Source organism: Gopherus evgoodei, chromosome 3, assembly GCF_007399415.2.
Source record: "Gopherus evgoodei ecotype Sinaloan lineage chromosome 3, rGopEvg1_v1.p, whole genome shotgun sequence".
NCBI lineage: Eukaryota > Metazoa > Chordata > Testudines > Testudinidae > Gopherus > Gopherus evgoodei.
The window spans coordinates 152,094,411-152,155,358 of record NC_044324.1 but is presented as its reverse complement, the minus strand read 5'-3'; the positions used below and the strand labels follow the sequence as shown (position 1 = coordinate 152,155,358).

Here is a 60,948-nt window from a genome sequence, read left to right as displayed (position 1 = left end):
TCTTTTCATATATTTAAAGTTTTAATCTTTAGGCTCCACATAAAGTTTCTTCTATGTCAGTAATTAGAACTGGTTTTGACTTCACACAACTAAGCAAAGGCACTGTCAAAATTATAAAAGGAAAACTATTAGGGCTGTCAAGCAATTAAAAAGATTAATTGTGCGATTAAGCGCGATTAACTTTAATAATGATGTTAAACAATAGAATACCATTTATATCAGGGGGTTTCAGACTTTTGTACTAGTGACCTCTTTCATACAGCAAGCCTCTGAGTGTGACCTCCCCTTATACATTAAAAACACTTTATATATTTAACACCATGATAAATGTTGGAGGCCAAGCAGGGTTTGGGATGGAGGCTGACAGCTCGTGACTCCCCATGTAATAACTTTGTGACCCCCTGAGGGCTCCTGACCCCCCGTTTGAGAACCGCTGATCTATATCAGTATTTTTGGATGTTTTCAAATATATTGATTTCAATTACAACACAATACAAAGTGTGCAGTGCTGACTTTGTTTTTATTATATTTGCACTGTAAAAATAAACTAGTATTTCAATTCACTTAATAAAAGTACTCTCATGCGATCTCTTTATCATGAAAGTTGAACTTATAAATGTAGAATTTATGTACACAACCCCCTGCATTCAAAAATAACACTGAAACTTCTGAGCCTACAAGTCTATGCAGCCCTACTTCTTGTTCAGCCAGTCGCTAAGACTAACGTGTTTGTTTACATTTGCAGGAGATAATGCTGCCCACTTCTTATTTACAATGTCATCTGAAAGTGAGAATAGGCATTCTCATGGCAGTGTTGTAGCTGGCGTCGCAAGATATTTACATGCCAGATGTGCTAAAGATTCATATGTCCCTTTATGCTTCAACCGCTATTCCAGAGAACGTGCGTCCATGCTTATGATGAGTTCTGCTTGATAACAGTCCAAAGCAGTGCAGACCAATGCATGTTCACATTCATCATCTGAGTCAGATGTCACTAGCAGAAGGTTGACTTTCTTTTTTGGTGGTTCAGGTTCAGGTTCTGTAGCTTTCGCATCGGAGTGTTGCTCTTTTAAGACTTTTGAAAACATGCTCCATACTCGGTCCCTCTCAGATTTTGTCTTAGCAACTGGCTGAACAAGAAGTAGGACTGAGGGGACTTGTAGGCTCTAATGTTTTACATTGTTTTATATTTGAGTGCAGTTACTTAATAATCTACATTTGTAAGTGCGTTTTCATGATAGAGACTCACTATGGCCTCTTGTTTTCTCATCTTGAGAAGCAAAAAGTCTTGCCTCCTTAAACTGCTATAAACGTCACTGACATACAAGTATTTTTGCAGTGTGGAGGAATGAAGTCTTTACCCAGACTTTAACTCTGCACATTGAATTAAATCATCCTGTAAAAGTTAATAGTGAGAGTTGAAACACTTGTTTTTAGTCTGAGCATGTTTCATTTTGGGGAAGGGGAAGGAGAAAGAATTTTGAGATTTAAAATCTTTTTGAAGACAGTAAATATTATTGCAACTGATTTCACAAGAGGAGGCAACTGACACCACATGGACACAGCCATGTACATACCCAGAGGCAGAAAGATACTTGCCTAGAGACTTCTTACTGCCAAAAAAAAGTTGGGGTTTTTTTTTTTAAGAGCCAAGTGAGTTTAGGTACCTAGAGAGTTTCAGCAGGAGTCTTGTGCATTTCCGTATTCCCAAAATTGACACTTAAGTGCCTAGCTCCTTTCATGCATTCAGATCAGTGCTGCCAGAGAGAAGGTTGCAGTGGAGCTGTATTGAGCAGCCATCCATCTAGAAAGCCCTGATTGCTGCTGGACTAAGCAACGTGGGGGTTTTGTGGGATTTGAAGGCCTTCTCTCCAGCAAACTCAGCTGCTAAAGCCCCTATTGTGGGGATGTTTTAGAGAAAGATCTGCCATGTTCACTTCTATTTTCCTGCAGTTTTGGCCCCCCTCCTTAGCTGCTTCATAGGAAAATGGGGTAAGTGTGCCCTATATTAAGTTTTCCATTGCTTCTTATGACAGCTGATTTTGTAGGTGGGTAATGTTAGATTTCAAGAGTATCATGTATTGCAACAAAGCTCCCTGCTTCCTCTTTGGTGGAAGAACAATCTTTTTAATAAAATGGCTGATTATTTTTGTTTTACAACCTTTGAGGTTTCTTCAACTGCCAGCCCATAGCCAGTGCTGTTGCTTTTCTCAGCCATGTGGGATAGAAAAGGACTGTTAGAGGCCATGGATGCTGGGGATGCTCCCCACTGATACCAGGGTGGTTGCTGAGGAGTGGTCTCTGCAATTGTCCTCCCCAAGGATAAACTAAATAAGATTACTATATTCCCAAAATGCACAGCTAAGAGCAACATGTGCTGGGAATTATCTCCATTCCCAACTGTTGACTCCATTGTGTGAAGTAATCCATATATTCATATTCCCAGATAAAACTTGATTAAAGTTTTCAAGTAGCATCACCAACACAAACTACACTGTAAAATGATACAGTATAGCTTAACAGAAGCAGACTTCTGAAAGTCTCATAAATGGGATTAACTTCAATGGGTTGCTTTTATTTTCTTAAAGCTCAGCTGAAATACTTGTCTCTCACAAGCAAGGGCAAGTTATATTTTTTGGATCAGCAATGCTTCTCCAGATTGTCAGTGGTCCAGGATCAGTTCTCGGTGTGTATTTATCCTCATCATGTTCTGGAATTAAAAATAAAGCATTTTTCCTTTCTTAGTCCCTCTGATCTGAATTCAGGAATATTGTCTTTTTTAAGCTTTCCTGTTGCCCTTATATGATTCCCAGCCTCTTTTCCAGGAGTCTCTTCCAAGGATGCTTTTGGAGTAGCATGTCACCACAACCTGTCGTTCATGTGTGTATGAGTGTGTTTTGCTATCTTTCCTATTCTTTATGTGGATAGTGCTTGGGGTACAGGTGTCCATTCGTCACACTACCAGGCTAGAATTTGTTCTCTCAACTGAGCTGAATATTGTGAAAGCAGAATTGCACAGCTTGGTTGGCAAGCTGCTTTCTATGCTTATAGCCCTATATGCATGAGCTATTCTTGTGACTAACTGTACTAAGGAACACCACACGAGCAAGAATGGAAAGTGGATTTCCAGGAACTGCCTGCAGCATTAGTCACAGCAGCATGTTTGCGGAGACATGTTTAAGTACAGGGAGGATCATGCATCTTTCCTTAAAAAATACTCTTCTCTGCATCTTTATGCTGGTGTTCTCCCCTTAACTAGCCTACTCCAGTGAGGGAAATCCTCCTAAACAATCTGGTAGTCCACAATAAGCAAGCTGCAGCAAGAGGGAGACCTTGAAGATGTGGTTTTAAAAAAAACGTGGGGGAGGAAGGGAAGTAGGAAGATGATAAAGCCATCCACCAGCCCAACACTGTTTGCCAAGAACATTGGTAAGTAGGCAAGGTGTTACTGTAGAGTAAAGGAAGGATTCACTTTCTGCCAATTATTAAGTGGGCACTTTATGGAAGAAGGGTACCAGAGTAGATAGGGCAATTGTGTGACCTGACAAACTAGTCAGAAGTTTTACCAATTATCTGCAGAAAAAGTTGTTGAATGATTCCAACTAGTTGAGTGTAGAAGACAAATTGGGCTTTTGGGTGCAAGCCTTTAGCAGAGGTGTCAAGAGGTCCCATCTGTTTTTTCTTCTGAAGCCAGAAAGATCCCTTGGGGAACTGTAGAGGTTTTTATAATTAAGTAAATTTTAATAAAAGGACTTAATAGTTTCATAATTAAAATGGAGAAAAGGCCTTGATTTGGGGGGAGGGATAGCTCAGTGGTTTGAGCATTGGTCTGCTAAACCCAGGGTTGTGAGTTCAATCCTTGAGGGGGTCATTTAGGGACCTGGGGTTTAAAAAAAAAAAAGTGTGGGGATTTGTCCTGCTTTGAGCAGGGGGTTGGACTAGATGATCTCTTGAGGTCCCTTCCAACCCTGATATTTTATGATTCTAACTGCAATATTTTCTCTAATCAAATCAAAGAAAACCTAGATTGAAGGAAGGAGGGAGAGCATGTGCACACTTCTAGTTTTCACTATACTTGAGTGCAGAAGGCCTTTGAGTGAGAGCTTATGCCTTCTATCATGTTTGTATAGCACAATGTGGATGCTAGAAGAAATCAATAACTTGTCTGCCCTCATTCTCTGAGCTCTTAGTGCTCCCACTTAAACTTGCCAGCTGCCTGTTTCCATCAGCCATATTGACACTGTTCCTTGCTTCAAGCTGCTTTGCAGTATTGGGCTGCTTTAACGGTTTCATTTTGTCCTACATGAGTCCTACCAAAGAGAATATTATCTCCATTTGACTCTGCAGCTGGAATTCAAGTTGAAACAATTATCCAAATCAGAACTGGGCCATGACACTGGGCTGTTGAGGCTTAAAAGCCTGCACCTTCACAAAAGGCACAGCAAATTCAAAGTTGTTGGCCAGTGCTCATCAAAGGCACTCTTTAGAGATTGTCTGGCTGGAAAACCTTCCTTCTCATGGGAGCTGGTCTGTACCACAAGAGGGGGCCTTCAATCTCATAGCTTCTTTCTAAAAACAATAGTAAGTGTCTTTCACTGGATACTTAAGCTGTTTTCATGCCAGAATGTCCCCTAACACTGGCTTTGGGGCACAGTTATTTATCCATAATTCTAAACAAAATTAAGCACATTTAATGCATAATAATGTTGGACAAAAAAGCACCTTAAACTGGAAAGCTATCTCCTAGGCTGCCCCTCATAGTTGGGAGAAACTCCTCCTATACTGCCACAAAGCTAACTCTCTCAAAACCTTCCTTAACACTCTCTTTTGCTCTGAAGCCTACCAAAAATTTGACTAGGGCTAAGCCACTCAGACCCCATTCCTGTCATGCAGATCAATATTGCCTTATCATTCCCTTGTATTCCCCATGACTCTCAGTTTCCAGCACTTGTCTGTTATACTTGGATTGTAAGTTCTTTGGGCCAGGGACTGTCTTTGTTCTGGCTTTGTACAGCAGCTAGCATAACAGGGTCCTGGTCCATGATTAGGGGTTCTCAGTGCCATGATAATACGAATAAAGATTAAAATAAAAAAAATTACTACGCACAGACTGAAGTGTGACCAACTGCTTTGTACTTGCTCATTTCAATACAGGACTCTCCTGATTTGAGATGTCTCTTGTCTTCTGTCAGATAGCCCAGAATGAATCAACATGCCCATAGGTTGCATATTAAGTGGACTAGATCAGATCAAGTGTCTTTTAGTAACGTGGTTACTTCTAATAACTTAGGAACCTAAAATTGAACTTTGTTACATCTAATTGGTGTGCGTTTGAGCAGCTGCTGTATACAGATTGAAATATATGTATACGTGTGTTTTGCCATGTTCTTCTTTGAGTGATTGCTCATATCCATTCCAGTTAGGTGTGCGCGCTCCGCATGCACGCTCGGAAGATTTTTACCCTAGCATCTCTGGTGGGTCGGCAAGTCGCCCCCTGGAGTGGCGCCGCCATCGCACTGGATATATATGCCTGCCAACCCATCCGCTTCTCAGTTCCTTATCGCCTGTGTCGGTTGTTGGAACAGTGGAGCGCAGCTTAGCTGTCCTCCACTTCTCTAGCTTCTCTCCATTCGTCTGATCTCTTGTTGTGAATAGTTGACTTAGTTCATAGTATATTAGTTTTATAGTTTATAGTTGTTAGCTAGTTGTTGTACATAGTTTAGCGGGATTTGGGCTCTAGCCCTTCCCCGCACCTGGTGCCCGGGCCCATGCCGGTTCAACAGGGTTTAAACCGTGCTTGGCCTGTAAAAAGCCGATGCCCACAAGAGATTCCCATGACTCTTGCTTAAAGTGCCTCGGGGAATCGCATATCTCCGACAAGTGCCGCATTTGCAAGGCCTTTAAGCCGCGGACTAAAAAGGAGAGGGACTCTCGGTTAAAGACTCTCCTTACGGAGGCAGCCCTTAACCCTCCGTCCTCAGCACCGAGCACTGACAGCGCTTCTCCGGCACCAGACCGCGCCTGCCCCACCAAGACACCTCGGCACCGGCCTTCTCCGGTGCAGGTACCTGGCCTTCAACTTCTTCTACACCTTCGGTGCAGATTCGCCTGGATCACCCGGCACCGACGACTGTGGTACCGTCGACTCTGGTCCTGAGAGGGCCGTCGAGTCCGGTCCAGGAGAGCTCCCTGGTGAGATCCGTGGTCGAGCTGACGGTCCCCTCCACGCCGGAGACGTTCTCCTCGGCCAGGGACCTTATTGCCATGACTGAATCGGCCCTGCCTCAACCCCCGGCACCGCCGGTGCGGGCTCTCCATTCCAGAGGCAAGCCTGCTGCTATGAGGCCTTCTTCGCTGGAGTCGACGAGCCGGTACCGATCCCGATCCAGGTCTCGGCACCACTCCAGGTCTCGTGGTCGGTCCCGATCAACGCCGCTCACAGTCCCAGCACCGATCACCCAGGCGGCACCAGTTGTACTCGCAGCGCAGCTCCACCTCTCGTTCCGGTCAGTACTCTTGGTACCACTCCGGCTCCAGGCACCGCTCCCGGCACCGAGACTCTCGCAGCCGGTCCCGTCGTAGACGATCCAGATCCAGGTAGACCTCCCGGCACCGCGCTGGTTGCAGGTCCCACTCAATACCGATACGATTCCCGGTACCGATCCCCGGCACCGAGGAGGTCTCCAACGACGGGAGTGAGGGACTCATACCAGCCTCGCTCAGCTCCTCCATGGCCGTCCCGACAGCTGTCCCTGTCCTCTCAGGTGGACAGTGTATACGCCCCGGATACCGACGTGCCTGCTGCTTTGTTCAGCAAGCCCCAGCCTCAGGATCATGGTCCACAGCAGTGGGGATTCTGGATGCCCTGGGCGTACCATCAAGCCCAAGGCCCTCCCTCAGGTCCACCGCGTTCGACAGCCTCGGAACACAGGGCACCGGAGGCCACGATTACCCGCCCTCCCCTTCCTGCTATGGAGGAAGGGGTGACCCAGCCACAAGACTCCAAGCTCCCCAGGGTGACGGACACGATGTTTCAGGTGGAGTCCTCGTCAGACCTGCTCGTTCCAGGTCTCTCATCTGCATCCTCCCCTGACAAGGCGGTAGCTGGAACCTCGGTGGCCAGCCCTCCTCCAGTTGACCTCAGGGCCCACCAGGACCTCCTCAGGCATGTTGCATAAAACATGAACTTACAAGCCAAGGAGGTCCCAGAGATCCAAGATCCAGTGGTGGACATACTGTTATCCGATGCCCTCACTAGAGTGGCTCTCCCATTTATCAAAACCATACAGGCCAATGCCACTACAATATCGCAGTCTCCGGCCTCCGATCCACCCGCTGCGTGAGGAGTAGAGCGCAAGTACATGGTGCCCTCAAAGGGCTATGAATATCTATATGTACATCTGCCTCCTTGCTCCCTTGTTGTCCAGTCGGTTAATGAGAGGGAGCGCCATGGCCAGCAGGCCCCAGCCCCTAAATCGAAGGATGCGAGGCGTATGGACCTGCTTGGGCGTAAAGTTTACTCTGCGGGAGCTCTCCAGCTCCGAGTGTCCAACCAGAAAGTCCTCCTTAGCCACTATAACTACAACACCTAGGCGGCAGTGGACAAATTTAAGGAGCTGCTTCTGCAGGACACACGGCAGGAGTTCTTGGCGATCCTCGACGAGGGGAAAAAGGTAGCAAGAATTTCCCTCCAAGCCTCCCTGGACGCCACGGACTCAGCTGCCAGGACTCTGGTCTCTGGCGTGACTATGCGTCGTATCTCGTGGCTGCAGGTCTCTGGCCTCCCCCCGGAGCTCCAGCACACGATTTCAGGACCTTCCATTTGAGGGTCAAGGGCTGTTCTCGGACAAAACTGACCCTAGGCTGCAGAGCCTAAAAGACAACAGGGTCATTATGCGTTCGTTAGGGATGCACACGCCTGTAACTCAGCGCAGGCCCTTCTGACCCCAACAGCACCGCCCTTACCCTCAACCCCGGCAAAGACAAGACTTCACCAGACAGCGAGGTAGAAATGGCCGCCGGAGACCATCAGGCAACCAAGGGGGCCAGAACCAAAGCTCCTCCAAGCCTCCCTCCGGGCCAAAACCTTCCTTTTGAAGGTGCGCCCGAGGGCATTGTACCAGTTTCTTTAAAGAATCCGTCCCCGCCCTTTTCCAACCGGCTTTCCTTCCTCCCTGCATGGTCCCAGCTAACATCAGATCGTTGGGTCCTACGCACGTTGGAACTTGGATACCATCTGCAATTTATTTCAACCCCTCCCCCTTCCACCCTCCTCCCTCGTCCCTCTTCAGGGACCCCTCTGATGAGCAACTCCTCCTACAAGAGGTGCAAGTGGAGGAGGAGGTACCAGAGCACGAACGGGGTAAGGGGTTTTATTCCTGCTACTTCCTGATCCGCAAGGCGAAGGGAGGTCTCAGACCAATCCTCGATCTGCGGGAACTAAACAGATACATGGTAAAGTTGAAGTTCCATATGGTATCCCTGGGGACCATTATCCCATCCCTGGATCCTGGAGACTGGTATGCCACCCTCGACATGCAAGATGCCTGCCTCCACATAGCCATCTTTCCACCTCACAGGAGGTTCCTCCGGTTCGTGGTGAACCGGCAGCATTTTCAGTTCACGGTCCTCCTGTTCGGCCTCTCTACCGCCCCAAAGGTATTCACCAAATGTATGGCTGTAGTCGCCGCCCACCTTTGCTGCAGTCGGATACATGTCTTTCCGTATCTAGACGACTAGCTTATCCGCAGGACCTCTGAGACGCGAGTCCTTAGTCACGTCTGCATTGTCAAGAACCTTTTCCTACATCTAGGTCTAATGATCAATGTGGAAAAATCGACTCTAATCCCCACTCAGAGGATAGAGTTTATTGGTGCCACCTTGGACTTGACTCTTGCCAAAGCCTGCCTACCACTGCCATGGTTCCAGGCTCTCACGGCCATCATCCGGAGGCTGCAAGCAGCGCCGCTAACTTCGGTACGCACTTGCCTCACTCTCTTGGGCCACATGGCGGCCTGCACGTTCGTAACGAACTACGCAAGACTGCGCCTACGGCCCCTCCAATCCTGGCTCAACTCGCAATACCATCCAGCCAGGGATCCTATGGACATGGTTGTCACCATTCCCTCAACCGTGCTAGACTCCTTCCAGTGGTGGCTGGATCCCTCCATGGAGTGTGCAGGGCTCCTGTTCCACCCGCCCCAGCCCTCGGCGTCCCTGACAACGGACGCATCATCCCTCGGTTGGGGGGCTCACCTCGGGCACCTACGCACCCAAGGCCATTGGTCACCTCACGAGCTGGACCTCCACATCAAGTCCGGGAGCTGAGAGCGGTCCGCCTCGCTTGTCAGACGTTCCGACAACACTTGCAGGGCCGTTGTGTATCGGTATTCACTGACAACACAACAGCCATGCACTATATAAACAAACAGGGTGGCACGAGATCTTCACCTCTGTGCCAGGAAACCTTACAACTATGGCACTTCTGCATAGCCCATTCTATACACCTCGTTGCATCCTTTCTCCCAGGAGCTTGGAACACGCTGGCGGATCGCCTCGGCAGATCCTTCCTCTCCCACGAATGGTCGCTTCGCCCAGATATTGCTCTTTCACTCTTCTGGAAGTGGGGGTTTCCCCGGATAGACCTCTTTGCATCCCGCGGGAACAGGAAATGCCAGACGTTCTCCTTTCAAGGCCTCTCACCGGGTTCAATGGCGAATGCCTTCCTTGTGCCGTGGATGACGCACCTGCTCTACGCCTTTCCACCGTTTCCACTCGTCCACAGGGTCCTATTGAAAGCATGCAGGGAGAAAGCCTGCTTGGTCATGATAGCTCCAGCGTGGCCTCGACAGCACTGGTACACCATGCTGCTAGACCTATCCATGGCCGATCCTGTTCCCCTGCCTCTTCACCTGGACCTGATTACCCAGGACCACGGCAAGCTCCGTCACCCGGACCTTCAGTCGCTCCACCTCACGGCTTGGCTCCTGCGTGGCTGACTCACTCTGAGCTGCGTTGCTCCACCCCAGTGCAGCAGGTACTTCTGGGTAGCAGGAAGCCTTCCACTAGAGCTACATATTTGGCCAAGTGGATGCCCTTCGTGTGCTGGTGCGTGGAGCGGAACTTCCTTCCCGCCGAGCTATCCATATCTAACATCTTGGATTACCTCTGGTCCCTCAAACAACAGGGCTTGGCGGGATCATCTCCGAGGGTCCACTTGGTGGCCATCTCTATATTCCACCCAGGAGAGGATGGCCACTCGGTGTTTTCCCATCTGATGGTGTCTAGATTCCGTAAGGGCCTAGAGCGCCTCTACCCTCAGGTACGCCGCCCTGCCCTAACATGGGACCTTAACCTGGTTCTTGCCAGACTCATGTCCCCTCCGTTTGAACCGTTAGCAACTTGCTCCCTTCTCTACCTCTCCTGGAAAACCGCTTTCCTGGTGGCCATCACGTCCACGAGACGGGTTTTGGAACTTCGGGCCCTCACGGTGGACCCCCGTATATGGTGTTCCACAGAGACAATGTGCAGTTGCGACCACATCTGGCCTCTCTCCCCAAGGTGGTATTGGCCTTCCACGTTAACCAGGAGATCTTCCTCCCTGTCTTCTTCCCAAAACCACATTCGTCTCGCAGGGAGCAGCAGCTACACTCCCTAGACGTTCGTAGAGCGCTTGCTTTTTATATAGAACAAACTAAGCCATTCCGCAGAAGCCCCCAACTCTTTGTCGCGGTGGCTGAGCGGATCAAAGGGCTTCCTGTCTCCTCGCAGCGGATTTCCTCCTGGGTAACGTCGTGCATCCACACCTGTTACAACTTGGCTCACATCCCATCGGGCCACGTGACTGCACACTCCACCAGGGCTCAAGAATCATCAGCTGCTTTTCTCGCTCACGTGCACATTCATGAAATTTGCCGTGCAGCGACCTGGTCCTCGGTCCACACTTTCACCTCCCACTATGCCCTGGTTCAGCAGTCTAGGGATGACGCAGCCTTCGGCTCCGCCGCATTGCACTCTACGACATCTCACTCCGACCCCACCACCTAGGTAAGGCTTGGGAATCACCTAGCTGGAATGGATATGAGCAATCACTCGAAGAAGAAAAGACGGTTACTCACCTTTGTAACTGTTCTTCGAGATGTGTTGCTCATATCCATTCCACACCCGCCCTCCTTCCCCACTGTCAGAGTAGCCGGCAAGAAGGAACTGAGGAGCGGACGGGTCGGCAGGGGTATATATCCAGCGCCATGGCGACGCCTCTCCAGGGGGTGACCTGCCGACCCACCGGAGTTACTAGGATAAAAATCTTCCAACGAGCGTGCACGCACGGCGCGCACACCTAACTGGAATGGATATGAGCAACACATCTCGAAGAACAACAGTTACAAAGGTGAGTAACCGTCTTTTCCAGTTCATTGGTTGCCTTCTGCCTATCTCTTTGGAACTGGACATACGGCAACAGTTCATTTTGTCTCTTCTTTACGTAGTGTAGACAGGGCATCTGTCAGTTTTTCCTCTATCATAAAATGAGGACAATACTTTTCTCACAGGGATTCGTTAATCCATTTGAATATGTTAAACATTTTCTAAGGGCTATAGACTAGGGAGAGTTCCTAGCAAAAGACAAGATTTACATTGCTGATAAAGCCTACTTACCCATATTGTAAAATGGCAGTGCAAATTCCTCTTTGTACGTGGTTTGCTTGTACCAGTCATTCATTGCCTTCTTCACTGTCCTTTGAAAAGGGACATAGCTCTGAAGAGTTAAATTATCAAAGTCATGTGGGTACTGAGTTTCAACTTCATGCTGCACTGGAGCTGGGTGCAGTTTTATGAAAGGTCTAAATGAAAGGCATAAATACTTTTGTAATCTCATGCTGACACATGGTATGTGACTAGCACTGACTAACCATAAGAGTAGCCAATATAAATGTTCTTTCTAATCTTCTGCTGAAATAGAGCACTCAGAATAATGCAGTTATAATCTAATAGGCATTAACATCTTGACTACATACAGTAAAGCCTTCATAATCTAGTATTGTTCAATTGGGTTCACTACACTTTTGAAACTAGGGAGTGGGTCTGCGAATATTGCAGTTAACCAGTGTAAACTGCATTCATTAATTCTGCTGTAAAAAACCTACTGTTATACGTCAAAAAAAATTCAACAAAACAGTTTAGTACCCTGGGTAGCAATCTCAGTTGAGAAGCTAAGGAGTAAAAGTGCTGGTAAAACAAAGATTCATCTGCACTTTCTAGCAGGTTTCATTCAGGATTCCCAACCACTGATAAACTAAGATCACTCACACACACAAGATAGATATGGCCAAGCCAGAATTATAACCCAGATTTCCTGACTCCCAATCCTGTGCTTTGACCTGTAGACCATTTCCTCTCTTCCTGGATTCTCCTTATTCTCACATGTCAAGGTTGAAAAGGAATATCTGCAGGGCACCCCAGGAAGCGACTACCATTCTCTATAGTGAACTTGAATGATAAGAATTTCAGAATAAGGTACTCTTAGGAAAAGTTGTATAAAGCTATTCTCTTACCCTGGAGTTGTTTCAGGCATGCATGCCTTATGTACCCGTCCTAGTTGCCCAGGATAGAACCCTTGAATGTCCTTTCCTTGACGAACAACAGTGCTAATAAGTAACACACGTAAAATAAGTGGTGTTGCAGTCAGGAGAGTAGATATAAGAAACATTAAAGAGACAGAATTTCTTGACCTGAGAGTTACAACAATGAAAGCTACTAGCAGACATTCCACCCCACGCATTACATTTCATTAGGAAATAAAGCATAAACCGAATCAGTCTGCAAACTGCTTCGTTGCATCATGTAGCACAAAAGGTAGTATGTAGAATAATTGCAGGACTTACGAGATGGGAGTGGCTGGAAACACAAAAGCTGAATCAGGACAGGGTTTGACGAGTGGCAGTGGGACGGGAAAAATTTTCAAAGGTGCCTAAATTGTTAATAACTATTGTGAGACAAGGTGGGTTATCTTTTTGGTGAAAGAAGCCTTCAGGCTTACACAGAGCTCTTCAAGTTTGGAGCATCACAGCTAAACAGAAGGTTGAACAGATTGTTAAGTGTAAGGAGTTAATACAAGATGCAAGAGACCATTCAAAGTTATGTGGGCAATTAACACTTCTGCAGTTGTAGGACAAAGGAGGGTTGCAGATTGTGGTAATAAGCCATAAATCCAGTGCCTTGGAGTCCATGATTTTTAGTGTTTGGGGCAAAGTTCTGAATTTAAGCTCATCTTTTGTGGGTGTTGTGCAGGTTTCCTTTGAGAATGAGTATCCAAGGGGTCAGATAGAGTGATCACTTTATGGGGGGGGGGGGGGGAAGTGTTCATCCACAGGGGAAGGTGTTTTTGTCTAGTCATTTTTCAGTGTGTGCATAGGTGCTGAAACAAGGGTTGCTGGGGGTGCAGCAACACCCCATGGCTTGAAATGAATTCCATCATATATAGGGTTTACAGGCTCTCAGGACCCCCACTATACAAATTGTTCCAACAGCCCTATGTGTGTGTCATTTGAGAATGTAGCAATTGACTTGTTTCACCCCCATACTTGTAACCTGCGCATGTAGTGCCCAAGATGAGATACAGTACATGTTGTGAGACTCAAGGATCTTGAAAGGTGTATTTCACTTAATTTGTTCCACCTTGTATTTAGCTGAGACACTGTGTGCCTTTCTCAGACTTGTGAAAGCTCTGTGAAGCTCAAAAGCTTGTCTCTCTCACCAACAGAAGGTGGTCCAACAAAAGGTATTACCTCACCCACCTTGTCTCACTAATGTCCTGGGACTAACATGACTACACCCATACTGCAAATATCTTCTGCCAGAAAGTGCATGTGGTTCCCCGCCCAGCAGGATAGCTACCTTTTGTTAATTATCTCACTTTAAAATGCTAGTGGACACAACAAACGGGTAGTTTTTACTTTAATGTAGCTGGGTGAGGTCAACCCAATAGGTGCTTTTGAAAATGTTACTCATAGTGGCTGGTAAGAATAGAGAGGGCAGGTAGTAGAATAGGCGAGGAGGAAGAAAAAAAATGACATTTTGTATTAAAAAAAAATCAATGCTTGGCAAGTTTTACCCAAGGTAAAGTAACATTTTTTATATGCAGATCATATCAGAATGACTGGATTCCACGGTCCAACCCTGTTAGCGAGTGGAGGGGATTTCTTGTATGTTTAATTCCAGACAGGACATAAAGGAGGTGGGAGTAGCCTGCTTGGCAGATGAATCTAAGACTGAGTAATTCTAAACCAAGGACAGTTTTGATCATGCATTGCACACACTGTTTGTATTTAGGAACATACTTGAAGGAATATAATAGAATTTGTTAACTGTGAAGTCTTACATGAAACTTGCGCTGAAATTAATGGCTTAAAACTAAAAATCTGCAGATACAGTATTTAACTTGCAAACAGACTCCATCCACTCTTTTACTTGTAAAATGTGTGTTGGGCAGGCTATTTTGACAAAGATCCTTTCCTAAACCACAAGTGTTTTAAACAGCATATTTGTGCCGTTGTTGCCAACTGTCTAATTGCACAAACCCAAACACCCCTGCACTGCCACCTTCCCTGACCCTTTCATGAGGTCACACCCCTGCCTGCCCCTTTTCTGAAGCCATGGCCCTGTTCTCTCCATTGCTCACTCTCCCCCACCCTCATCGGGCTGGGGCAGGGAGTTGGGGTGTGGGTGCGGGTGCAGGCTCTTGGAGGGAGTTTGGGTGTGGGAGGGGGCTCAAGGATGGGGCATGGGGTTGGGGTGCTCCAGTTGCACAGCACTTAACTGTGGCTGCTGCCAGAAGTTACCAGTACATCCCTCTGGCTCCTAAGCGGAGAGACAGCCAGGCAGGTCTGTGCACTGCTCCTGCCTCCAGGCACCGCCCCCACAGCTCCCATTGGTTGCAATTCCTGACCAATGGGAGCTGTGGAGATGGTGCTTGGGGTGAGGGCAGTGCACAGAGGCCTCCTGGCCATCCTACATTTAGGAGCCAGACCTGCCAGCCGCTTCTGGGAGCTGCACAGAGCCAGGGCAGGTACGGAGCCTGCCTTAGCCCTGCTGTGCCACTGACCAGCCTTTTGGCCTCTTAAAATCAATCCAGGAGATTTTAATAACTACGGGGAGATTGAGGTTGATTCTGGGAGACTCCAGGACAATCCAGGAGGGTTGGCAACTCTACCTATGGTTGATCACTGACATCCTGATGTTTTTGCACATGTGATTTTTCTGTGTCCAGATACTTTACCCTGGAGGGAGGTAGGGTGTAGGATCTATAAATTGACGTCTGATAGCTGTGCACGACATGGAAAAATCCTGGAAAAGATCATAAAATATTAGATTCTTTAGGAGCTTTTGAAATATTTAAAACAATCTGCTTTTGAGGTCAATAATTCAATCTTTGTTATGTCACAGAAAATTGAAATCTAAACATTGGAAGAAAAGGCATAATTAGGCATTGTCTGGAAATATCTGGAGGAAAAATAGGATACTGAAGAACAAAAGCGAAGGCTAGCAAGTAAAGGAATGGTTTTTAAGATGTTGGCTTGTTTTAATAGCCCAAAAGATCTTCCCTGGTATCGATCTAGAATGCTTCCCTGAACTACCTAGGTTGTGAGTCTCACTACCACATGCCCTTAGCAAGAGGAAGTCTTGTCTGTACCAGCCAGGAGTCAGCTCCCCGACTACACTAGACACAGGCAACACGAGCACTCACCTTTGAAGCTCTACTGTCTTTTTGCAGATTAGCTATATAGACCTTCCAACCCCAAGTCCTCTGGGAAGCCTCCAAGTGCCCAGCCCCTAGTCCTGTGGACACTCACAGAATCACCAGATTCTCTGCTCCCAAAGAAACAGTATGCCTCAGTTTACCAGTTACATCAAAGGAAGGACAGACGGGGAAGAAGAGAGGTGATGTTGCCTTGTATATCAAAGGTATGCACTTGTGCTGAGGTTGAGCTGGAAATAGGAGACAGACTTGTTCAAAGTCCTTGGGTAGGAATAAAAAAACCAATGGTGATGTCATGGATCTATTACAGACCACCTAACCTAGAAGAAGAGGTGAATGAGGCTTTTAAAAACTACTAACAATCTTCCAAAGCACAGGACTTGGGTGGGAAAGAGGCAGAAGGAGACTATCCAGACATCTGTTGGAAAAATACAGCACAGATAATCCAACGAGTTCTTGGAGTGCATTAGAGACTATTTTTTGTTTCAGAAGGTGGAGAAAGCAACTAGGGGAGGGCTGTTCTAGATTTGATTTTGAGAAACGGAGGAATCGCTTGAGAATTTGAAAGTGGGGGTGAAAGTGATCATGAAATGAGTTCATGATTCTAAGGGATGTTGGAGGGGAAAAAAGCAGAATAAAGAATGGATTCAAGAAGACAGACTACAAAACTCATGGAGCTGGTAGCTAAGATATCATGAGAAGCAACTCTAAAGAGAAAAACAGTTTGAGAGACTTGGCAATTTCAGAGACATTAAGGGCACAATAACAGAACCATCCCCCGATGTAGGAAAGATTGAAAGTATAGCAAGATCCACTCTAACTTAACCAAGAGATCTTCAATGATCTGAAGCTCAAAAAGAGTTCTACAAAAAGTGGAAACTAGGTCAAATTACAAAAGGATGAATATAGAATATAATGGCCATACTAGGTCAAACCAATGGTCCATCTAGCCAGTATCCTGTCTTCCAACAGTGACCAATGCCAGGTGCTTCAGAGGGAATGAACAGGCAATTGAGTGATCCATCTCCTGTCATCCACTCCCAGCTTCTGGCAATCAGAGGCCTAATGACACCCAGAGCATAGGGTTGCATCCCTGATCATCTTGTCTAATAGCCATTGATAGACCTATCCTCCATGAACTTATCTAGTTCTTTTGTGAACCCCGTTATAGTTTTGGCCTTCACAACATCCCCTGGCAACAAATTCAACTGTGCCATATGAAGAAGTACTTCCTTTTGTTTTTAAACCTGCTGCCTATTAATTTCACTGAGTGACTCCTAGTTCTTGCATTACGTAAAGGAGTAAACAACACTTTCTCCACACCAGTCACAATTTTAGAGAAGTCTTTCATATCCGTCAGTCTCTTTTTCAAGCTGAAAATCCCAGTCTTCTCCTCATACAGAAGCTGTTCCATGCCCTCAATCACTTCCAATTTTAATATATTTTTTTAGATGGGTGGATCAGAATTCTATACAGTATTCAAGATGTGGGCGTACCATGGATTTATATAGTGGTATTATGATATTTTCTGTCTTATTATCTATCCCTTTCCTAATGGTGCCTAACATTGTTAGCTTTTGACTGCTGCTGCACATTGAGTGGATGTTTTCAGAGAACTGTCCATAATAACTCAAATCTCTTTCTGAAGTGGTAACAGCTAAATTAGATCCCATCATTTTGTATGTATAGTTGGGGTTATGTTTTCCAATGGGCATTACTCTGCACATAAAAAGTCAACACACTCAGGTAGGGACAAGTTTAGGAAGGCCAAGGCAAAAAATGAGATTACAGGAACTAGAGTCAAAGGGTAACAAGGAAACATTCTACACATACATTAGAAGCAGGAGGAAGACCAAGGACGGGTAGGCCTGTTACTCAATGAGTGAGGAAAGACAACAGAAAGTGTCAAAGTGTGATCACTATCAATCTTTTTGGTGAAAACATGTCTAACATAGTTAACACCAGTGAAAATGAAGTAGGATCTGAGTCTAAAATAGGGAAAGAACAAGTAAAAATTACTTAGACAAGTAAGAGGTCTTCAAATAGTCAGGACCTGATGAAATACATCCTAGAATACTCAAGGAGCTAAGGATCCCACCCCCTTATCCACCACCCTCTGCTCCCTCTCCCCAACTGCCCTCCCAACCCCTATCCACATCCCTGCCCCCTGACAAGCCCCCTGGGACTCCCACTCCCAACCCTCCCTGTTCCCCATCCCCCGGCTGCCCCGCAGAACCTCCACCCTATCCAACTGCCCCCTCTTCCCTGACTGCCCCCCAGAACCTCCCGCTCCCCACCCCCTTACTAGCAGCAGGAGCTTGCAGCCACCACACCCGACCAGAGCCAGCTTCACTCCCCACCGGGAATGGTGGACCAGAGCGTGACCCATGCAGCGGCATGGCTGCAGGGGAGGAGGGATAGCGGAAGAGGGGCTGGGGACTAGGCTGCCTGGCTGGGGGCTCAGGGAGCCGGCAGGACAGTCCTGTGGGCTGGATGTGGCCCGCGGGCTGTAGTTTGCCCAGGTCTGGTCTAGTTATTACTTAGCCCTGCCTTGAGTGCAGGGGACTGAACTAGATGACCTATGGAGCTCCCTTCCAGGCTTATACTTCTACAATTCTATGGTCTCTGTGATGGGTGCTAGCCTGCAAAAAGCTGCAAAGGAGACTCAGGGTAAAAGAAACCATCTTGAACAAAGACTTTTTTTCTAGATTAAGTTTTAGATGGATGTTTTCACTTTCATTTGCTTGTAACCATCTCTACCTTTTTCTTTTACTTGATATAACTTTAGTACCATGGTTCTCAAATTTATTTGCTTGCCTCCTCCCCTCCCCTTCCCTCCCCACCATAGGCACCAACTTCCCCTCTGCCCAGTGAGGGCTTGATCTTCCCCTACCCCTGCACTGCCCTCACCGTGCCCCATTCCACCCCTTCCCCCCAAGTCCCGCATACCCTTCTCAACCTCCTCCCCTGAGCACGCTACCTCACCTCTCCTCCCCCTCCCTCCGGGAAAGTCCTAAGTGCCACTAACAGCTGTTAGGTGGCAGGAAGTGCTGGGAGGGAGGGAGAGGAGCGGGGATGTGGCACGTTTGGGGGCGGGAGGCAAAGTGAGTGCCAGGGGCTTGGCTTCTGGTGGGGGCCAAGCCTCCCCTAATTTTTCCCCGTGGGTGCTCCAGGGTTGCAGCACCCACAGAGTTGGCACCTATGCCTATGCCCCCCCTTCTGTGTCTGTAGTAGTTTACACCCATGCCCCTCTGGGTGCCCAGTCAGTAGCTCCTGCTCTTCAACTGCCCAGCTCTGAATGTGTGCCATAAGGTTCCCCCCGCTCCAAAAAAAAAAAAAAAAAAAAAAAAAGCTTCTCTCACATCCCCAGAATACATTCTGCATGCCCCCAAGTTTGAGAACCTCTGACTTAATACATGCTCTTGTTAATAAACTGTTTATTTTTTACTATAATCCAATTCTGTGGTGTGTGTGAAGGGAAGGGTATATTTACCTTGGTTACATTAATACGGTGTGATATACTGAGTCTTTAATAGAGCGGCAAACTTGATATCTTCTATAAATGCACAGTGGTAGAGGTTGGGCATTCCAAAGGAGCTCCGGGGTTGGAGATAATTGATTATTACCTCTCAGGCAAGGCTTGGGCTGGAAGCGCCTTGAGGAGTTTGTTGGTGAGCAAGACAGACTCATGTAACAGGGATCTCTTACATTCTAATCACCAGCAAAATCCATGCTTGCTAAGGTAGAGAGGTAAAATAGCTCTGGGTAACCCCAGCAGCATGTTACAGCCTTACATGACACTCTTGTGAACTAGTATTTAAATACCAGACCCAGGGGATCCCTGTAACCCAGATGCATGCCCGGGGCCCTCTGAGATGGCATCAAGAGGTCCTTGGGTCATGCTATCGCAGATCTTAGAATACATACAGGTCTTAGAACAGAAATGAATAAAGGAAACTGACAATAATTTACATATTGTAGCACTGTCTATTGTGACTCTGAAAGCGAATTTCTTTGTCAGATTTATTGGTCTGATTAATAAACCTGCAATCTGTCCATTTCCCATAATTAAGCAGTAATTTACTCTGTCATCTAAGGAATGAAATGTGGCTGATTTATACAAATATTGACTCATCAGTATTTAGAAAAGATGGGACATGTTTTCTGTATTTTGTTACCTTTCAATAGCACCAGTGAATTGTGTTATGTGGTCATGCTGTGGCATCTACTTCACTAGAGGGTGTTTTAACCCTGCAGTTTGAGTTAGATGTTAAAACATCTGCCCCAGAAACTAGCTTAATCCCAGATTCTTACTCTGGCTACTACCATGACCTAGCTTTTAAAAAATTACATTGGTAATACTGCATCCTCATCATTTTAGTTATGTTAGGGAATTTTACTTACTGCTTCAAGCTTAGTGTACAAAAGACTATTTTCAGGCCTTAGTTAATTTTAGTCAATCTTGGAAAATGTAGCTATACAACATAAATGTGACAACTCCAAAATGCACACACAATATGAGCTGTTGAGATTCACTGTTATATTTACCAACATTTCCATATCCCTGTCAGCCAATTCTGCATAACTGTTGTCTTCATTGTCAGCAGCACCCATGTCGCTTTCATCTCCTTTCCCCCCGCCCTGTTTGCAATTATTGTTTGTTTTAGCCTTAAGAGTGCTTTCTCCTAAAGCTGCTAGCACATAAAATCTTTTTCATGCTAGAGAGTTAGGTGCTGTTCAGGACAGAGGGAAATTTATTTCATCGTAGTGACTTGGAATACTTTAGGATTGGCACAGGCAGTTTATTTAGGGGCAGTAATAGTTACTTGTACCTAGAAATCTTTATTCATGCCATCAAGTTGTTAAAAATATTGTTCTGTGCACACGTTAAGGGCCCTATTTTCAAAAGGCATCCTCCATATGTGCGCACAGATGCTTACAAACACATTGTTTAAGCCTGGCCGCTTGCATGCACAGCTGATGGGTTTTACGTGGGCTGTTTTCATGTGAATAAATGGACGGGTTCAGTAGTCTTTGTCAAATTGGTCATAAAGAGTCCCTCCTTGCGCTGAACTAGGAATGCAGGATTGGCCCCACAGGGGTGAAACATTTATACTACAGTAGTGCCATATGAGGCCCCACTGGGCTAGGTGCTGCACAAACATACAAAGACCCAAGCCCTGACCCAAAGAGTTTACAGCATCTGTAGAGGAGCTATTGAAAGGGAGCAAGAAAGGAAACATTATTCCCCTCCTATAGATCAGGAATCAAGGCACAGATGAAATGAGTTGCCCAAGAGTCTCTCAAACTCTGTAGCAGACATAAAATGAATCCAGACCTCCCAAGTCCCAAACCAATGACTTAACCACCTGATCATCCAACCTCTAATCCAGATCCTCAACCTAAATGATCAAATATTTATCAGACTACTCCATAAATATTCCTACACATTTTGTTCTTAAAACTAAATTATCTAACTGATTAACAATGAAGGAGTTATTTTTCAGCAATTAAATTCATTCCGATTCCCAGGATCAAAGAAAACTCAAGGAGTTTCTTTAGTAAACAGTTTTTCTAGTTCACAAGGGTTGTGTATAAATACAATCTAATAAGGTCTTACTTTCACCACCACACGTACACACGCTTACTTGAAAGACAAGTCTATAGCTTTAGCTGGCTTACTGAAAGAAATTTAGCAAATGGGAGGCTGGAAGTCAAAACAAGGAACACCTAAGTGAAGTTCCTTCCGCTTGCAAGGAAGTATACAGAAAATTTGCAAGCTTTCCTTCTGTTCATGAGAACAAGCTGCTTACATCACTGGATGGTGCTTTGTGACATTCCACTCTGGTGGCATGTCATAAATGAAACCCAGTCCTGAGTGGTTTGATGCAGTCCCAGGAATTTTGTCTTTAAAAAGACAAATCAATATGTACATCCATAATCCAGTTTACTAATGCTGAAATATTTAACATTAAAAAAACAACAACAGTGGGGATGATTGGGTGGGAGGGGAATCTGGCTTATTAACAAGTCAGCTGGAAACTGGAAATGGGCCCACACTAAAACCATAGTGGGTACCAAGTTAGAATTTGAACCTTGAGACTCCATTCCTCCCCTCCCCCACCACTTCTGCATAATAGCTGCTCCTAAACCTAAAAGTTACACAACTGCTGAATCTGGCCCCCAAGAGCTTCTCGTGACAAGGGGAAACTTGAAGGAGAAATTCAAGGAAGATTCCACACAGAGGAAGAGATAACAGGCAGGAGTTCAGGGATGAGTCCAAAAGCCTTTCTGGGGATGGGAGCTTGAATGTTTGAGGGCCCTGAAGTTGAGTGATGTGAGCTCAAATCTTAATCCACTCCTGCATGGTGGTAAAGATCTGATTTTTCTGGAATTGAAAACTGGAAACAAATTTGAGCCTGGAATTTCTAGTATTCATTCTTGTCACATCAGCTACAGTCCATGTGTCACAGATCTAGTAAAGTTTCCCCTTCTGGACACACACCAGACTGCTGTGAGGAGAATCCCAGCTCTGAATCCTTATGTCTCTAGAGTCTGAGCAGAGTCCAGGCATTGCCCCTGGCTGGAGTTCCTAGGCATGCTCATGTGGTGCAGAGTCTGTCTACCATCCCCTGTTGAAAGCTGGGATCTCACAGTTCAACTGTCTAGCTCTGACCACTCTGATACCCTTGTAGCTTATGCACACCCCTTCCCAGAACCTCACCCTTGTGGTGCTCTGGATTCACAGCTTAACTCTTCAGGGACACATGATGTGTTTGTGTTATGTGCTATACCTAACTTTGCACAGGATTCTCAAACCTCTTTAGAGGTTAAGCACAAATGAGTGCAGATAGTTTAGAAAAAAACACCTCCTGAACACACTGCTCATCACTCTAGCTCGCCTTTTCCTCGAGTCTTTAGGGTATTGTACAAGTTCAGGTAGCTAAGGCTCTCCCTGCCTCATCAGAATCCTGCAGCAACTTCCCCCAGCTTGAGCTGTGAAAGTAGCTGAAGACCCTGAAAAGAGCCACTCCAGCCCTTTTTAAAAACAAACAAACTTTCCAGTTAGGCTGATCAGATGTCCTGATTTTATAGGGACAGTCCTGATTTTTGGGTCTTTTTCTTATATAGGCTCCTATTACCCCCTCCCCCGCCCCCTGTCCTGATTTTTCACACTTGCTGTTTGGTCACCGTATTTCCAGTCCCCTCTTTCAAGTGACTCCCAGATCAGCCACCTCTGGTGATCACAGACACCTGCCAAGTGACTTCATTGCCAGGCATCCTCCTCTCTTCACAAACCAGTTCTCCTGGGTAGGAGCCAACTTGTTGTCTAGGATGTTTGTATTTTAATAAAAGAATCACCTTGAGTTAACCTTATCAGCCCTGTGCCACTACCCTTTGGAATTTCAGTCCAACATGGAGGTAAAAGGACAGAGCAACAGGCTGAACATTCAAAACTGAATCTACAGCTTGGTAAAGATACATACAGAGAGTTCATAATCTCACCCAGAATTCGTAAGTTGTACAGACAGATTTCCCAAATGGTCACACCATGAGCTGGGGCAGGGGGAGGAAATGCAGAAAATATCTTGCTCTGCCCATGAATCATATGTAAAAAATGTTGAGTTAGCCTCATGGATAAGAAATTGTCAAAGAAATAAAAACAGTAATTTACTCCCTGGCTCTAGAAATTCATTAATTAGTCTATAGATTCCTCTTAGCTTTTAAATCCAGGGCTAGTTACACTGCTGTGTTTTTGCACTATAGGTGCACCTGGGACATACTTGTTCAGTCAGCAGTATCACTCAAACTAATGAGGACTAGACAACTAGATGCAAGAATGGTTCTATCCTGAGAAGTGACTAAAAAAAAAAATAAATACAAAACCAGACAACATTCCATATATTACGTATCACTCATTTCCATTTAAAAATTTGCTGAATGGCAGGTACAAAGGTGGGTTTTTCTTAACTGTCAGCCTTATAAACTCACTCTAGACTCTGATGGGTGAGATGGAATGAACGCAGCTTGCCTATCACCGCCACTAAAGATTCTGCAGGTCAAATTAGTCCCTTGGCTATGTCTTTGTAATCCCATTGTCTTCAAAATATTTCCTCAGTGACACCATGCAAACCCAATAACCTTCCATGTGATTGGACAGGTGCTCTTGGCAGAGTAATCTAAAGACCATGGTGTTATACAAGGATCAATAAAGCCACAGTTTGGCCTTTTATATTATTGATGTGTAAAACAAAAAGAACGCAGCTTAACTGTCAGAGCATAGAGCTGACTGATATATATGGAAAAAAATCCAGAATTTTTAATTTACAAACAGTGCACAGTTGATATGGAACAAGGTAAACAGAGGGAATATAGAAACCCACAACATCACTTTTACAGTCACTATTCACGGTAGAGTGCAACAGACTCATTTGGGCAAATCTTCTGTTACCAATAATGACTAGGGCTAAGGCTATGTCATGGAGGACGTGGAAGTCACAGAACCCGTGTAGTAGATGGTAGTTCAATTACTACCTAAACTGCTAGCAGGGGCCTCCCTTCCCCGCAGCTCCCCAGCCGTCGCTGCTGGCAGCTCCCCACCCCACAGCAGCTCCCCAGCTGCTGCCGCTGGCAGGCTGCCTCCCCACAGCTCCCCAACCCCACAGGGTGGCAGGGGGGATCCCTCCCATCCACTGGGCAGTGGGGTCCCTGCAGCTCCCAGTCACAGAGGAGGGCAGGGCAGGAGGCTGGACCCTCCACTCTCCCCATTTTGTCAGGGATGTTTTTAGTAAAAGTCAGGGACAGGTCACGGGTTGCTGGCAATAAAACAAACAAACAAAAAAAATCACGACCTGTCCCTGACTTTTACCAAAAAAACCCATTATAAAAATCATAGCCTTAGTAATGACTAAATGAGAGAGATTCTATTCTTTATGTACCACAAATTTGATTTCATTCTGACCAGCCTTCGTTAAGGTAGGAAACGAACTGAGATTATTGGTTTCTTTCTTCCTATCACATCCTTTCCTCAAATCTTTCAAATATTATATTAGAGATGAGCCCAAAACAAAACTCTGATCCAAACACCCCTAAGCATGTATATTTTAAATTATACCCACCCCTGGCCATGGGACTCAGGGTGCCTAGCAAAATATAACTGCTTAGTACTTTGAGAGCTGGAGAAAGAGGCAGACGGGAAGTGACATAGCCAACACAGGAAAAACTAAAAAGGGGTGTGGCAATGACAGGGCTAGAATTGGAACATAGAATTTTCTTGACTCCCAGCACAGCAGTGTGCTCTCTCTACCAGAGCACCTACATTTAAGTGAAAAATGTCATTTTTCACTAAATTCCTGGCCAGGTCAGGTCTGGTCAGGACAAAAGACAGAAAACTATTCACTTTTCTGGATTCAGTGGAGAAAACTCCTGCAGGTTGATTATTCTTTGGGATGTGGGGGAGGGATGCATAGGTCTATACACATCTACCTGTTGGTAGATTCTGTGAAGAACATAAATTGTTGACACTGGTTTCAAGCTTGATTATAATCTAATAGGGCAGTGTTCTTTTCCTGCAATTTCCGTTTGACTCCATTTGCCATAGAATCTGTATGACTCAGCATTTGCTAGGGGAGACCAAGACAAAGATCGGAGTCATGCTGAGGCAGAAGTTGCCGGTGGAAACCTAACAATTTTTATTTACTATTTTGACAAAATCCTATCATTGCAATTAAGGGGATATGTAATTAACTGTGTCTTAATTACAGCAGTTGCCACTTTATCTGAATGCCGTAATTTGCAACAAAAATGGGTGAGATACTTTAAATTAATGTATGTAAACAGTGAAAAAAATCAAATACTGTGTAAAATAAATTACTCCTGATGGACAGAAAGATGGACAGCACCATAATAAAAGCTGCAATACTGTTAGGGGAGGAAGAATGGGCTTATAGTTAAGGTACAGGTCTGACAGTCAAGAAACCTGGGGTCTATTTCCAATTTCTTGTGTAATTATCACCCATGGAAGATAGATGTTTTTGAAAAATCTATGTAGGTAGAAAAATACCTTTAAAAATCTGCCCTTCAACTGCTCTGCCTCAGTTTCCCCTTCTGTAAAATGGGGTCAGTGCTACTTGTCAATATCACAAGATACTAAATGTTTGCAAAGTGTTTTGATAGCCTTGAGTGTAAGCCGCTAAGAAAGTGTGAAATCTGATTTGTTACAAGATATGTTAAACATAATTAGTTTTATTTCTCATGGTGCACTTCAATAGATTTGTCATTCTTAACTGCCAGGTTGACTCCCTCAAAAGGGACACTCAGTTTTCTTCAGAAAGTTTCAGCATATTTATTTATTTAATACACACAAATTCTTCAAGTCCCCTGTGATGGGGTGCTCTACTTACCACAGGATGGTGTTTCCTCTTAGCTGTTTTGGGGATTAGCGCTGCCTGGCCAATGTCTCTTCCCGCAGTTTCACACCATCTCTTTTGTGATGCCTCCTTTTCATGACTCGGCCGTCTGGCCAGGTCACTACATGGCTTCCCCTTCCAGAAAAAACAAAAAGTCCTTTCATACCTATAGTGTCAGGCAGTCTACTCCAGCACTGCCCTGACAGTGCCACTCCCCCAACGGTGCCACTCCCCTAGTGACCTGTAAAGGAATCATTACTCAGGATTCTAGTCCAAAGACCCTGTTTCTCCTTCCCTGGTCTACTTCCTATGGCTTCTGATTCTCCCCTTCCCCCACAATCTGGGTGTACTAGCTCAAACTCCCTTCTCCCAAGGAGGAACTACAGACTACTGTAGCCTCAAACAGGCTTCCCTTCTCCCATCGAGCAACTGTAGACTACTTCCCTGCAGCCCCTTTCTGTTGCCAGCTTCTTGGCTATATAAACCTTGTCCAGCTCCCCTATAGCTGGACTTCATCAGCGAATTAGGCTTTAGCATGCCTTGGCCCTCCTCCAGGTGTAGCCTAAAGGTTAATTGGCCTAATTTACGCCTTCAGGCTTTGTGTGGGATGGACCCCCCCATCATATTCCCCAATAACTGAATTTTTTTAAAAAATTCAAACATTATGTTACCTGTTTTATCCACTCCAAGTGCTTTACTACATCCAGCCTTGGAGGAGACTGGCTTAGATTCCAAACTACATTTTCAAATATTCCCACTGCACCCTCTCCAGAGTTGTGACACTAAAAATCCCCAGCAACTCCCTGCAAATTAGGAGTAAAGTAGATTTTTCCAAAATGATTCACAGAAAAGATTTTGCTTGGATCCTAAAAAATTGTCTCTTTTTTCTTCTACAGCTCAGATGCTCACTCACTCATTGCCCATCCTCAGGATGAAATGACTTTATTCTGTTTTACAGGAATGAGGCAAGTCACAATGGTATTTCAGTCTCTTTTTGGAAAAAGAAAAACTATCCCTAGTTCCTTAAAAGAACAGTGAGCCTACCAAGTGGTTAGAGTAGGGGTAGTCAATAGATGGACCGCGAGTCAAATCTGGACAATCAGATGCTTTTGAACAGACCCTGACATATTTTTATCATTGTTATTTTTAAAAATTATTTCCCCTGGAGTCTGGACCTTGACAAAAAATAATTGACTATCCCTGGGTTAGAGAATGGAAAGGGTAATGAGACCTACTAAGTCCTATTCTCAACTCTGCCAGTGACCTGAGTTATGGTTTCAAGACAAGTCACTTAACCTCTGTGGCTCAGTTTATCCATTTGTAAACTGGTTATAACAATACTGAACTCGTAAGGGTGCTGGCCAACTGAATTTATTAACATCTGTAAAATGGCTTCACCTCCTTGAAAGAAAGAAGTCGAATGAGGATGATGTATTCATTAGTAATAAACAGCAGAAAAGAAAATGTTTGGTGATAAACCGCATTTCGAGGGTGGAATTAGCAGCAGAAATTAGGTGAACTTAAAAAAACAGGCAATATTTTTTTAAAACCTGAGTGCTTTAAAAGCAGCCTGATTTTCAAAGGTGTTGAGCATCTTCAGCTCCCATTGATATAATTTATGGGGTAAATAGGAGTTTAAGAGACTGACTCTAGGCAACCAGATTTGAAAATACTGGCCAAAGATTTCATTGTTATGTAAATGTCCTTAGTAATTAAAATAAAAGAAGTACAGAAAATACAATAGTGAAAAAGAAAAAAGTTTTGCTTCAAAATTTCCATTAGATATGATTTTTATCATCTTATTAAAAATACTATATTATACTATAGATTGCATTGTATGCCATGAGAAAATTAATATAGTGAGATCTTCCAGCAACTTTATGGGTAATTTTTTTCCCTACCTAATTCTGTTTACTTACCTGGTTATAAAACTGCTTAAAGTCATTCCACAGATAAACAAAATTGTGTTGTTTAAATTATTCTGTTTTGTTAATATCCCAAGTATCTGTTAGGCAATTAAAGTTTTCTTTTGACATTAGAGTTTTAGAACAGCTAATATTTGGCATCAGAGTTCATTAGTAGTTTCACTCATTGTGTGATAATATTGTCATTCCATAAAATAATGTCTTTGGTCCTTTGTCCATAAATTTATCCTTTGGAATTCTGTGTTAATCTTTTTGTTTTCATGAAAATAAGGGATTAAAAGTCACTGGATTAGAGGAATGCAGGCGTTGTTCAAATTTCTCTAGATGGTTTTGCAAATGTACCTCAATTCTGACATGCAACATTCCTACTATCCCAATTCTGGGCCACTCATGACTCTGAGCAGAGACTGCCAATTGTGTCAAATTCTATTATGTGAACAAAGGACCATTAGGAACTAGAATGAGATCACCAAATTCATTTGATCTATTCAGAATTTGAGCCTAGGTCTTCTGAGGTGAAAGTGAGTGCATTAACCCATTGTGGTGCCTACTCCAGTTTCTATCCATTATTCAGTGCACCATTGAAGTGCATATTGTGTTATAGGTAATTTTTCAAATTGTCTGGGCAAAGAGCACTCTGAAACTGAGAGCAAAGTCTAATTTTCAAATAAGGCATATTTGCTAATAAAATTTGCTAAAATTTGGAATGGGAAGGAATATTTCTCTCATTGGTCAAAGTATCTAATATTTCTATTGTACCCATCACTGCGGTATCTGATAGAAAACACACACACACACACTCTGAATCTCTGAATGTTAACTGCATTCATGCGCTTCATCTGGAGGAAAAGGACCTTTATCTTTCCTGGAAGATAATGAAGACATCAGTTTAAAGTGAACTGCAGCCTTCATGGAATGGTATGGTTTCTTTTCGTTAAATCTGCTCCTGCAGAATGCTACTCACCCAGACAGCATGCTTCCTGGGGCAGACCTGCTTTATAATAGTCGAGAAGCGATAGTAATTTATCTGCACATAAAGCCAGATTCTTCCCTCACATTAGTGTAAACCAGAAACAAGCCAGAGGAGACATGAAGCAGTTGTATAATGGATAATCAGCAAAGACTCCCGTGGCACCTTATAGACTAACAGACGTTGAAGCATGAGCTTTCGTGGGTGAATACCCACTTCCTCAGATGCATGTAGTGGAAATTTCCAGGGGTAGGTATATATATGCTAGCAAGCAAGCTAGAGATAACGAGGTCAGTTCAATCAGGGAGGATGAGGCCCTGTTCTAGCAGTTGAGGTGTGAAAACCAAGAGAGGAGAAACTGGTTCTGTAGTTGGCAAGCCATTCACAGTCTTTGTTCAATCCTGAGCTGATGGTGTCAAATTTGCAGATGAACTGAACCTCAGCAGATTCTCTTTGAAGTCTGGTCCTGAAGTTTTTTTGCTGCAGGATGGCCACCTTAAGGTCTGCTATAGTGTGGCCAGGGAGGTTGAAGTGCTCTCCTACAGGTTTTTGTATATTGCCATTCCTAATGTCTGATTTGTATCCATTTATCCTTTTCCGTAGAGACTGTCCAGTTTGGCTGATGTACATAGCAGAGGGGCATTGCTGGCATATGATGACGTATATTACATTGGTGGATGTGCAGGTGAATGAACCAGTGATGGTGTGGCTGATCTGGTTAGGTCCTGTGATGGTGTCGCTGGTGTAGATATGTGGGCAGAGTTGGCATCGAGGTTTGTTGCATGGATTGGTTCCTGAGCTAGAGTTATTATGGTGTGGTGTGCAGTTACTGGTGAGAATATGTTTCAGGTTGGCAGGTTGTCTGTGGGCAAGGACTGGCCTGCCACCCAAGGCCTGTGAAAGTGTGGGATCATTGTCCAGGATGGGTTGTAGATCCTTGATGATGCGTTGGAGGGGTTTTAGCTGGGGGCTGTATGTGATGGCCAGTGGAGTCCTGTTGGTTTCTTTCTTGGGTTTGTCTTGAGTAGGAGGCTTCTGGGTACACATCTGGCTCTGTTGATCTGTTTCCTTATTTCCTCGTGCGGGTATTGTAGTTTTGAGAATGCTTGGTGGAGATTTTGTAGGTGTTGGTCTCTGTCTGAGGGGTTAGAGCAGATGCGGTTGTACCTCAGTGCTTGGCTGTAGACAATGGATCGTGTGATGTGTCCAGGATGGAAGCTGGAGGCATGAAGGTAGGCATAGCGGTCGGTAGGTTTTCGATATAGGTTGGTGTTAATGTGACCATAACTTATTTGCACCGTGGTGTCAAGAAAGTGGACCTCCCGTGTAGATTGGTCCAGGCTGAGGTTGATGGTGGGGTGGAATTTTTCCAGAGTCTCCTTCCCATGGGTCCAGATGATGAAGATGTCATCAATGTAGCGTAGGTAGAGAAGAGGCGTGAGTGGACAAGAGCTGAGGAAGCGTTGTTCTAGGTCGGCCATAAAGATATTGGCATATTGTGGGGCCATGCGGGTGCCCATAGCAGTGCCACTGATCTGGAGATACATATTGTCATCAAATTTGAAATAGTTGTGTGTAAGTATAAAGGCACAGAGCTCAGCAGCCAGTTGTGCTGTGGCATCATCAGGGATAGTGTTCCTGACAGCTTGTATTCCATCTGTGTGTGGGATGTTTGTGTAGAGAGCCTCTATATCCATGGTGGCTAGGATGGTGTTTTCTGGGAGGTGACCAATGCACTGTAGTTTCCTCAGGAAATCAGTGGTGTCACGGAGTTAGCTGGGAGTGCTGGTGGCATAGGGTCTGAGTAGAGAGTCCATATATCCAGACAGTCCTTCAGTGAGAGTGCCAATGCCCGAGATGATGGGGAGTCCAGGATTTCCGGGTTTGTGGATCTTGGGTAGTAGATAGAATAACCCTGGTCGGGGCTCTAGGGGTATGTTGATTTCTTCTGGTGTTAGTGTAGAGAGTGTCCTGAGTAGCTGCTGTAGTTTCTTAGTGTATTCCTCAGTGGGATCTGAGGGAAGTGGCCTGTAGAATTTGGTATTGGAGAGTTGTCTGGCGGCCTCCTTTTGCTAGTCAGACCTGTTCATGACGACAACGGCACCTCCTTTATCAGCCTCTTTGATGATAATGTCAGGGTGGTTTCTGAGGCTGTGGATGGCATTGCGTTCTGCACGGCTTAGGTTGTGAGGCAAGCGATGTTGTTGTTCCACGATTTCTGCCTGTGCACGCCGGCGGAAGCATTCAATGTATAGGTCCAGACTGTCATTTCGACCCTCAGGAGGAGTCCATGTGGAGTTGTTCTTCTTCTTGTGCTGTTGGTGGGAGGGCACCTGCGTATCAGTGCACTGTTCAGTGCTGTCCTGGAAGTATTCTTTGAGTCGGAGACGGCGAAAGTAGGCTTCCAGATTGCCACAGAACTGTATCATGTTGGTGGGGGTGGCAGGGCAGAAAAAGAGTCCCCGAGATAGGACAGACTTTTCTTCTGGGCTGAGTGTGTAGTTGGATAGATTGACGATATTGCTGGGTGGGTTAGGGGTACCACGGTTGTGGCCCCAATATACAAAAACCTGTAGGAGAGCACTTCAACCTCCCTGGCCACACTACAGCAGACCTTAACATGGCCATCCTGCAGCAAAAAAACTTCAGGACCAGACTTCAAAGAGAAACTGCTGAGGTTCAGTTCATCTGCAAATTTGACACCATCAGCTCAGGATTGAACAAAGACTGTGAATGGCTTGCCAACTACAGAACCAGTTTCTCCTCTCTTGGTTTTCACACCTCAACTGCTAGAACAGGGCCTCATCCTCCCTGATTGAACTGACCTCGTTATCTCTAGCTTGCTTGCTAGCATATATATACCTGCCCCTGGAAATTTCCTCTACATGCATCTGAGGAAGTGGGTATTCACCCACGAAAGCTCATGCTCCAAAACGTCTGTTAGTCTATAAGGTGCCACAGGATTCTTTGCTGCTTTTACAGATCCAGACTAACACGGCTACCCCTCTGATACTTGACATAATGGATAATGTTATAATCTGGATACATGTTTGTTTCTCATCAAAATTCAAAGAGAAGAAGATGAACAGCCAAAAGCCATGACAGTGGATTATACTAAACTGTACATGGGAGATAGGATTCAGCAGAATTGTCAGCAGTAGTAGGATGTATCTTTCATATGGTACACTCCAACTTCAGAGGGAAGGAGAGAAGTTGGACATGCACTCAGTGATGTAGCTAAATAGGTGATAACAGAGCCAAAGATTGTATTTGTGAGTGGGTCCACACATAAAGTCCTCCTTATAGCTATATAAAGAGGTGTGGAAAAATAGGATCACATTAGGACCCCCTACCCATAGAAATCAGGTTGGAGTCCATCTTCTGATTAGAGCTATGTGAAAATGAACAGCTGGATTCAACATAAAACCAAACTGAGCTATGATTTGTCTCATAAGATGCTGTTTCCCCCTTTGGTGACATACGCAACAATGAGTATTTAAGATTTTATAGTAAACAGAAGTGTGCTCAGTGCTTCACACTATCCCGATCTTACTTTGTATTAAATATCTGCACAAGGGTGGGGGTGGGGAGTGAACTGAGACTGTCAAATGAAACCTCTCAAGGCTGACAAGTCAGAATTAAACACCCACAAATCTTACTGTGATTTTTGCTCACGTCACCGTAGGAGTACATTTCTATAAGCCTTCTAATACAAGGACTGCAACAGTTTAACGCTTTGAAACACACAGGGTGAAATTCACCTCTGTGCAGAGGGGCCAAAACAAGATATCTGCTTTATAAGCTTAAATAGGACTTAAGTGATGCATGGGCTTTGTATTGGCCCCTCTGCACAGAAAATACTAGAGATCAGAAGTCATAATCACTGACTGAATTACAGGAGGAACTCAATCCGTTCAGTTACTACCTAAACAGCAACACACATATTTGAAATACTACACAGCCATTTTTAACACAGGCAAAACACCTCTATTCATCCCTAATACAAGCATCACTGGCTTAGCACTGGAGATGGGGGCTAAGCTGCAAAATTCAGATTTGGGACTAAACTTTAGGCAGAACCAAACCCCTATTAGGTAATGAAAAGTTTGGATTCTGGTCTGAACTTCTAAATGATTGGGGGCAGAGGGGAATTGGATCCTTCTCTACCCAGCATCACAGGAATAGCTGAAACACTGCATAGAACCACCCCTCAGAGGGGAAACAACTCAAAGTGTCTCCAGTAATACAATTCAAAAGCATTGCATAAAATGCCAACAACATTCCTGTCTCTCAGACACTGCTGGATTCTACCCAAGAAATCTAAGGAATGAGCACTACTGTAGCCTAGAAGAAGGGCACCATCCAGCAGCCACATGTAACTGAGAACTAGGTCCAAAGATCAGAAGGTAGCCGTGTTAGTCTGGATCTGTAAAAGCAGCAAAGAATCCTGTGGCACCTTATAGACTAACAGACGTTTTGGAGCATGAGCTTTCGTGGGTGAATACCCACTTCCTCAGATGCATGTAATGGAAATATCCAGGGGCAGGTATATATATGTGTGCTAGCAAGCAAGCTAGAGATAACGAGGTCAGTTCAATCAGGGAGGATGAGGCCCTGTTCTAGCAGTTGAGGTGTGAAAACCAAGAGAGGAGAAACTGGTTCTGTAATTGGCAAGCCATTCACAGTCTTTGTTCAATCCTGAGCTGATGGTGTCAAATTTGCAGATGAACTGAAGCTCAGCAGATTCTCTTTGAAGTCTGGTCCTGAAGTTTTTTTGCTGCAGGATGGCCACCTTAAGGTCTGCTATAGTGTGGCCAGGGAGGTTGAAGTGCTCTCCTACAGGTTTTTGTATATTGCCATTCCTAATGTCTGATTTGTGTCCATTTATCCTTTTCCGTAGAGACTGTCCAGTTTGGCCGATGTACATAGCAGAGGGGCATTGCTGGCATATGATGGCGTATATTACATTGGTGGATGTGCAGGTGAATGAACCAGTGATGGTGTGGCTGATCTGGTTAGGTCCTGTGATGGTGTCGCTGGTGCAGATATGTGGGCAGAGTTGGCATCGAGGTTTGTTGCATGGATTGGTTCCTGAGCTAGAGTTATTATGGTGTGGTGTGCAGTTACTGGTGAGAATATGTTTCAGGTTGGCAGGTTGTCTGTGGGCAAGGATTGGCCTGCCACCCAAGGCCTGTGAAAGTGTGGGATCATTGTCCAGGATGGGTTGTAGATCCTTGATGATGCGTTGGAGGGGTTTTAGCTGGGGGCTGTATGTGATGGCCAGTGGAGTCCTGTTGGTTTCTCTCTTGGGTTTGTCTTGCAGTAGGAGGCTTCTGGGTACACGTCTGGCTCTGTTGATCTGTTTCCTTATTTCCTCATGCGGGTATTGTAGTTTTGAGAATGCTTGGTGGAGATTTTGTAGGTGTTGGTCTCTGTCTGAGGGGTTAGAGCAGATGCGGTTGTACCTCAGTGCTTGGCTGTAGACAATGGATCGTGTGATGTGCCCGGGATGGAAGCTGGAGGCATGAAGGTAGGCATAGCGGTCGGTGGGTTTTCGATATAGGGTGGTGTTAATGTGACCATCACTTATTTGCACCGTGGTGTCAAGAAAGTGGACCTCCCGTGTAGATTGGTCCAGGCTGAGGTTGATGGTGGGGTGGAAGCTGTTGAAATCATGGTGGAATTTTTCCAGAGTCTCCTTCCCATGGGTCCAGATGATGAAGATGTCATCAATGTAGCGTAGATAGAGAAGGGGAGTGAGTGGACGAGAGCTGAGGAAGCGTTGTTCCAGGTCGGCCATGAAGATATTGGCATATTGTGGGGCCATGCGGGTGCCCATAGCAGTGCCACTGATCTGGAGATATATATTGTCATCAAATTTGAAATAGTTGTGTGTAAGTATAAAGGCACAGAGCTCAGCAGCCAGTTGTGCTGTGGCATCATCAGGGATGGTGTTCCTGACAGCTTGTATTCCATCTGTGTGTGGGATGTTTGTGTAGAGAGCCTCTACATCCATGGTGGCTAGGATGGTGTTTTCTGGGAGGTCACCAATGCATTGTAGTTTCCTCAGGAAATCAGTGGTGTCGCGGAGATAGCTGGGAGTGCTGGTGGCATAGGGTCTGAGTAGAGAGTCCATATATCCAGACAGTCCTTCAGTGAGAGTGCCAATGCCCGAGATGATGGGGCGTCCAGGATTTCCGGGTTTGTGGATCTTGGGTAGTAGATAGAATAACCCTGGTCGGGGCTCTAGGGGTATGTTGATTTCTTCTGGTGTTAGTGTAGGGAGTGTCCTGAGTAGATGCTGTAGTTTCTTAGTGTATTCCTCAGTGGGATCTGAGGGAAGTGGCCTGTAGAATTTGGTATTGGAGAGTTGTCTGGCTGCCTCCTTTTGATAGTCAGACCTGTTCATGATGACAACGGCACCTCCTTTATCAGCCTCTTTGATGATAATGTCAGGGTGGTTTCTGAGGCTGTGGATGGCATTGCGTTCTGCACGGCTTAGGTTGTGAGGCAAGCGATGTTGTTGTTCCACGATTTCTGCCTGTGCACGCCGGCGGAAGCATTCAATGTATAGGTCCAGGCTGTCATTTCGACCCTCAGGAGGAGTCCATGTGGAGTTCTTTTTCTTGTGCTGTTGGTGGGAGGGCACCCGTGTATCAGTGCACTGTTCAGTGTTGTCCTGGAAGTATTCTTTGAGTCGGAGACGGCGAAAGTAGGCTTCCAGATCGCCACAGAACTGTATCATGTTGGTGGGGGTGGCAGGGCAGAAAGAGAGTCCCCGAGATAGGACAGACTTTTCTTCTGGGCTGAGTGTGTAGTTGGATAGATTGACGATATTGCTGGGTGGGTTAGAGGTACCACTGTTGTGGCCCCATGTGGCAGGTAGGACTTTAGACAGCTTACAGTCCTTTTTCCTTTGAAGAGAGGTGAAGTGAGTAATGTAGATCTCCTGTCTTATTCTAGTGAAGTCCGTTTGTATAGAAGTTTGGTTATTAATGAGAGTCTCCAGGTTGGAGAGCTCTTTTTTGATGTTTTCCTGTTTGCTGTATAGGATGCTGATCAGGTGGTTCCTCAGTTTTTTTGATAGAGTATGACATAATCTCTCACTGTGGTCCGTGTAGTATGTAGATAGCAGTGGATTTTTTACCTTTAGTCCATTTGGTATGATGCCCATCCGTTTGCATTTGGAAAGGAAGATGATATCTGTCTGTATTTGTGCAAGTTTCTTCATGAGGTTGATGGTCCAAAGAGCTACTCTGAAAAGAATTAAGTTCAGATGAAGTGCACAACTGGCCAACTCCTCAGGCAAGTAGAAGGTCTGAAAAAATATGCCCCAGGTGATTGTCTTTGCCTTCTCCTCCCTTGACCTAGCAGGGCGGGCTCTCAATTTCCCATCTTTTTCTTTGATGATGGAGGCTGCTTCTAGGTTTCTAATCTCTGTACTGTTTTTGTGCAGTCCAGTTCGGGTAGTCACCTGATCTAGCCACCTCTCCTACTGAACATGCTGGCGTGCCTGTCTCAATTTCCCAAGATGGCCTCTCACAAACACTCTTCCCCCAATGATGGGAGCCAAGTCTTCAGTTACTAATATGCCAAGAAACTGCTGGCCTCCTCACCACCACTGTTCCTGCCATCTGTTCTCCAATAACAAGGAAATATTTTACCAGATAAGGAGGATAGGTTACTACACATATGTTATTCCATCTCTCTGCCTTATCTGCCTGCTCCATTCTCGGAAACAGCTGGCACACTGAAATGGACAATAAATAGAAGGTAGGTATCTCAGAGAATAAGAATATTATCAGTTTCAGCATCCAGCCTGTTCACAATATGAAGCCAGATGAGAGAGAGGGGGGTATATGCGTTTGGTGTTGTCCTGAAACTGTCACATGCATAGGCATATTTATGAGTGCATCAAACTCAGGACAGGGCTGTAGAAGCCCTGTGATTTAAACACAGTTGCAGCAATGGGTTTTGAGAGTTGCTAATTTTTTCTTTATCAGAGGAACCGTAAAGGAGAGTAAAATTGTGTTACCTTCTGACAGAAGTTAACACAATTTTAACATCTGGCTTTAACATCTCATCAGCAGAATGTGATTTTTACCTTTTGTTCGCCAGCAATAACAGCATCCAAAAGAATCTTTTAAAAAAAATAACTGGAGCAGAAATGATGCTTATGATCTGAAATAGGTCAAATGTGACTTGACACCTCATCCGTTTAACTGTGACCCCCACAATTGCCACTCTGCCTCAGTATTGATTATGTGACAGTTTAAAAATACCCCTGAAACCTTTTCTTGTGTCCTCCTAGAATTGTATTAAGGAACTAGCGCTGAAGTGGCCCTGTGCCCTTTTAGCTTGGAGATCCAATTATTGTCTCTTGTTTCTGTAATCCAGGAATACAGAGAGGGCAATCCTGGAACATAGATGGTCTGTGATTTACATCATGAGCCTTGGGGTTAGGAAAATTTCCTGTTGGAGACTACACACAGGCCTTTATTTTATTGGACTGTTTCAAATGAGGTGTAAAGTCAAGGTCATGACCACCTGTGGCCTCTAAAGATACCATGGCACTTCTTGCAGGAGGATGTGAACCCCAGTGTCCTGGCCAAATTCCAAGTTGGGTAATTACATTCTGCCTTCTTAAATTCCTCTTGCTGATTAAAATGCAAAAGGCCTTTTTCTGCCTCCTATCCTGGATTCTCATGTAGTGTTCTGCACTCTTAAACTGCTACCATGTTCTACCCTAGAGCTGGATGCAATTCAGCTCTGAATTCAGAGATCTGTGTGTGTTTTTATTTTGTAAAGTGTTGGTGGCTGGGAGTTATCTCCTTGAAGAGGAAATTCATCTTGTCAAGAACTTCTCACTCTTGAAGTGCTTTTCATTAGATTGCAAAATGTCTAGGAGTCTGATCAAAAATGGAAGATTAGCAAAATAAAACAAATGTGCATCATGAAATTCCCACGGAAAATTAAAACAGCCACTTGGGAGGTAGAACTGACACAGATAACAAAGGTGAATTACTGGCAATGTGAATTGTATTGTGGCTTGGTGCTGCATTGTGTGGTTAAAAAAAGAAAAAACTTCAAACATACACAGACATTCTTCTCCCAATGACACTACTTTTAGTGACTCCAAAACGTCTGTTAGTCTATAAGGTGCCACAGGATTCTTTGCTGCTTTTACAGATCCAGACTAACACGGCTACCCTCTGATACTTTTAGTGAGGAGTGAACAAAACAAACACTCAAATTAGACTCCAAGAGCTCTTGTTTAAACTAAGAGATTGTCAACATTCACAGAGCAGCACTTGAGAGCACACAGGCCGATCCCCTTGTGAGCTGCACTGGAATGTCTTAGTAAATTGAGTGTGTCCGATTCACTTCCTGCACCTCAAAGATTCTAAGGGAAGAGCCTGATTGTTTGGTTTTTTTATGCTCCACATTTGATCCCATCACATCTTTAGTTTGCCATTCCAATCTACCACTGACCACAGTCATGTGTACTTGTTGAAGACTATGTGAATACCAAAACAAAGATGTTAAGGACACTGTAGCGAGGCGGTGTGGTTCCCCACTGCCCTGGAGAGGGACAAGCCTCTTCCAACACCAGAGTGGGCAGAGCCAGCGAGTCCTGCACCCGCCCCCCAGAGGTCAAGGCACAGGACAGGAAGTATAAAAGCCCAACCCCAGAGCTCACTCTAGGAGCAGCCACCAGAAAGGCCAGACATCTCCAGCCTAGCTCCCGGTTAGAAGACGCCAGCGACCTATGGCAGACCCGGGGACTGGCCTGACCTGCCGACACCCAATACTGATTGGAGCCCAGAGGAGCTGCCCAGCCTGCACCTTGTCAGTTACCCAGAGGACCCCATGGTGCTTGACCCCCCGGAGGAGCTGCCCAGCCTGCCCCTTGTTAGTTACCCAGAGGACCCCATGGTGCTTGACCCCCTGGAGGACACTATCTGGACCCAGGTACTTCCAGAGGGGGAGTCTGGAAGTAGCCCAGGGACAGATGACCCAAGTCTGGCTGCAGCACTGCCAGAGCCTATGTCAGTGTGTTGCAGTCAGGATTCCCACTGACACAGTAGCAGGTCTTCTGTCACTGCTAGGGCCCAGGCTGGGACGCAACGGAGTGGGTGGGCCTGCGTCCCCCCGACACCCAACTTGTGGGTGTCAGTCTCCCCCTCTCCCAGGCTCCTGTGAGCTGAGGAACTGGGCTGGTTGGTTACCTGCCTTCGTCAGCCTCTGCCTGAGGGCCTGAGCCATTGACTCTCTGTTGCCCTGCCCTGACCCAGGGCCTGGGCCTGCTAATTGTATAAACTGTTGCTCAGCTCCTGCCTGAGGACCTGAGCTCTTGACTCACTATTGGCCGCCGACCATGGGACGGGCACGGATAACTGGTCTGTGTTTACCTCCATTGCTGCCGTGGTGTGAGACTCCTGCAGCCAGGCTAATTCCTCATCAATAACTGGAATGAAGTAGTGAGGCGGTGTGGTTCCCTGCCTCCCCGGAGAGGGACGAGCCCTGGCCAAAAAACCCTCTACAGAGACAGAGAAGTTTTTCTCAACGTTGTAGGAGGGGAGTTTTTCTCTAACTTCTTTGTTCACAGAAATGAAGGGCTGGATTAAATGCAGAATAAAGATGCAAATATTGATTGGTTCTAGGGACGCTAGAAGTAATGTATTGCCCAAAGGCTGAAGTGGTTCATAATATCTATAATATTGCCCAAAGACTTTTCTAAAGCCTCCCTTTCAACATCAATTTCCATCCAGATCTCTATTTAATAATAGTCTCTCAGATCACAGTGTAGTTTACAAAGCAGGCTAAGTATTACCACCTCCAACTTGCAGATGAGGAAGCTACAGCTCAGAGACTTGTTAAAAAGTCATCTAAAAGGTAGGACGACAATTTAGGTCTCCTGACTCATGTGTCAGTATCCTAGTGACTGCACCATACTACATTAGGGACAGAGAGATAGCTCAGTGGTTTGAGCATTAGCCTGCTAAACTCCAAGCTCTGAGTTCAATCCTTGAGTGGGCCATTTAGGGAACTGGGGTAAAAATGTGTCTGGGGATTAATCCTGCTTTGAGCAGGGGGTTGGACTAGATGACCTCCTGCAGTCCCTTCCAACCCTGATATTCTCTGATTACTAGGGTCCTCTCTCTTCAAATAACTGGTTAGGAGACAGAGCCAGATTGTTGAAATGTTCATACCATCAATAAGAATCTGGTGTATGGGTGCCAGCATTGATTTTTGAAACTAAGGGTATGTCTACATCTAAAATTTTGCAGCGCTGGTTGTTACAGCTGTATTAGTACAGCTGTATAGGGCCAGTGCTGCAGAGTGGCCACACTTACAGCAACCAGCGCTGCAAGTGGTGTTAGATGTGGCCATACTGCAGCGCTGTTGGGCGGCTTCAAGGGGGAGGTTCGGGGAACGCGAGAGCAAACCGGGAAAGGAGACCAGCTTTGCCGCGGTTTGCTCTCGCGTTCCCCGAACCACCCTGCAAACCGCAGGGAAGGAGACCTGCTTGCTCGGGGTTCGGGGAACGCGAGAGCAAACCGGGGAAGGAGACCAGCTTCGCCGCTGTTTGCTCTCGCGTTCCCCGAACCACCCTGCAAACCGCAGGGAAGGAGACCTGCTTGCTCGGGATTCGGGGAACGCGAGAGCAAACCGGGGAAGGAGACCAGCTTGATTACCAGAGGCTTCCTCAGGTATGCTGGGATACCTGCTTATTCCACGGAGGTCAAGAAAAGCGCTGGTAAGTGTCTACACTTGATTACCAGCGCTGCATCACCAGCGCTGGATCCTCTACACCCGAGACAAAACAGGAGTACGGCCAGCGCTGCAAACAGGGAGTTGCAGCGCTGGTGATGCCCTGCAGATGTGTACACCTCCTAAGTTGCAGCGCTGTAACCCCCTCACCAGCGCTGCAACTTTGTGATGTAGACAAGCCCTAAATATATTATAGTAATATAAATACTTAGAAAAGTAGGTTGATACTAGCTGTTCAGTACATATCAATGTAAATGCAAGAATGTCAAGAGTAAAATAAGGAGCTTGGTAAAAAGCATTTTTGTGCTGCACGTGGACAAATGTGCATAAAATAATGCGGCCAATGATATCAATGTGCCTTTGTGTCACATAACTCTGTATAACCTAACCAGCTGATGGATCATGGTACAGTTCATTATTTAAAGTAGTGTTATGGGAGAACTCTAGCAAAGCTTACAAGGCATAGATAATGCCGCTATGCAATCAGTGACTGAACGGATGCAGCATTCAACTTCCCACAGCATCATGGAATGAATGGTAGACCTTAGACAGTGTCATTCCCGTAACAGGAAAGTATTGCTCCTTATAGCGTATGCTCAAGTGTTTTGTCCAGTTCAGTTTTACAGGACTCACATAATGAGATTTTCACTTCTCTTGGGTGATTAACTAGACTTGTATCTGTTAAAAATTTGTTCCCAAAACCTGATTTTCTTTTGTCATTTCTATTCCATTAATCTTGTGGTTAAGGCACTAGACTGGAACTTGGGAGATCTGGATTGACTTTCCCGCTTTGCCACAGACTGCCTATGTGACCTTAGGAAAGTCATTTAATTGCTGTGTCTCAGTTCCCTAGCCGTAAAAATGGAGATGATAATACTGCCTCTCTCCCACACTTTGTCTTTTCTCTCCCAATTGTAAGCTCTTTGGCCCTGAAGTAGTTTCTTATTATCAGCAGGTACTGTGCCCAGCACAATGTAGCCCTCTTCTTCATTGCGGTCTCTAGGTGCTACTGTAATATAAATAATCTGGGTTACACTCCTTTAGACCATCCTAAACAATTCCTCTCCTTTCTTGGTATTTACACCCTGCAGATGGCTACTATATTCACTTAATAATACTGCCAACAGTTTTTCAAAATGTTTCAGAGCAAGGATCCTTGCTTAATAAAGAAACTGTTTTCTGGGCCCTCTCTTCTTTTATTTAGAAGATCCCTGCAGCAACTAAACAAATTGCTTACATAGAAGAGTGGCATTAGGAGAGCATTTGCGTGTATTGTGCTGTCTAATGAAGTGTGGGTTTTTTAAAAAGTTAATCACACCAACTCTTGTTACTCTTCATCACATCTTCCGCCTTGTCTGAGTCGCCTCTGTACCTCACACGTGCTTCTCACCACCTAGACCAATGTTTCACCAACTTCCTACCCTCCGGCCCCACTTTAATCATAGCAAATGATCTTGGGCCCCACCTTCACAAGCACTGCAGACAACAGCCACATGTGTCAGCTTCTCAGAGTGCCAGCACCCTAACTAACCCCTAGATCGCTGGGAGAGCCCTTACCTGGACTTGCCTCAGGGCGGGCAAGCTTGTTTCTGGGCCTGCAGCTGAGATGTAGGGGAGGCACCCACAAAACAATCCATGATGCCATTGGAGAGTGCTCCAGACTCACTGCAGCTGAGGAGCAAGGAACACGGGGCACAAGGGAGAAGGGACTGGGGGGACAAGCCTGTTCCCTCTTCAACCCTTTCCCTTCACTGGGTCCAGCCCTTTCCATTTAGAGCCCTGCCCTCACCCTGCCCACCAGCCAGGTCCACAACTCAGTTCCATTCTGTCCCTTGAGCCCCTGTGCCTTCTGCATGCAGCTGGTCCCTGCTCCAGCATCCCCTCCCTTGCTGCTCCAAGCCAGCTGAGCTGCAGCAGGTAGAGCAGTGAGAGTGCAGGGCACAGGCTCCCTGTCCCCGGTGTCAGTACCCGCAGAGGCCCTTGCTGGCAAGAGGAGTCACTGCAGGGTAAATCACCTTTGACACTCCTGCTTGATAGCTGAGGCGTGCACCCAGGAATCCAACAGACAAGCTTAGGCTGCTGCTGGCATTCCCTTACCCTCAAGACGAGAGTTTCAGGCTCTGTCCAGATTCCCCCTCACCTCCCGCCTCCCCAAGCTTGAGACAACCTTACTAGACCCTTCTCTTCCCTGGTGCTTGGCTCATCACTTCCCTGCACATACTGCCCAGCCTGCTGCTTCTCTTCTTCCCTCCACACGTCTGGCTGCCACAGTCCCCGCTCCCCTAGACAGTTCACTCCCACCGGTGGCTGCTAGATTCAGTCCAGCCACTAGTTCTAGAGTGCCAGTTTCCTCTCCTTGTCTTCATTGAGAGCAGTGGCCGCCAGCAGAGGCAAGGTTCACACTAAAGAGCCTGCAAACTTTACTCCTGAATCACAGAGGGACAGGGCTCTGCACAGTTTACCTGCATTGCCCTGTCTGGGACGCCCTGTCATCCACCTGCAATGTGTCATCCATTCACAGATAGAAATAGCTCTTGGACAGAATCCTACTGAGATGTTTTGTTCAGGATCTTTTTCAGCTAAATCAGGCAAGAATAGCATTCTTGTTCTGACAGAATATGGAGCAATCTTGCTATAATACTGGCAGTTTTCAGGCTTAGGAAGAGACCTGTTGTCACATTGAAAATAAATGTTCAGGTAGCTCGTGATACAAATGCTGACATTATAGTCACAACTGACTGCTGGGCAGGAACTCTTGAGTCCAGCACTTCTCTCTAACTTAGGTATAATAGGAATATTCTTTTCTCTGCAACACTTAGATTTTGTAGACATTTATTTATTGCACTGTGCGGGAGCAGCCATTGGAATACTGTAATGGCTGCAGGCAGGAATGAGTCTACTTTTCATTCACCTATCAACTCTTTTTTCCTTTTAAAAGTGACCTTCAAACAGGAAAAAGGGGATTGTTGTTATTACTAGTCACATTTACTACCCGTAGCAAGAATAGGGCCCGTTGCATTAGGCACTACACAAACACAGTAGCAGCCAGCCCCTGCCCTGGAGAGTTTACAGTCTCAGTAGACAAGATGGACACAGGCTGGGGAAAGGAGTAGAACACATTATCAGAGTGTGTGTAACTAAGTCCAGTTACACTGGGTCCAGTTCTGTTTAATATCTTGATGATTTAGATAACGGCACAGTACACTTATAAAGTTTAAGGAATACCAAGTTGAGAGGGTGTTTTTGAGGATATGATTAATATTCAAAATGATCTGGTGTGGCAGGGCGACTTACCGGCATGGCGCCTCCTGCTGGCCATCTCAGGAATTAGCTCTTTCCAGCCCAGAGCACCCTCTGCAGGCCAGTGTCTCGCCTGCCACTGGCCCTGTGTCCCTCCCAGACCCTGGTGCCCCTTGCTCAGAGGTTCTGCCCACCACAGCAACTCCTCGCTCTGGGTCTCCCTTCCCAGGGGAACTCCCCACCCTCTAAACCCACCTTGCCTCAGTGGCTACTGCCAGTCATCATTTAGCCTAGGGCTGACTGCAGTCTGCAAAAACCACTCATCATCGGCAATGGGGTTAGGACCTGCTACCTTTGCCTGTCTCTGGGCTGCCCCTCTGCAACCCCATTACCTATTTGGCCCTTATAGCAAGGTCTGCAGCCTGGGGTTTTTCCTGGATGGAGCTCCCCAGCACCCTCTGCCCTTCCCCAGCACTGCTTCACCTCAAGTATCCTTCTCAGCTCCCAGGCAGCCAGGTCCTTCTCTCTCAAGAAGCAAGAAAGAGAGTGTGTGTGTGTTCTAGCCCTCTTATAAGGGTGAGCTGGGCCCTGATAAATGTGGCCACAGCTGTGGCTGCTTTCCCCATCAGCCTACCTTTTCCAGCTGTAGCACTCTCCAGGGCTGCTTTAACCCCCTCAGGGCTGGAGTTGGGTGACCACCCCACTACATCTGGACAAACTGGAGAAAAAGTCTGAAGCCAATAGGATGAAAATCAATAAGGACAAATACAAAGTATTCCACTTAGGAAGAAACAATCAGTTGCAGACATACAAAATGGGAAATGACTGCCTAAGAAGGAGTACGGTGGAAAGTGATCTGGGGGTCATAGTGGATCACAATCTAAATATGAGTCAATGATGTAACAGAACAAAAATCAAAGAAGCAATGGTCTTAAGTTGCAGTGTGGGAGGTTTAGGTTGGAAATTAGGAAACACTATTTCACAAGGAGGGTGGTGGAATCTCCATCCCTAGAGGTTTTTAAGGTCAGGCTTGACAAAGCCCTGGCTGGGATGATTTAGTTGGGGATTGGACCTGCTTTGAGCAGGGGGTTGGACTAGATGACCTCCCTGAGGTCCCTTCCAACCCTGATATTCTATGATTCTATGAACTGTTGCACCCCACCCACCAAAAAGGCAAACATGAATCTGGGATGTATTAGCAGGAGTGTTGTAAGCAGGCATGAGAAGTAAATCTTCCACTCTACTCCGTGCTGATACAGCCTCTGCTGGAATATTGTGTCCAGTTCTGGGCACCACATTTCAGGAAAGATGTGGACAGACTGGAGAAAGTCCAGAGAAGAGCAACAAAAATGATTAAAGGTCTAGAAAACATGACCCATGAGAAAAGATTGAAGAAAAAATGGGTCTGTTTAGTCTGGAGAAGAGAAGATTTGAAAGGGGGGGAGGGAACATGATAAGTTTACAAGCACATAAAAGGTTGACACAAGGAGGAGCATGAAAGATTGTTCTCCTTAGCCTCTGAGGACAGGACAAGAAGCAATGGGCTTAAATTGCAGCAAGGGAGGTTTAGGTTGGACATTAGGAACAAGTTCCTGTCAGGGTGATTAAGCACTCGAATAAATTGCCTAGGAAGATTGAGGAATTTCCATCATTGGAGGTTTTTAATAACAGGTTAGACAAACACCTGTCAGGGATGGTCTAGATAATACTTACTCCTGCCTTGAGCACAGGGGAATGGACTAGAAGACCTCTCACGGTCCCTTCCAGTCCTACGATTCTGTGAACAGTGTGATGGCAGTACATATAATGTTAACACCATGATTTTTTTAAAGGTGGGTTTAGTTAGGAAGGGGAATCAACCAAATAGAAAGAAAGGGGAAGGGAAAGGGGGTACAGGGAGTGAAACTGAAGTGAAGAGACCAGAGGGAAGGAGCAGGAGAGGGTTGGAGCAAACAGCCAACCAGCACAGGGTAGAGAAAGTCCAGGTAAAACTGGAGAAAGTTCTGAGTGGCTGCTTCTGACCCTAAGGGCTGCAGACATCTCTGGCTGGCTCCTCACTGCAGCTTTTTCCCAAGGCTACATGGAAGGGTGGGGAAAGAGGCACCATTATGTCCGACTATCACCAGAGTAGGGGCTGCTCCACTGCACAGTTCTTGATCCAGGAGAATGCTGAGACTGAGGGCTAGCCCCAGCTAGGATCCCCTCCTCTGTCATGCAGCAGTCCCAGTTTTGGCTACTTCTACCAATAATGGCTGGAGTTCATCTGTGCCCTGATTTGCTTCTTTATGATATAAACAGAAGGCTTATAAGGCTTTTTTTATTTTTCTCAAAATATAAAAAAAGAGTAGGTTCCCTCTCCACATTTGTTTTTCACTTTATAAATATCAAGAATGTTGAGTCATGTCTTAGAGAACTTGTTTGAGGTATCCAATGTGGACTGTGGGCTTGCCTAGCACTTAATTGAAGGTATTTGGGGAGAAAATAGGTAATCTCATCGTATGATGATAATAACCTTTTTTCATTCCACTAGTATTGCTGGAGGATGTTACACAGAAACTACTAAATTCAGACATTTTTAAATCAACGGCTCCAGATAACTTGCATTCAGGACTTTTAAAAGAAGTGTCTGAGGAGCTCAATAGACCATTAATGTTGATTTTCAGTAAGTCTTGGGGAAGTTCCAGAGGAAAGCTAAAATTGTGCCAAGTTTTTTAAAGGTTAAGTGACCTGCTGGGTAATCGTAGGCCTCTCAGATGGCCAATGATCCTGGCCAAGATAATGGACCTGCTGATACAGGACATTACTAGTACAAAAGGTAATTAAAAGAAATCGTCATGGGTTTATGGAAAATAGATCCTGTCAAACTAACTTTCTTTTGTTTTTTGAGATTACAAATTTGCTTGATAAAGGTAATAGTGTTGATGTAATATACTTAGAATTCTGTAAGGTGTTTGACTTGGTATCACACCATTTTAATTAAAAAACTAGAATGAATTAAAATGAACAATGGCACACATTAAATGGATTAAAAATCGACAGGTCTCAAAATGTAATTGTAAAGAGGGAATCATCATTGAGCAAGTACATGTCCAGTGGGGTCCAGCAGGGATTGGTTCTTAGCCATATGTTATTTAACATTTTTATCAATGACCTGGAAGAAAACATAAAATCATCACTGATAAAACTTGGAGATGACACAGAAATTGGGGGAGTGCTACATAATGAAGAGAAGCCATTGATACTGAGCGATCTGGATCACTTGGTAAACTGGATGCAAGCAAACAATATGCATTTTAATATGGCTAAGTGTAAACATATACATCTAGGAACAAAGAATGTAGGCCATACATGGATGGTGGGTATCATAGGCTGGGGGAGACTGTGCTTTCCCAAACAGCCAGGCATGGCCCACCTCCAGGCTTGCTCTGTAGCTTCTCCTGTGTGGAACTCTCGGGTTCGGTGGGGGTGGGAACTGGTGATGTGCCCTCCCAGCGCTCCGGGAACACTAGCCTGAGGCAGGGGTTGGCAGCCGTAATGAGCAGAGGGTGCAGAAAAGGTGGGACCTTGGGTGGAAGGGGTAGGGCTGAGGGCTAGCCTCCCCCAGCCAGCAATTCACGTGTCACCCATGAGACCATACTTACAGAAGAGGGGCTCTTCTATTTCAGAATCACTGCTTCCTTCATTTGAGGGTCCTGGTGTATAGTCAGCTGAACATCAGCTTTCAGTTGATGCTGTGGCCAAAAGACTAATGCAAGCTTAGGATGCATAAACTGGGGAGTCTAGAGTAGGAGCAGAGAAGTTATTATACCTCTGTATTTGGCAGTGGTGTGACTGCTGCTGAAATAGTGTGTCCAGTTCTGGTGCCCACAAGTCAAGAAGGATGTGGATAAATTGCAGAAGGTTAGGAGAACCACTATGGGAATGATTAAGGGATTAGAAAACAAGCCTTACAGTGACTGAGCTCCTATTTATTTAGCTTAACAAAGAAAAGGTTAAGGGGTGACTTGGTTACAGTCTATTTTATATATTTCCCCCCATGCAGATACTTAATGGACTTTTCAGTCTAGCAGAGAAAGGTGTAACATGATCCAATGGCTGAAACTTGAAGTTAGGCAAATTCAGACTGGAAATAAGGCATAAATTTTTAACTATGAGTAATTAACCATTAGAACAGTTTACCAAGAGTTGTGGTGGTTTCTCCATCACTGACCATTTCTCAATCAAAATTCAATGTTTTCCTAAAGGATATGCTCAAGGGTTATTTTGTGGAAGTTTTATGGCCTGGGTTATAAAGGAGGTCATATGAGATGATCACAATGGTCCCTTCTGGCCTTGGAATCTGTGAACAATGTTTTCTTGTTTTCTCTCAACTGTTTGAGTTATGCAGGTTTAAACAAAAACATGAAACAAAACCAAAACTGCAAAGAGTTTGACCAAAAAAAAAAAATCACTTCTCTCACTCAGATTTCACTCACTTGATCCTTGTGATGTAATAATCCCACACGTTCTCCAGTCACCACTAGAGTCTTCCAGGAAAAATAGGCAGACAAGACAAATTCCTAATAGGAAATAGTAAGTCTCCCCATCTTCCCTGCAAACTAACCCAAAACACACAGTTCATTCAGTCTTCTATACGCAATAAAGAAATTTTTAAAAAGAACATAAAATGTAACCCACATGCGTATACTGCAGTCTAAAGAAAGGGAGAGAAGCAGTGGGAAGGAGACAGAGGATTCAATGCAAACTGGTCTCTGCACACATGCAGAGAACAGGGTAAGGTAATTTAGCTAAAAGAGCCTAGAACTACCCAGAAAGAGAGCGGGGCAGTCAGGGCCGGTGCAAGGATGTCTCGCGCCCTAGGCAAAACTTCAACTTTGCGCCCTCCCCCGTCCCCAAGCCCCCGCCCTGAGGCCCACCCCCACGGCAGCTGCCGTCCTCCACCCTGAGGCACCCCCCTGCGCCCCAGCTCACCCCGGCTCTTCCTCCACGCCAAGCACGCTGTTGCTGCTTCACTTCTCCTGCCTCCCAGGCTTGCGGCACCTAAGCTGATTGGCGCCACAAGCCTGGGAGGTGGGAGAAGTGAAGCAGCCATGGTGTGCTCAGGGAGGAAGTGGAGAAGGGGTGAACTGGGGCGGGGAGTTCCCCTGAGTGCTGCCCCCCACTTACTTACTGCAGGCTGCCCTCCCTGCACCCCCCTGCCCCAGATCCCTCTGCCTAAATGCCGGCAGCGACTGGGGCGGCCGAAGATCCAGCCGCCAAGGTCACTGCTGAAGAAAATGCAACCCCCCCAAATCCTAGAGCCCTAGGCGACCGCCTACGTTGCCTAAATGGTTGCACTGGTCCTGGGAGCAGTTACTAGGTTTGCTCAGTAGCTGTTTTGAAGCTACCAAGAGGGTTTCCATTGAGGGAAAGCACTCTTGCACTTCCCCCCCATTCACCATTGAGTTCTGAACCAACTGGAGTTCAGTGGGGAAAAGATTATAAATACAGGCATTGGAGACAGTCCTGTGGACTCAGCAGCTGATTAACACAGAACCAGAGGATGTGTCCTAATAGATGTACCTCTTTGGATACAGGCTACAGAGTCTTGATTGCACTGGAAGCCAAGAAGACAGTCAGCATTAGCTTGGGGACTGTAATTAGCCAGAAAGTCTTTCAGGCTTTTTTGCTGAAGAGATTCTAGAGTGTTTGGAGGGGGCTGAGAGGCTGCCATTCTCATCAGGCTCCAGAGAATCCAAACCTCTCTCTCTCTTTCTCTCACTCTCACACACGTACACATACACTCCTCTATGAGATCAGAAGGGAATATGTTAGGTAGCATGAACCAAAATAGAAATGTGTAGTTGTTTTGTCAAACACATGTAACAGCAGCAAAATGGGGACATCTGTGTAAAGAATACCAATAGGTTTATTGCCTAAGTATTTCAAATACTATTTACAGTGTATGTATGAGAGACAAAGGTTTGTTCTGCTTACTAAGCAATTGTATCTTTCTCTGAAACTGAGTGGGGTGGGTTACTGACACATGTTCTGATTTTGCATATCATGGCTAAGGTTGAACTCTAAGTAATACCCTTTTGACAAGACAAGTCTGGTTTCTGCTTCAGCAGCAGTACGGTGAAGTACAGGAAGAAGGGAGTGTAGCAGTTATAACATTATCTCAGCACCCCTACTGGCTATTACATAAACACTTATTTTACCTTTTCAGGTCACCTTTTGAGTCCTTAAGTGCATCCCACTGCTGCTGATGGGCAACAGTCCTGGAACTTACAATATGTCCCATAGAGTGGGAGGACAGATAGACTGCGGGCAGCAAGGGGAAAATTTTCCAGCTGTTCATTTGTGAGTGCCAAGGTAGATGCATATCAGGCTTATCCAGGCACTTTAAATACATGGGTAGTTAGAACCATTCATTCCCATCCAAAATGAAATGGATGTATAATAGCACTCTGGCTATACTGCTGTCTCATGTGGAAAAATATAACTGTAAAAGCCACCAGTCGTGTACATTTTCTTCCAAATGTACCTTACATTGTGTGTTCTAAACCCCCTCACAGCCATAGTGGGAGTAGAGCTCGTGGAGAGGCCCACAACAGTGTGAGTAGGATAAACAGTCCATCTGCATGTGCTCTTGAAACCTCTTCACTTTTGCTCTGCTGCTGCTTTGTAGAGTAGCCCAAGGCAGCAGCTGCACCCAGAGATGGGGTGCATCCAAAATATAACAGAGTGGGAGAGACACTGAGGCATTTAATGAATGGAGAGCAGTGTTAAGAGCCTTCTTTATCACTCAAACCTCAGTCTAACAAAAAAAGTTCTAGAATTTCCCTAAACAGCTGCACAGAGCGAATGTTCTACAATGAATTTTTTTGGAGGGGAGTGGGTATTGGCTGAGTCATTATATTTGAAACTTTTGAAGTGCGGACAGCTGTGTAAGTACAAATTCAACAGGAGTATTTTGGAAGCTGCAGAAAAATACCATAGGCATTAGAATTTTCAAAACTGGGCATTAATGTCACATACTCTCTGGCAAGCGATTAAAATACATAGGCCCAGATTCTCAGCTGGTCTACATTGGTGTAGTTTTGATGGAGTGATACCACTTTATATTAACTGAGAGTCTGCTCTCATTGTCAATGACCTTAAACACTAACAACGGCCTGATCTCGCAGGTGCCAGCACACTCAACTGCCATTATTATTTATATTCTAGTGCCTACCAGCCCCAGTCAAAGATCAAGGCCCACTGTGTTGTACAAACCTAGAGAAGACAGAATCCCTGGCCCAAAAGATTTTATAATTTAATGTATTATTAATTTCTTGTCATTGCCAACAACGTACTAACGCTGTACCAGATCCATAGTTAAATAGTCCTGGTGCTTGCTTAACAGTTCACAGTCTTACATCAATGGGAGCTAACAGCACTCAGCATTGGGTCCTATGTCTGTATTTTCAATAAAATCACTTATAATCACATGTAGTTCTTCAATAAGCAGCAATATCTTATTTCCAGGGAACTCACCGAAAGCTATAGAGGTGGTAGGAAAGCATGAGAATCTGGGCACAAAAAAGTTAATTGAACCAGGGTAGGAAATTTTAAAAATAAAAAAAGTCTTGAGGCCAGAACATAATATACTTAAAAAAATAAAAAACAAAGTTAGCGATCAAAAACATCATACTTGTTAGTTACTCTTGCACTGGCTTGTTAAACTTGTTAAGAGGAAAAACTAAAGCGTATACTCTGTTTGAGCGCCAGATGGCATAGCAGCCCCAGTGATGGAAGTATAGTCTTGTTTCTTACATCGCTAGAGGGCTGTAGTCAGACATTATAAAAGTACTCTTTTTATGTCAGTGAGACCATGCTAGATTTAAAATTAATTAATTAATTAAATAAGCAAGCTAAAAGTTCAGACAAACAAACCACCCTTTTTATCTCCTTATGTGCACTCTGAACAGAAGGTCATAATTTGGGCAAGACTCCTCTCCTACATTATTCATCTGTCCAGTGCAGCCCTGGAACAAATGTGAAGAAATGAAGTAGCTACAGTAGCTAGAAAACAGTGTTGTTATTGTTGTTGGTGTTGGATCTGTTTGCCAACGAACATAAAAACATACTTTGGAACACAGAGTAGTCCTGCCATAGAGAACTTTTGTTCCATGTTTTATCTGGTGGGTTTCCAGATCTAAACCATGCTGGCATTTGAACTTAGGCAGGCAGGGAAAGGACTTCATTCAGTTCTCATTGACCTAAAAGGAAGAATGAACTGCAGCGTTGATCTGACTACAGTCAGTCACATTAACTGTTACCAGCAAAGGGTCAATGAGAATCATGATAGAGGAGCTCAGGACAAATTCTGATTAGTCTGACAAGTTAACATAAAAAAGTTAGAAAAAAAATACACGTGCTTATTTCCATCTCATACCATATAAGCAAAATGTTCAGCCAGCTTTAAAACTTCTACACACAAGATTTGCATGTGCACGAATAAGAGATCTGCTCAATATCTGAGCCTAATAGTCTAATGGAGCTCTGTGGACCTATTACAAGTGTCTCACTAGCATATGCTTTGTATTTGCCACACACAATACATATTTCACATTAGGAGTAGGACTCATATATATAGTGTACTTCAAGGGAAAAATAGTAACGGATGCTCTAAGCAATTAAAAAATGACACCTAACCAAGTTGTCTGTATTAGAGATGGGCCCAAACTGCAAAGTCTGGATCGGAGAACTGGAACATGAGCCAAAGACTGGGGGTACGTCTACACTACGGGATTATTCCGATTTTACATAAACCAGTTTTGTAAAATAGATTGTATAAAGTCGAGTGCACACGGCCACACTAAGCACATTAATTCGGCTGTGTGTGTCCATGGTCCGAGGCTAGCGTAGATTTCCGGAGCATTGCACTGTGGGTAGCTATCCCGTAGCTATCCCATAGTTCCCACAGTCTCCCCCGCCCCTTGGAATTCTGGGTTGAGATCCCAGTGCCTAATGGGGCAAAAATCATTGTCGTGGGTGGTTCTGGATAAATGTCATCAGTAATTCCTTCCTCCGGGAAAACAACGGCAGACAATCATTTTGCGCCCTTTTTCTCTGGATTGCCCAGGCAGACTCCATAGCATGGCAACCATGGAGCCTGTTTTGCCTTTTGTCACTGTCACCGTATGTGTACTGGATGCCGCTGACAGAGGCGATACTGCAGCGCTACATAGCAGCATTCATTTGCTTTTGCATGATAGCAGAGACAGTTATCTGTCGTTCTGTACCACCTGCTGCTATCATAGGTGTCCCTGGCTGAGGTCGGCTGGGGGCGCAAAGGCAAAAATGGGAATGAATCCCTGAGTCAATCCCTCCTTTATGGTATCTAAAAGTAGAGTCAGTCCTGCCTAGAATATGGGGCAAGTGTACTATAGAACCAGTGTATCAGAGAACCAGAAAGCACAGCCGCTCCATGTCAGATCCCGCAGAAATGATGAGCTGCGTGCCATTCACGGGGGGTGCCCCTGCAACAACCCCACCCATTGCTTCCCTCCTCCCTCAACCTTCCTGGGCAACCTTCCTGGGCAGTGTCCTCCCCATTTGTGTCATGAAGTTATAAAGAATGCAGAAATAAGAAACACTGACTTGTTAGTGAGAAAAAATGAGGGGGAGGCTGCTTCCAGCTGCTATGATAGTCCCGGCAGGATATTAAGCGGTGTGGGGGAGAGGAGCCCAGCATCCCACTGCTATGATAGTCCAGGCAGTACAGAATCTTTTCTTTACACATGAAAGGGAGGGGGCTGATGGAGCTCAGTTCCCAGTTGCTATGATGAAGATGGTTACCAGCCGTTCTGTACTATCTACTGGCAATGACCGGGAATCATTTCTATTTTTATCCAGGTGCCCCCGGCCATCCTCACCTGAGGCCAGCCAGGAGTACTCAGCAGCTATCAAGCATATTGCACCATCTGCCACCAGGGAGGGAAGAGGAGCGGATACTGCTCTTTACTGCTGCAGCATCGCGTCTACCAGCAGCATTCAGTACACATAGGGTGACATTAAAAAAAGTCAAGAAATGATTTTTTTCCCTTTTCTTTCATGTGGTGGGGGAGGGAGTAAATTGACGAGTATACCCTGAACCACACAGACAATGTGTTTGAACCTACAGGCATTGGGAGCTCTGCCGAGAATGCAAATACTTTTTGGAGACTGCTGTGGACTGTGGGATAGCTGGAGTCCTCAGTACCCCCTCCCTCCCTCCATGAGCGTCCATTTGATTCTTTGGCTTTCCGTTATGCTTGTCATGCAGCACTGTGTAGCTTGGAGATTTTTTTCAAATGCTTTGGCATTTTGTCTTCTGTAACGGAGCTCTGATAGAACAGATTTGTCTCCCCATACAGCTATCAGATCCAGTATCTCCCGTACGGTCCATGCTGGAGCGCTTTTTGGATTTGGGACTGCATCGCCACCCGTGCTGATCAGAGCTCCACGCTGGGCAAACAGGAAATGAAATTCAAAAGTTTGCAGGGCTTTTCCTGTCTACCTGGCCACTGCATCTGAGTTCAGATTGCTGTCCAGAGCGGTCACAGTGGTGCACTGTGGGATACCCCCTGAAGGCCAATACCATCGATTTGCGGCCACACTAACCCTAATCCGATATGGTAATACCGATTTTAGCGCTACTTCTCTCATTGAGGAGGAGTACAGAAACCAATTTAAAGAGCCCTTTACATCGATATAAAGTGCCTTGTAGTGTGGACTGGTGCAGCGTTAAATTGGTTTAACACTGCTAAAATCGGTTTAAACACATAGTGTAGACTAGGCCTAGGAGAAGAAATCACTGAACAGTGGGGTCACAGAGAGTCCGGGAGTCTAAAATATTAACATAATTCCATTTTAGAAACTGTAGAAGCAAGAAAGGAGTCCCAACATTTAGGATCAATGTATGCTTCCAGGTGAATCCATCTGGCAAATAATATATTTAAAATATCTTGGTTTAAATATTGTTCATACTGAAACTTTCATGACAAGTCTATGCTCCACCGCATGGTATTATCTGCCTGCAAGAAAGCAGCCTGGGAGAAATGGGCTTTAAATCGATTTTTGTATATTGGATCAATACAATGCCAGAAAGGAGTAAAACACTCAGTTTTCAGCTCAGCAAGAGCACCCAGCGAGGATGTTCCCCGTCTCCTTCATGGTTTGCTATTTTCCTGGGTTCCACATACAAAGAAAGCTCATCCTAAACTAGAAGGAATCCAAACAGGGCACATAACCGGTCATACACTTCTCACTGAAAAGGTCATGTGAGTATTGATATGTTGGTATTCAACTGAGATGGAAATATATGACAATTGAGAAATCTCCCTTAAAGTGTCCAGTCCTATGCATGAAAAACTTTCTTTGCTTCAGTTTAGGGTACTGAATTGAGAGTACTGAGAATTTGGCCTAAGCAGGTTATAAAAAGCTTTTCCAATTATTTAGGGGTTAATATCTCATAATATTCTGGTCTGAAGCATCCCTTGCACCCCTTCCCCTGATCTCACAGAAGGCGCTTTGCTAGGCTTCACACAGAAAATGCTTTTAGGAAGGAGCAAGAGGGGAAATTGACGGAAAAGACAGGTGAAGCAAACTTTAATGCATACAGGGCCTGATCTACAAGGTGTTGAGTGAATCCTGAGAATTATTAATTATCATCTATTTGTATTGAGGTAGCACCTAGAAGCTCCAGTCTTGTAACAGGACCCTATTGTGTTGGGCACTGCGCAAAACAGAACAAAAAGATGATTTCTGCTCCAAAAAGCTTACAATATAAGTAGTGGGCTTTCTCAGCTTTCATTGGAACAGATCCTCAGCTGGTGTAAATCAGAGTAGTGTCTAGCCTGTTGACAATACTGGGAGTTGAGATACAATACTTGGCAGAACTGGATCCACAGAGAAGAAAATATAAATACCTCTTATTTGTATTGTCCCAGAAAGCTTACAGATATCAGAGACTCTCTAATAAGGGAGAAGGAAGTAGGCAAGTACCAAAGGCTTAGAGCTGGGTGGAACTAGGCTTAGGAACACCAAATGTGCAGCACTAGACCTGTTCAGGTCATTTGATAGAGCAGCTCAGTAATTCCACGGAGCAGATGCAGCATTGCACAGGGGGCAATATAAGGAAAAAGTCTCATAAGATATATGAGGGGCAGGAATTGGGGGAAATCCAAAGCCAAATTAGCCTTTAGATGATATTACCAAGACTGTCAGCCATTTTGGGAAGATTAGTTCTCATGCCATCAGGTGGATAACACAGAGGCTACCGAAAGTGTTATACACCCCAGTGATGCTCTTTCCTGAGCCAAATCTGGCACATTATGGGGTAGAAAGCCTGTGAGGTCAGGGGTCTGTTGGTGCCATCCAGCCATTGTGTTTTAGGTCTTCTGGTGGTGATGGGGTGAGGGGGGATTCTCTTCATCCTGCTTTCACTGGGTCAAAATCAAAGGTTATTCTGAAGGGAAGTTGATAGGCATTCACAGGAAAGGAAGACAGCACTTTAGAAAGCATTGCACAACCGTTACTTTGGGAAGAGTGCCAGTTATAATTCCTATTAAACTTCACAGTGCCTATTCTATGATTATCTCTAAATGGCAAATCTCAAGAAAGCACCATTGATCATGCTAATGTGCTTCACTTAATAAAGTAAAACACAATAAACATTTTGGGTGGAGGGATAGCTCAGTGGTTTGTGCATTAGCCTGCTAAACCCAGGCTTGTGAATTCAATCCTTGAGGGGGCCATTTAGGGATTGGCCCTGCTTTGAGCAGGGGATTGGACTAGATGATCTCCTGAGGTCCCTTCCAGTCCTAATTATCTATGCTTCTATGAAATGAACAAGAATCTCTAAAGTGTAATGGATAGTGTTTATTCATCCAGTAATCCTAATTTTAAACTTTGAATTGCAAAATCCCCTCATCCCTGCATAATTTTTAATAACTGTTTTATTCTTAACTGTTCCACATAAAAATGCACCAAGTAAGCAGAAATTTTCAGTGGAGGTTTCTATTCCTCTTAAGAATTCTTAGCTGGATTCCTCTTCACCCTTTGTCTTTTCATCTTTAACATTCTCCAGTAGTTGAGTTGAAATAATTCAGAGAACAGAGAAGTTTAATTGGATACATTCCTGGGAGCATGATCAAGGCACATATACCTACACTGATAACAATTTAAATCTTTTTATTTATTCATATTACGTTAGTGCCTAGGAGCGCCAGGCATGGACTGGGAACTTATTTTGCCAGGCACTGCACAAACACAGAACAAAAAGAGAGCCTCTTGTGATCTTTTCCAAGTGTCAGCTACTCTACTATGGCCTTGTCAAGGAGAGGATCTGCAACAGTATTTTATTTGTTTATTTCAGATGGTAGTTTTGGTTGTTTGAGGTTTTCTTAAGCCCACGTTTTCCTTTTGACAGAATACATTTTGTAAATTTATTTGTCTGACAATTCTGAAAATCTAGGGAAGACACATGAGCACAGAATAATTGTGCCATTTGAATCTTGAATCTGTGGGAGGTTCGGATTGTCTCAGAATTCCAGAAAGTGAATGGATGTAGCAAATATGTACTTGGGTAAGACCTGTAGATGATAAAAGAGAACTGTTGACTGAAGCAAAGGATAAAATGTTTAAAACAGACATATTAATCATTGATCCAAAAGATCTAAGGACTCACCATATTCAAGAGGCATTTCCAGTTGTGCAACTTTATCGGTTCTTTCCCTGTCTGTGGTGTGGAACAGTGCTAGGTCTAGAGAAGGAGGGGAAGGGCACGTGTGCTAACTACTCCCTACTGGCTTGGTCTGTGTTCAGGCAGAGTTGGCAGGTGCAGATCACAGTAGCACTCCTTGCTCAGTGCAGAGGAGTTGGGAGCGCTGTAACAAACAGACTCTGTAAAGGCACGGAAGCTGTTTGAAGAACACCATCAGTCATGTGGATTGGCTAGCTAGGTCACTACTGAGTGATTCAAGCCACTAGAAAGGAGCTGACTAAATCCAGTATGCTTCCAACTAGTGGTGTCCAAATAACTGATTTTTCAGTTCACTGGCCAAACTGAATAATTGAAAAGATGTGTTCAGAGCAACCTGAAACAATTTTTTTTTCAGCTTGTTCAACTAACCATTTTGTTTGACCCAAAGCAAAGTGTTTTTCTTCATTGTTGATGGGCTTCTACCTACTTGAAAAAAATAAAATTGAAGCACAATTTTGAATGAAAAATCATTATGAATTGAAAAGAAAATGTACATGGAAAATGTAACATCTACTGTCAATACTGTAGTTTGGAGTCTACGGTTGAAGCCACTATCTAGTTTTAAGGCAAGTAACCCTACGGGAATAATAATTTGGGGAGCTTGAAAATCCAGGGAAGTTGGTGCCATTTGTTTGTGAAAGGCTATTCTTTGTTAGCTCTAAGCCAACTGTTCTGTTATAAACTATTGCATTTTTTCTGAGGATACCTTTAAAGGGCAACTCATTTGCATAACATTTTCATATCCTTGATCTCAAAAGGCCTTAAGGAATCTGGACTATGATCTGAAGTTGCCAACTGATGGCTGGTCTAGTATTTCTACCCTTTGCATTTTCTGTGCTGGTGCAAAAGATGAATGGCCACCAAACAATTTATTGATTTGCTTTGAAAATGATATTGGCTAAGCTGGGGACCCAGACTGTGAAGGGTTAAAAATATTCAGTGGTACCAAAGTGTTTTTACTGCTTACTCCAGGCATCTGACATGGATCTTCTAGGTGAAACATGTTTAAATATTAAACATTAATGTACTTTTGATGATTAAGCTACTATTAAAACCTTTAATGTTTTAAATAAATAAAGCATCTAGAGCCAAATATGTTAAAACTCTCAGTTTCTGGTCATCTTCTTAATAGGAAATACAAAGTGAAAGCTGCTAATAAAGAGGAGAGACATGCAGGGTACAGCAGAATGATTCGGAGCAGCTCCAATGGGTGAAGAGAAGGGAGAGATAGAGGAGCAGCAGCAGAGAGAGCCAGAACAGTGCTGAGAGAGGAGGAAAAGACAAGTATTATGTACACAGCAGCAGGAGAGGAACTGTAAGTATTAAATACCCCAATATTGTCTATCCCTATTCAGCAAAACTCTTAGCACACAAAGAATTTTAGGCACATGCTTCAGTCCAATTGACTTCGGTGGTATTTCAACATGTGGCTATATTCAGCAAGTGCTTTTACTGAATAGCCACAGACTTGGGCATGTGTTTGCTGAACCAGAGCCCCCTGCAAACCCATTAGTGCCAATAGGAGTATACAGCATGGCAAGATTTTGTCCACAGCAATATAATTGCATCTCAGTTCTGGTGAGAATAATAAAACATTTAAGCTAGTTCCTGCTAATGGTTAATAATGTCATCAGAAACCACTGAAAGACAACGTTATAAAAACATGGATGCCTATAGAGTTTATCAAAATGGGAGACAATATCTTTGCTATTGATCAGTATCACCTGCAAGCGATGTCAGAAAAATACCTGCTAAAAATATTTGCACATTACAGTTTGGAGCATAACTGATTTTAAACTTAACAGTGGTTGGAGAATAGTGCAGAGGCTGGGGGGAGGAAAGGGAACAGAAATTGCTGGGCAAAAGACACAGAACGGGGCACCTGAAATATAAAATGGGGTACAGAAGAGGACAAGAGACAGAATGGGGAGAAGTTACCTTCAACTATATATTTGATTAAACAATGTATTTCCGAAAATGTACTTTAATTAAAGTTTCAGTTCCTTCTGGTTCTGTTGAGATGACAAGCTAGCCAAGGTCTGGGGCAGCCTGCTCATGGCAGTGTGAGCTCAAGCCAGAGTATAGCCAATAAGGTTTAATAAGGTCTAGAAGAATGTCCCTCTTCCAGTGAAGCTTCCCAGATAAGTGAGAGTCTAGCAAACAGCCTATCAATATTTAATGCAGACTATTTTATTAGAAATAATAGGTAAAACAGACCTCTGTTTAACTTTCAGTCATCGGCTGCCTTTTTAAACATCTTTTTATTCATTTTTTAAACCAACTCAATTAACCCTTATGGAAAAGTCCTCTAGAATTTAATAGGGATAAAACTAATAAGGATCTATAGAAACTGGATAGGGTTCTATAGAAGTTACTCCAAAAACCTCTGGGTCCAGCTCCTCAGTTCGTGTAAATTGGCGTAAGTGCATGGAAGTAAATGGAACTATGCTGATTTACACCAATGAAGGATTTGGCCAGTAAAATTTAACAGAGAATGACATCTTTTCTTTTGAGCCTTCCTACAGAATTCTGTGGCAGTGACATGATTTTCTATTAAATCCTATAGGATGGTTCAAAACACCTACAGAAAGGATATAATTTTCTGGTGACTTCTATAGGATTTTTCTATGAGTGGGTCTTTGTTACTATCCTTTTTTCTAACTCGCCTCTTCCTTCCTGCCTCATGCAACTGGCTCATTTGCAACATGTTTGCTGCAATCCTGCCGAGTTTCATTTTCACTTTTTTATTGAGAAATCAAAATCTTTTGGAATTAAAGCCCTCTCAATTCTGAATTTTCAATAGCAGGTGAAAATTACACTCTGCATGAGAGCAAAAACAACAATACTTCAAGCGCAAAGCAGTGACGTGGGAGCTACAGAGATGACGTTCAAGCAACATGGTACAATGGGGAAAATATTTGAAAATAAGGGGGAAATGTTTTGGAGCTCAGCTACAGATTTTAAAGAAATGAATTAATCCAGCTGCAGAAGAAGAAACAAGGGGAAGAAGTTTTCAACTGAGATCATAAGGAAGTTGTTCAATCTTAGATCAGAGAGGGAGGTAAAATGTAAAGTTCCAGTATTACTGATATATTTCTACAAAC

General features: G+C 44.8%; 1 protein-coding gene across 1 annotated transcript; it reads right to left on the bottom strand.

Annotated features, from left to right (window-relative positions):
- Positions 1-1,160: 1,160 nt before the first annotated feature.
- C3H1orf100 (chromosome 3 C1orf100 homolog) lies at positions 1,161-15,333 on the bottom strand. Its single transcript, XM_030557026.1, has 4 exons — positions 15,275-15,333; positions 12,552-12,644; positions 11,656-11,840; positions 1,161-2,710 (listed from the first exon to the last, which is right to left on the bottom strand). Exons 1-4 carry the CDS (start codon positions 15,331-15,333, stop codon positions 2,610-2,612), a joined length of 438 nt encoding a protein of 145 aa, XP_030412886.1. The 3' UTR covers positions 1,161-2,609.
- Positions 15,334-60,948: the final 45,615 nt, after the last annotated feature.

Bases quoted from the DNA above. Each gene is read 5' to 3' on its own strand.
- C3H1orf100 (XM_030557026.1), bottom strand. From the start codon at position 15,333: ATGTCGTGCACAGCTATCAGACGTCAATTTATAGATCCTACACCCTAC. The intron at 12,645-15,274 runs GTAAAGTATCTG...GTTACTTATTAG, and splicing joins ACACCCTACCTCCCTCCAGG to CACTGTTGTTCGTCAAGGAA. The intron at 2,711-11,655 runs GTAAGTAGGCTT...TTTTAATTCCAG, and splicing joins ACTGCCATTTTACAATATGG to AACATGATGAGGATAAATAC.